The sequence below is a fragment of the Helianthus annuus genome, chromosome 15 (genome assembly GCF_002127325.2).
Source record: "Helianthus annuus cultivar XRQ/B chromosome 15, HanXRQr2.0-SUNRISE, whole genome shotgun sequence".
Taxonomy (NCBI): Eukaryota; Viridiplantae; Streptophyta; class Magnoliopsida; order Asterales; family Asteraceae; genus Helianthus; species Helianthus annuus.
In genome coordinates this window covers 23,943,451-24,015,539 of record NC_035447.2, presented here as the reverse complement: position 1 = coordinate 24,015,539, position 72,089 = coordinate 23,943,451, and the positions used below count along the sequence as shown (strand labels likewise).

Genomic DNA, 72,089 nt, shown 5'->3' with positions numbered 1-72,089 from the left:
AAATAAAGAAGACGTCTATAATATCAATAAAACTAAACTAAATTGTAACGTGTGATGTTCCTTTTTCATAAAATTAGACAAATCTAATATACTGTAACACCCCAAATTTAAAAAAAAACGTCTAGGGGTAAATTTTAAATAGTTATTCATCACTAAAATAGTAGTTCAACATGGCGTATCGATGTTCGTTGTGTTATGCAGAGACACTCAGATCACATCTTTGGAAAAAAAATCCCTAATGCAATGAAAACTAGATTGCATATCAGCACGACCTATCGTCCCCAAACTAACAAAAAAAGGAAAGGGTTGTTCAATCCCTTGTAGATATGCTTCGAGCATGTATTATATATTTTGGTGGAAGTTGAGATAGTCACTTGCCATTAGCAAAATTATGCCTATAAACACAGTTATCACGCAAGCATACGTATGCCGCGATATGAGATGTTGTATGGGCGTAGATGTAGAACTCCAGGCACGCTTTAAAGCCGCACAAATAAACAGAAGTCTTATGCAGACTAAACGTGCACGACCTATTGAGTTTAGTTTTGGGGATATAGTAATGCTAAAAGTATCTTAAAGGAGTATCACCCCAAAGGGTGCATAGCCATATGCGACATGATCATACCAATGGTTTTTCTCTAAACACTGACTGATTTTAGACTCTTTCCTGCATGGGAACGTCCGCGTGTGTGTTTAGGGACTGTACACTGATAGGACGAGCAATACACGTGGCAGGACCAGACAGCCAATCAGTTTGTAACAAGCCTGGCAATTACACCTTCCATAAGGGAGGAATCACGTAGGGGACAATATATATGAAAGGACGACCACGTGGCACCAATCATTCATCGCCAGACACTGCTACACAATCTCCACTAACCGCTGGTGGAAGGCCCGACAGAAGGTACACCTGAGTAGTGATGGATGACCAGTCACAATGCGCCATATGACCCAACCTCTGTAGATACTACATGTCCTGCCACAGAGGACCAGGTGGATATTCTGTGACAATGACAGTTGTACTCAGGCCCATCAGCCCACAATCCTCCTTTCCAACATTCGGCTATAAATACAAGACTCCTCTAAAGGTTCAGGAATCGACTTTCCCTCTCTCTCGCTCTTAACACACACTCTTTTATTCTTGTTAATCGATACTTATTCTCATGTCGAAAGGTGGTTACAAGGAGAACCCCCCACCTTTCCTCCTTGTAATGAGCTTCATGGTATTTCTTGTCTTGTAGATCGTTTCTCATAACAAACCCGACTACGGATCAAGAAGAGTCTAAAGATTAACCATCTTGTTGAGACCATATCACCCATGAGCTTAAACCCTGCTGTTTAGACTTAATGTTTCTTCATTGGCGCCCATCGCTCTTACTACTACTTTTCACCTTTTTTCTCTTCGATTTCGAACAAATGGATATCCAAAACAATCGGTTCCACCTTAATATTGATAACCAAATTTGTGGTTATAAGGACGAACTCGCACGGTATCGATGCCCATGATAGCGGTTACGAACAAGTGGGACATGATACCCTCCACTAACCCGACAACACCAAGCGCGCAAATCCTGACACGTTCATCCAATACATAGACCATACTGCGCAACTCTTGTCATTATTACCAAAAGGTGAAACACCTGCCTCCTGGCTCATGAAAGAACAAACAGTGATAACCGCTCTGTATACGTAGATAGTTGCCCAGGCTCCATAAGGACCAACTGCGCACAACATAAGCTACGACTTTCCACCTTCTAACCGTGCACCGACACACGTCTCGGCTGGTCACACGAGTGGGGTTTGACTTGATCTCAGTGGTACAGATGCCCGACATACCATCAATGTTTCGCACGGTGCATGTGCAAGGACACCCGTCCACATGCGTCTGCAACCACGAACTATTCTCAATTAACATTGGGATACGCACACAGAAGAGGCCAATGATTCGTACTACCTTGCGTACAATCAAACTTATGATATTGGAGATGGTGTAACACAAATTACATCTATTTCCTTGTGTAATTTGTATTATTTATCGAGTCTTTTTGTGTCGTATTATCAGTGGTTTTGTATATTATCATGTCTTGTGTGTTTTGCAGGGTTCTATAGGAGCGTAGAACTAAAAACGATGTCAGAAATCTGATGTCTTTAATCATCAGATTTCTAATGATTTGATTTAGGGATGAGCGTGGTACCGGTACCGTACAGAACTGGTACCGGTACCGGTACCTAAAATACCGATACCGAAGTTCTCCAAAACTGGGTACCGGTACCGAAATAATCGGTATGATATGGTACGGTACCGCTATCGGTACGGGACCAGTACGGTACCAATATTTGAAGGTAAAACTCGGTATTTTACCGATACCGAAAGTACCGATATCGAAAATGCCAAAAAGTGGGTACGGGTACCGAAAAAATTCGGTACGAGAAATTCGGTACCGGTACCGGTACGGGACCGATACGATAACGGTACCCAGTACCAAATGCTCATCCCTAATCTGATTTGATTGGATTCTGATGATGATCGTCAGAAACATCAGATTTTTCTGATCCAATCTTCTTTTTATGTTGTAGATGACTGTCTAATCTTCTTAATGCCAATTTTGTCTTTCTCTTGTCCAATAGGCATATATTTTCTTTCTGTGTGACTCTTTGACTTTGTCAGCACCAAATCTGATCAGAAGAATCAGATTCCTTCATCATTTATATTCAACACTTACATAAAAAGTTTCCTAATAGTATTAGTTTACGCCCAACCCTAAGTGGAACTATACTTCACGCATCACTTAACTTTACAAGTGAGCATAGTCTATGCGTAGACTTAGCTCGTGTGTAAACCTAGTTTGTGCAATGTCGGGGTTTACTGTCACACCCCAACCGATGGCGGAAACATCGGGGTGAGGCACTGAGCGAAACAGATTGTCCAGAAGAAATCCATAACAACTAATTTACCAGATAATTAATATTATGTCCCATACCATAACTTATCAAAATAAAACAGTTATTATAGACATAGATATCTCAAGACAAATCATAGTTCCGACAACTCAAAATATTAATTGTTTGTTTCTAGACTCTTCCTAACTTGATTCCACATAGCAAGCATCCTAGCATCTCAAACACCAGTCACATACGTTAAAATAAAAGTCAATACACATAGTGTAAAGGTGAGCATACAAGTTTAGTAGTATAATAGATAGCGAAATCGTTTATGCATAACCAGCATGTAACATGTAGCAAAGTGAAGCTAGTAGGTTATCGACAATGAAATATGCACAGACGTGACTGCGAGTTGTAGAGTGCGCAACACATATCACCACTGTGACACGTGAAGAAATACCCTTAGCAACCCCCGTCCACGACGGGTGCTGAGTCCAAACTATAGTACTATCGTTGCTAAGGTGTCAGGCAACAATCACTGTGTAAACGTAACATACAAGCATTCATCGAGTAATACGTATAACATGTAGTAATGGTTAGCGTATAAAAGTGTTTGTGTTGTGTGTCGATTGTGATTTGAAATAAGTAACATATGTAACACCCAAAAGTGCGTAAGCAAAAAGGGATCAAGTATACTCACAGTAGATGGTAGCTACTAACACAATCTGTGATTGGATTAAAGGGAGCACTAAAGTAAGCCTGATTACAGAACGATAGTATAAGCGACGAAAGGCGCGTAAAACGGTGCGAGTGAACTGAATGACGAATGGCCATTTGATCGGATGACAATCCTGATGGTCATCCGGACGGATGGCCATTCGGTCGGACTGTCCTTCGTTTGGGATGGATGTGTTTGTGTATGATGGCTTTGAAGTTTTCTTTATAGCATTTTAAAATCAGAGAAGTATCTCTACCTTTCAGGTCGTCCAGTCGAACGGTCGTCCGGTCGGATGGTCGTTTGCTTGGATGGCGATCCGTTCCAAGTGAGACATTTCAAGCACAAGTTCACAATAAAATAGTCATTCGACCGGATGGTCATCCGATCGGATGACTATTCGTCAGAAACTGATGATCTTGATAATTTGTAAAAATGTTTAACTGTTGAGATTACAAGTCATCTGATCGGATTGTCGTTCGGATCGGATGACAATCCGATCGGACGGTAGTCCGTTTGGTGACTTGCTCGTTTTGAAAGTTGGAAATTTTGTTTAGTTTATAAAGTTTGCGGTTTGACCGAGACAGTGTGCCAATGTGTTAAACTACGGGAACTCCATCAAGTCTAAGTTATCCGATCAGATGGGAATCACCTCGTTTGATCAGTTAACGGTTCTTGACGGTTGTTCATGTTCAACCCGCTAAGTCGGTTATCTCGTTGATAGGAATCAGTTCTCAGATCGGCACTTCACTAGAGGATGAGTGGAAGGCCAGAATGAGCTCCAGTTCTATCGGTTTTGAGCACATGAGTGTAAAAGAGTTGAAAGAAAGTTAAACCGGTTTGAAAATGTTTAGATTTAGGTGAAATCAGTGTTTAAACATGTTGAAATCTATTAGATCTGAGTTGGTCTTGGTGGAATGAGGTCAAATTTTGAAGTTCATAAGATCCCCATGATGACATCATCCTAAAACACCTCAAACCAGCTAATTTCATGGTTAAAAGTTGAGATTTGATGGTGAAAAAGATGAAGGAGTGTGTGTAGATCAAAGATGTACAAGATTGGAGGTAGAAACTTACAAGAATCGCGAGGAATCGAGAGAAAGTAGGGCTGGAAGCGCTGGTCGGACGAGAGAGCTGTCACATCACTGTTCATGATGTGGCAGGTGCTATTTATAGGTGACAAAAGAGGAAAGGCGGTGTGCAGTGGTGGATCAGAGGGCAGTCCGATCGGATGACCATTCGATCGAATGGTCATGGTCATCCGGACGGATGACCATTCAATCGTATGGTCATTCGATTGAAGGGCTCCGGCGAGTTGAGTTTCGATGTTTCGTTTCGCACGTTGAGCGTTGCGATGCGTTGGAGTGAGTGTCGATTAAGCGATGCGATAGTATTAATAATAGTTACACAAATAACCTAACTAACACTTCAACATAAAAGTAAACCTTAAATCTCGAGTTTGCGATGAGATTGCGTTGCGATAGAGTTTGTGATTGCGTTTTCGATTAATCACCACAAAACAAATATAAACATGCACAAGTAACACATAAATAGCACACACACGTAAAACAATATCCAGAACACATAATTTGGGTTGCTATGAGATAGCGATAAGTCGATATGCGATTAGTAGCGATTAAACTGCGATTATAAACAGATACTCCACATAATACAACTAAAGTACACAAATAAAAGAAGTCGATTACAAGTCATTGAGTACAATCAATAATTAAGCAAGGAATGACAGATCGCATTTAGCAATCTTTTCTTCCTTTGACTTTGACTTTGACTTGTACTTTGACTTCAAAATGCAGGGTGTTACATTTACGCATGAGCTTTGGAGCGCAATGTTGACTTTGCGCTTGTATGTTGTCCAGTTTTCACTTAGGGTTTCGAGTTTCGAGTTTCAATATTCCTCAGTAGTGACTTAGAGCAGAATACTAAGGGAGACTTTCAAGACCTATTTTTAGACAGTTTTTAGAGATATGCATACTTGGTAAGGTAATATAATGTATAGTTCGAAAGTTAAAGTATGAAAGAAATTGAAAAGAAAGTTTCATGAAATGAACGCTTTTTAGGCTATTAGCCTTTATGATATGAGTATACAGTTTCAATTAATTAATATGGTGTTTTGAAATGATAGTTTATTTGAATTGAACTTGATACATAAATGAAAGTTAAAAACAAAGTTATGGTAAAATGCATTGTAAAGGGCAGTTATCTACGAGGGTGCAAGTCTTGTTATGTGGTTCAAGGTTGTGAACCTGGCAAATAAGAAGCATAGTATAGGTAGTTACCTACAAGACTGCGAGTATATGCAGTTACCTAGAAGCTACAAGTATAGGTAGTTGTATAAGTGGTCTCCAACGGGTCAACCAGTGGTTGTACAGTTTACGATTGGAGTGATGAGATTCCAGGATCCGGCAGGTTTGACGGAGTTTTGGCCCCGAGATAACCGATTCGGTAGAATATTATTGATAAGAAAGGAGTAGAAGCACCGAACAAGTTAATTTAAACTGGTTTCTATTCAATGTTTGAAGTTACAGAACCATGAAACCAATTGGACAGAGTTTCCCTTTTGGGAACCAAAGCTTGTCCAAATGAGAAGACTTCATCCCCTATTTATAGGCATGCCCCATCCGCAAGTACCATCTAGCACGGATGGGAGTTTATCACGAATGCACCATAAGGACGGATGGGCTCTCTTAGGACGGATGTGATGTCTTATTCGTGCGAATCGGTCATCCGCACGAATGTGACATTTACATTACAAAACCTGGTCCGTTTTTATACTAATCTATACAATATTCAACACACGATCTATCTAACATATTCACATAGTGCCGGACATACAAAATGTGCACCAACAAGTGATGACAAGTCATTGGTGAATGTCATCTTGATATTCATAATGGTTGACGCTTAATGTATGTTTTAAACATATGTTTTGCTAGTACTATTTACTATTTCATTAAAATTAGAACTTACTAAGTGTAACTGACTTTTAGTATGCATATCAAGTTAAAGTTTCGATAGTGGAGAGCTTTCGGGAACAACAATGGCACTTGCAATGACTACCCGACAAGAGACTCGCATCCCATACTATCTTGTTATGTTTTCATTTTTAGACATTATGACTATGGTTATATTTGACTTGAATGTTTGGATGTTTTTCCGATGTGTATGTTTTTATATTATCAGCTTAAAAACTATTCACAATTCATATATTTTTTATTCTATTAGTTTGTTTAATAACTTCAAGACAAATGGTTCACAAACATTTTAATAAACATTTAGTTCGTTTACAATTCTAAAATATATCTCTAGATAAAAAAACAATAATGTTCATCATATTTTTTCTACTTCTATAAAATCAGGTATTTTCGACCATTGCAAAGAAAAAAACAATTGACTTTCACAAGTTTCCCAAAAAGTTTGAATTTTTAAACTTTTAATGGTGGTATTGCCTATGAGAGGGAAAAATAATTAATATTTATACAATTTGTAGACGACGAAAAGAACTTTGGTAGAATATCATACGTGTTTCCATCAACGATAGATGTAGGAATATAGGACGTTAGTGTCTATAATATTGAAACAAACTCTAAATAATTTACCCAAATAAGGATTTTGTTTGGCCAAGAAAACGAGTTATACTATTGATTTTAGTAACAATATAGAATTATGGATAAACTGAACAAAGACAAACGATAATTTTTTTTTAATAGCAAACGGACCTTATATTCATTAAACCAACAAACACAAAAAAATAAGGAACACGTAATAGAGTCGAACCGGCGTTAATGGCATAAACAAACCATCCAATAAACCCCTCCACCAAATCTCAATAAACTACAAAAAGATAAAGGGTCAATCTATTTGGACACCTTATCTGTCTATTTAGACACCCTTTGCCTCGTATAGGCCTATACGAGGCGTATAGGGTTACATCAAAATCAGTGCCTGACTCATGTCACTTCTGGTTTGACCCCTACAAGACGCCTCGTATAGGCCTATACTGGGCGTATAGGACCCTTCGTATAGGCCTCATATGTGACCCTTTGCCCCTTATATGGGCGTCTCGAAGGGTTTTTTTTTTTTTTTTTTTTTTTAACAAACATTTTATACAATATTAATCGTTTTAGCAAACTTTTATACAAAAACAATAAAACTTTTTTTTAAAAAAAAACAAATCAAATTACCCCACCAAAACACCCATTTTTTTACTCAAAAAACATCACCCTCCAAAAACAATCAAATTACCCTACCAAAACATCCATTTTTCAACTCAAAAAAAAAAACCAATGAGGGGTCCTAATATTAATTATTTAAAATAAAAAAACTTGTTTTTGTATAAAAGTTTTGCTAAAACGATTAACATTGTTAAAATATTTGTTTAATAAAAAAAAAAAAAAAAAAAAAAAACCTTATATACGCCTAGTATAGGCCTATACTAGGCATATAAGAGAGGCAAAAAAGACCAATTTACCCCCAGTATAGGCCTAAATCAGGGGCTAAATGGTCTTTTTTCCCCTAGACCCCCAGTATAGGCCTATACGAGGCGTATACGAGGCAAATAAGACAAAATATGACATAATCAGAGATTCTCTTGGAAATTGAAAAAGGCTATACGCCTCGTCTAGGTCTATACGAGGCGTCTTGAAGGGTGTTCAAATAGGAAATAAGGTGTGTAAATATGTAGACCCAAGATAAATAGTTATGTTACTATTTACTTGAAAATAAAATTAATGTTTTTGTCATAATTTGGGCATTAATTAATTAATAATAGTTAATGAGATAAATAATACTGTTACAAAACATTACAGCAAAATCTACCTAACTAGACAACAATCATCCACAAGCAATATCAAGAATTAGGGACACACTACCAAAGTTGTTAGGCTGTCGAAATCTAAAACAGTTGTTGGCATTTAGTTTGAATTCATGTGATGTTACAAGCAATTGTCTAGTCAGGTCGTGTGGCTTGTCTGATGTTATAGCAGAAATAAGTGGTTGATCCATCATTAAAAGAGCATAGACAATTTATTCTGGTATTTACGTACACTTCTATCTATCGATCTAGAACTTTAATATTTCTAATCTAAATATTGGTCGCTATTTCTGTAAGTGAATAGTTTGTTTTGGACATTTAAATGTAGTGTGGGTATTATAGTAAGGGTGTAAATAAGCCCGAGAAGAGTACGAACTCGCATAACCTCAAGTTTGGCATGTTTAATTTAAAAGAACTCAAGTTTGGGCGTAACTTGTTTTAAGAGCATCCACAATAATAGATCAAGTTCATCCAACAGTGAACAGACTGTGACTAGTCAAAATGACACCTCATTGCAAACCACCATCGCTCCAAACCTTCACATTATCCACCTCATCACTTTCATTTTATTTAAACTGTACTTAAATTATATAATCTATTTTTATTTTATTAAACTAATCTGCATAAATATTTTTATTAATGAATAAATTAAAATAATAAAACTTGTTTATTTAATAAAAATTCAAATAAAATAGTATAAAAGAATATTATTCTTTAACAACGGCTCTTTTTCAATGCCAATTTTTCCAATAGCTAGTTTTGCAACGACTGGTATGTACTAGCTATAAATTCAATTTGTATTTCAAGCAACGGGTGGATTTCCAAATTGATAACTCGCTACAAAAATTCATAAAAAATACCAAAAAACCCTTGGACCGACGAATAAGAGATGGCTCTGGCCAGGTCTTGGATGGACCTATGCGATGACAAACGAGTAGTGGGGTCAATTAAAGAACCCTTATTTGAAGGATTCCGTCAACGTGTTGGAGAGACTGAACGCATTTCGAACGCCACTTTGTCAAGGTTTTATATTATGTTCGAGGAGGTTCGCAGGTTTCATGGTTGCTTCAACCACGTGATGACTCAAGGTGATGGCATAACGAACGCACAAGGGATTGCTTAGGCCCATCGGAAATACGAAATTAGAGAGCATAGAAGATTTTATGTGCATGGTAGCCTGGCAAGTGAAAAGAAATCATCTTTTGCATGCAACCAGTTTCCCCTTCTGGATGCCGACTTCGACGGTTTAGAGGTTGACAATTAGGTTCAATTATCTGATGTGTTTAGGTTTAATTATCTCGTGTTGTTTAGGTTTAATCATCTAGTGTGTTTAGATTTAATTGTGTGGTTTGTTAAGGTTTAATTATGTAGTTTGTGTAATGTTTGAAATTTTAATAATTTTTTTTAGTTTGTACTATTTTTATTTTTATATTAGTTCTTTTTAAACATGACAATTGTTTTATTTAAAAAAATACTTAAGAATTCTTTTTTTAAACATAAAGAAAAAATAGATTTAATAAAAAACCCCACTATGTGGGCCCACCACCCCGCTTGAACGGACCACCCCACCTCCAGACCACTCGAAGTCGTCATCTCTAACGTTGTAAGTTTGTTTGGGTGAGGTTTATAGAGGGAACCACCCCAACGGACTTGCGGTTGGGGTGCTCTAAGCTTTGTATCTAAAGCTCAAGTTCAATTTAGAGCATGAGTTTAAAATCGTTTATTATTTAATAGTTTCAGTTTTATATATACTTTCATATTTTTTTAGCATAATATATTATTAAGTTATATTCATCGCTACTTCTATATATTAATTGTTATCATGTAAATATATTACATATATAACAAAAGTTATATAAATAATTGTTTGATGAGCCTAGTGGAGCTCGATAATTGAAGTTCAGACTCAAGCAAGTTTACTCACTCCCCTACTTATGATAACAAAAATCAAAGAATGGTGGTATACACATAATATTTATTGTACATAAATTGTTTCGCTTTCTGTATATAAAAGGGTTGTGCATCATTTTCAATTATAGGGTTGCAAGTGAAATGAGTTCATAGAATGAAGTACGCAGAAATAGTTGCATGAAACCAACCCTCATACTTTGTCAAACAAGAAATATATAGTTGTGTAGACATATTATGTGATTTCCTAATTTAGGTAAAGTTCCAATATCATGTTAAGGCAAAATCCCAAGGAAAACCTCCCGGTTGTCTTTTGTTTTACTTTTATTTCCATACCACAGTAGCTGTCTTTATGTGTGTCCCTTTTACACAAAAGTTCCCAAGCGACAGGTTGATATAAATACGTTTGAAACATGTCGTATGGTGTGTTTAATTTGAGAAATTTTTAGGTACAAATTAGTCTTGCACCATAATCCTTTACCACTACTACAAGTTGAACACAATGGTTTACCCTTTCTCTAGTTTAGTTGCCTCACGAAACATAAAACAAGTTACCTGTAATCGTCAAATTCTTACACTACACGCGTTTTAGTAGTGTTTTATAACACGCGTATACGCTATGAATTTGCATGGACATATGTTTAGGTTAGGTTAGTTAAGCTGATTTATTAAAGACCACTAAAAGGAAGAGATATTAAGCTTTCTTTCTTACATATATCTTAAAGACGCCAGACTGATAGTAAGCCTGGGACATGAATCGCATTGATCATATTTTGAATGCGTACATTTCGATTCAGAATGGTTTTTTTGTCTTGTTCAGTGTCTTATATCTTTAATGTTATCTTCTCATCGTAGATCTATTCATATTTTGTGGGTCCTTTTCATCTTTATAGCAGAACCCTTCTCATGAGTGTTATGATAAAGACGAAATTGGCAGGAGAGAGATAGAGGGACTTGTGACAATGGCAATGGACATTTTGCTGTTTCCAGCAGGCTAGACTTGTGGCCCTCCCTTACGATGGGGACACTCTGACCCTACCTTTTTTCATTTTGTTTGATTTGTTTATCATTAAAAGTAAAATACTGGCAAATCTACTGATCACTCATATGATAAGGATAAGTACCTTATATTTATATGATATATGTGTATATACAAAAGAAAATTATCCTAATAATGTAGAAAATAGTATGAGCTCTTATCAAATTAGTTTAATGGTTGAAACTAATCGGGTGACATTTTTTAATTAATTGGTATTTTGTAAAGCTAGAAAGGGTAAAAGTAATACTAGCAAATCGATTTTAGTAGTGTGATAAGGATGTGAACACTGAATTTATACTCACACATATGTGTAGACACATATATACCCTTACTCATAAAAATCTCACATATACATGTGTTGCCGTATTTTTATTGTTTCCTACACTTTTTAGGTTAAATATATTTTGTACGAAAGTGACCCATATGTGTGCGTTCATTTCGAAAGATAGTTTTGATGCAAGAAAAGCGAGAAAAAACTTAATTTATTACTTTTTTGTTAACGATTTGTTTGTTTTTTTTTAATTATTTTTACTTTTTACAAAGACATATATGCCCACACATCAACTTTAAAACACAAAGGGATTATTATCTTTCATTTTTTAGCGCAACCATACCACACCACTCTCTAATCCATACCTACTTTAGGGGGGTCGGAGTGATTGCGGGGAGTGGATGGGGGAGTGGGGTTGCCGCAGGGGGAATGAAACCGGGTGATTGAAGCGGTGAGTGGGGAGTAGGAGAGAGGAGGTTTTTTCGGTGAGTATACACCGAAGGTGAAGAAGAACAAAGGGAGGAGAGAGAGAGGAGAGAGGATAGAGAGAACCAATGAATTTTTTTACTTTTTTTAATTGAGTGGGTGTTTGAATCACTCCTATTCTTTGAGTAGAAAATAGGGAGTGAAGGGAGAGAGTTGTCATGACATGAGATTATTGGATAGAGAAAACTCAAACATCCTAAAGTATTTGAATCATACCCTCCACCAACATAAAGATTGGATTACTTTTAAAATCACTATACCTACACTCCACATAAAGACTAGATTATCTAGAAAAGCTTATGTACAACTAAATAAAGAAACTCGGGGAACATAAAAATGTTCAAAAATTACTCATTACAAGAACACTGGGCAATTGCAACCGTAAATTTGCCAAAAAAAAAAAAAAAACGATAACATATTGGTGACCGATTTCCCACCTAATTTCAAATTTAGCGTACTTATTATAGCTTGGTAGCTACACGGTTAAAATTTTGCGATTGTAGATTTTCGGTTGCAAATTCGTTGGAAAATACTAAATAATAATAATAATAAAAATAATATATATCCTATATAGGGGAATGTTCTATGCAGAACATTAAATATTGAGAGAACACGCAGAACAAAATGAATCACTCATTTTTTCAATCCTAAAAACCTAAAAAGTAAATGAAAATGTTATAAATGTAAGATTTATCGTTTCTCACACTAGAATTTAAAACAAAATTGGAAAAATATTCAGTTTTTAAATAACCTACACACATTTAGGTTATGTGTAGGCTAAATTACCTACATGTATGTAGACTATGTGTAGGGAAAATATATGATTTTTTATGTATATATAATACACATAAAAATGTAAGAAACATAAAATTCAAGAAATATGAACCTTAAATCCCAAAATTTAGTGATTTAGAGTTGTTCTTTTTGTTCTCGCAATAATTAGTGTTCTGTAATGATTCTTATCCTATATAGGGGATATATATATATATATATATAGGCCAGTTAACGTACAATACGGCTTAACGTACATCAAGTACGACAGATAATTACGCACGTTCATTTGAAAATCACGCACGCTATAAACTAAAAAACCCAAATCACGCATGTTGGAAAACATTAATCACGTATGATGAAAATATTAATCACGCACGTTATACACATAATCACGCACTTTGTCGTACGTAATGTACCTTAAGCCGTATTGTATTTTACACTTTTCCTATATATATATATATATATATGACATTATCGTTACATGGAGCTCTTTAGTCTTTGCCTACTAATTTGACTGGGCGCTTAAACTCCAGTTTTCACTCAAGAATTTGGACGTTTTATCCTATTTTCCAGGTATACAATCTCTTAACAGCGATATTCGCTTATTTGTTGCAGTGCACGGACCATGCTAAGTGACAGTCGTTATCTACCCGTGTTACCTTTGAACACCAAGTTTCTTGATATATTGGTACTCCATTGTCTTATCCTACGGTCTGCCGGAGCACTCTAGGTGTGACATGACCTAAGATTGCTTATGCAGTCTACATGGTATCTTAGTTTCTATAGACATCCACTTCCACTGATCGTCAGTGGGTCACTATCAAGCATTTTTATGGTATTTCGGGGCACTATTTTTATGGCATTTTCACCGTTCTGACTACTTAACTATGCATGGTCTACTACTGGCCATTGTATCTTTCTTGGGCCATGCCTCGTTAGTTTGAACTCCAAAAAGTAGCACATGGTTTCTCGGTCTGGTACGGAGGCTGAGTATCGCACCTTAGCACATACTACTGATGAGATTCAATTCGTTGTACTTTAACTATTTCGCATAAGCCACATATTGATCTAACATGTCTACCTACCTTTGGACTTACAATATTTTTACGATGTATCTTTTAGTTAATCCAATGTTTCATTAGCGTTTGAAACATCCTGAGATTGAATTGCACTTCATTCATGACATGGTTTTGGCTCAAACTTTGTGTGTCTGTTATGTGCCCATGACTATTCAACTTGTTGATTTGTTGACCAAAGGGTTGTCCCTGTCTCGTTTTGACACTCTTCGGTCCAAGTTTCACGTAGTTGCAGATATTCAGCTTGAGGAGGGCATATTAGTGTATATTTATATATCAGTGTGTATGTACAACGATTGAGATTTAGTTAGCCATAGTTGTTAACATCTTGTTAATTAATTCCTCTCACTAGATATAAAGGATATTACTATATTACACACTGATTAATTCATTTGTTATGCGATAACGATATTACATTGGCTTCATCGCTTCCCTATGGAAAGGTTATAACTACATTACGAGAGAGAGTGCTTGCCCCCATGGTTGTCTTTGCTTTGTCATAAACTCATAGTGATTCCGACCTATTAGTTCTATATAAGTTTACCCTACTCCCGAATACAACATAGAAGTTGTGGGGGCAACCTCCTAACCCATCAAGCCCACTTTTTGTTTAAGAAACAAAACCAACAAGCCCATTTCGTGTTAATGAAAAGTTTTTTGGTATAAGGTTAATTAGTGAAACATGTAGAGGTGTACAAAAAAACTGGTTTTAGAACCGAAATCGGAAAAAAAACCGAAACTGGTTTATTTTTAACCGGTTTTTTTATAACAGTTTTTTTTAACCGGTTTTTTTTAACCGCCGGTTTTTATACCGGTTACTATTTTTGACTTCAAAAACCGGTTATTAAAAAACCGGTTAAAACCGGTTTTTTTGGGAAAAACGGTTAAAAACCGGTCCCAACCGGTTATACCGGTTATTGTTTTGGACCTCAAAAACCGGTTAGTAACCGGAACCGGTTATAAAAAAAAAACCGGTTTTTATTTTGGGTGAAAAAACCGGTTTTTTTTTAAACCGGTTTTTTAATAACCAATTAACCGATTTGTACACCTCTAGAAACATGTAAAGAGGTCGTGGCATACTTTACTAAGTTTTAAAGAGGCCACAACCCACTTTGGTATTTTTTGGATGCACACAAACTTAGTTGTGAAAAACTTTGGTTTCACTCCATATTTTTATGATATTTTAATAATAGGTTTACTTTGAGTTACTTTGAGCAAGCTCGGTTAATAACTATTGGTTGCATCACGTGTCATGATTGTTGGTCTTAAAATTAAGACCGTAGTTTGCTACTTTCCCCAAAAGGAGAAGATTGTTGGGTCTAATTGAGTAGTCAAATGTTATCAACAATTTCAAGTTAACAAAGTCAATGTCAGCGTGTCGAAGTCAATGAGGAAGTCGACACGAGAAGATCAAAGAAAGAACCTATGTGTGAAAGTTCAAGATATGATTATCTATATTGTTCTCGTTAATTACATATATTTTGTTTAGACAAAAAATATTTATTATTATAGTCAATCAGTTTTACTGTTTAGTGAAAGTTTTAGTGCTTTGTTATCTTTAAGGACCTAAATATAATTAACCTAAGCATTTTAGGCTATGTATAGTAATAGATTTAGGGTTTTAGTCAATGAGTTTTACTGGTGAAAGTTTTAGTGCTTTATTATCTCTAAGGAACTAAATATAATTACCCTAAGCATGTTTAGGCTATGTATAGTAATAGATTAAGGGTTCTAAAGCAACACATATTCTTGTAATTTTGGAGGCTAATTGTATTATCATTTGCAAAATCAAACTAAAGGTTTTTATTAAAGATAGTTGTATGTTCAACTTATTCTTCATCATAATCAGATTTTAGACCCCCTTGATCTACGTTAATTAGGTAAGCCTGATATATATTCTTTGTTTCTTTCTTTTATTTAACGTCTAGCTATTAATATTTTTTTTATTTAACTCATAATATTTCTTTTATCCGACTCATATGATCCATATAAGTTCTTAACATACTAGCTAATAATTGATTATTGAACAATCACCACCACTATCATTTATCATTTATCCGACTCATATGATCCAGGGGTAACTTTGTAGAATAGTAACCAAGTTTTAAAAGTGTTCCAATTAGGTCACTCAAGTGTCAAAAGTGTTTCAATCAGGTCACTCAACATTCATTTTTCATTAAAATTAAGGGTCTTTTCATCCATTTCATAAGTAACCATGGTGATGTGGATTTTTGTTTCTTTTTTCTCTTTTATTTGATGGTAACTTTGAGTAATGACGTGAATTGTAACTTGTTTTTTTTAATTTTTAATGTAATTAAAGTATTTTTATTTTTAATAAATATAATTTCATATATTAGAATAATCCGATCCCAACATCTTATTCTTCATTTTTTTTCTTGACACATAGAAAAAAGGACATGACTCAATTTGAATGTTAAGTTATCTAATTGATTATTGAACAATCACCACCACCACCATTTATCATTTATCATTAAATTTATTTATTTATCATTAAAAAATAAAGTGAATAAATAAAGTTAATGAATAGTGGTCAACCTAGAAGTTGCCACGTGACAACGTTTTTATTGTTTTTTTTATTTATACTATATACTTTTTCTCCAATAACTCGCGTTTTCAGTTCGGGAAATTCAGTACTGCTACCTGGTATCATTTGCTCATCCTTGATCACGGGTACCGTACGAACGACAGCAGTATCATACAACTTTTTTTGGTTGATTTTCTTCAACTTTTATGATTTTTTTTTTGTTTTGGTTTCAGCGGTAGTGATGAGCTCGGTACTAACCGATACCGAATCGGTATTAGTACCGAAAATACCGGTTACGGTATCGGTCCATGAAGGTAAAAACCGGTAGCGAGCGGTACCAGGAATGTCAAAAGTCGGTACCGAATTGGTACCTAAGATCTTTCGGTTCGGAAAATCGGTACTGGTACCCAACACTATTTTGCTCATCTCTGACAACGGTATCGTACAACTTTTTTTTGTTGATTTTCTTTGGTTTATCTTTTAGTGTTTTTTTCTACATTTTTTAATTCTTGGCATTGGTTCTGTGGGTAACGCGTTCGTAGTGATTTCAAAACACATGTAAACACAAACTAAGTAACAAAAGAAGTTCGCCGCAACGCAGTGACGGTAATAAACCTAGTTCCAATAAATTTAAGAAAAAAGGTTACTCAACTAACAATCTATAGCTATTTATATCTATTAATAAGGCAACCCAAATGAGTAGTGATGCCAGCTGGTGTCACTCTTTAATTGGACCGTCTTTTTGAAAGCCAGATATATGGCTTCTGTCAACAGAAAATTTCCAGGCATCACAAACTCACCGCATAGGATAGAGAGAGTCAGGGAAAATCCATTAAAAGAGTAAAATCTACCGCGTAGGAGAGAGAGACCCAGGAGAGAGCGCGCACACAAAGGTACAAGCCAGATGCTGCTGATGACGAAGATAGTGGATCCAAGGTAACGGTTGAAGTATACATCTGATACAAACCCACGAGAGGTATAAACACAGTTCTGGGAAGCCGGAAACGAGGGAGATGACCGGCGGTCTAAAGTTTTGCCGCTGGTTGCCACATGTGAGATAGCCACGCAATTTCAGGTAAGTTTTTGGTTTTCTCCATTTTCGACCAAAATTTCGCAAGCAAATAATAATAATTGATGTTCTTCGCAGGTTACCACAACCCAACATTTGCTACTTCAATCGTAGTCCTGATTAGGGCTTCAATCGAAGGTAGGCGTCTGATTAGGGCTCCAATTTCAGTTTAGAACGACCAGGTAACAGTTATAATTTCTTGATTTTGATATGTGAAACGGGTTGGTTCTTTTTATGGGGTTGGGTTGTGTAAGCAAGGTGTTCGATGAAAGTCCTGATTGAGGAGTTTAAGGAATCATTAAAAAAGGATTATCTTCTTTGATGTTCATCTTCATGGTTTTACTATGTGTTTGCTGGGGAGTTTTCTTGCTTTTTATTCTTATAAATTGAATCTTGGGGTTTGATAGCTTAGTTTTCTATGAACTGTTTGATGCATTTACATATGGGTATGGTTAAGCAAAGCTTCAAGATCAATATAATATTTGAGCAATGTCTTAACTTGACAGACTTTTAGTAACTCAATTTGGTTGATCTTTCTATTACTTGGTAAGACCAAACGCATTACCTTTATGCACAGTAACTTTTAGTAAACACTGACAGTTTATCCAAATATCCACAGATTATAGCGGCTGTGTGGAAACAACAGTAACTCCTGTTTTCACCAGATTAAGCAGAAGGCTAAGCATGGTGGCAATGGAAGATGAAAGGTAAATAAACTACATAATTGAACTCTTTATGAGTTATGGCTATGCTAAATGTTATATTTACCAACCGATAGCATTGAGATAACAGTCTGAAACTACCAAAGGTGCTGGATTGATTCCCTGTCATAACATTAACCAGATTCAACCAACGACCGTCCCAACGAATAGTCTATAGATCCTAGGCGTCCATATGTGCAGCTGAGATTACCCCACATGTTTAACTCTGTTTTACCCATTTAAGCCACATTTGTCTTTTAATCCTTTTTGAGCTTTGCGGAAGAGAGATGAGAACGAGAAGAGAGAGGAACAATTAAGAACGGGGAGAAGGGCGGTAAACAGAGGGTGGTCACCATCGTCACACCACCACCACCACCACGGTTATAATCTGGTGTCTCAGTTGCGGTGAGCATGTGCATGGTTGATGTACGTGTTTAGCTTATGGATTTCTAATTTAATATATTTTTTTAAGTTGATGTTATCTGATATTAAGAAACTATGAAACCGTTACCAGTATCGGACTTCAAACTCATCTCCGAGATCAAAAGTACTTCAGATTATTCTTAGGTGTGTGTATTTGTGGGTATATCTATTTCAAGTACTTCCATTAATTTTTGTTTCACACATTGTTTCTTTACCATGATGAAGTTAATTTTCTCTGGCTTTTTGCAGGTGAAGAAGGGAATATAGGCTTCTTTTATAAACTTTTATGTTGTTGTACCAAGATAATGTGTAAAGGTATCTATATTATGCTATTTTGTGTTGATGTTTAATTATTTATAGGTGTACTTGTGTTGTTTTCTACCATCTATGTTGGTACTTTTTAGCGAAAAGTATTTGAAAAGCGTTTTTTTATAATTTAGAGTTCATTTCTTCATTAATATGACTGTTTGACATCTTCCCATTTTGTGATCTAAATATGAAAAAAAAATGTGTTTTTTTTTTTCTTCCCATTTTGGATTTAAGCTCACACACTGTCATGGTTTTTATAGTTTTAGGCAAAACCATGATTTTTGGAAAGGCAGGGATTTTAAGCTTACACACTTTTATGTTGAAATTTAGATGTTTACTCAGTATTGTTTCAGTTAGAGGTAGAGCCACATTAAATACTGTTTTGCCATACTTCATGAACATAATAGAAGTTTAGTTGCTCTTTAGATTCTGGTTGAATATTGAAGATTGATAATTTTAAACAAAATCATACATGGGGCACATCAGTGGGAAAAAAATATCAAAAGTTTCTATGTGTCACATGTTTATCCACTAAGAAGCGAGTTGACTGTGAAAGTCAAAGGATGCTAACAAGTTTAAAAAATTTCCATCGAAATCCAGTTTTTAAACCATTGATTTTGACTTTCAATTATACATGTACAGGTTTGTGGATCAATGATGACAAAAGAGCAGCGATATGCAATGCTGCAATGCTGATACCCATTGGATATTTTCTAATAAGGTATGGACTTTATAAGCCGAGCCTGTTCACTGGCCAGCCCTAGAAGCCCAACCCATCATCGATTGCCCCAGAATAAATAACGATTCTTAAACCCGAAAAGAAACAAGAACAACCCATGAAGCCCAAAAAAGGTCCCCAAATGGAACGGGTATCAAGTATTGGGCTTAGAAATGATTCAATCTTACAAATAAAAACTGGGTCTCTGAAGGAATTTCTCACTTTGGGGAAGAAATTAGGCCAAGTGCAATTTGGTACAACTTTTCTTTGTATAGAAAAGTCAACCGGTCAACTATATGCTTGCAAATCGATTATAAAAAAAAAAGTTGACCGAAGAAGATCAAATACTGCATCATTTTACGGATCACCCGAATGTTATAGCAATGAAAGGGGCTTACGAGGATGCAATCGCGGTTCATGTTAGGAATTATGTGTAGGTGGCGAGCTTTTTGATAGGATTATTCAAATTGGACATTATACTGAAAAAAAAGGCGTCTGAGCTTACAAGAACGATTGTTGGTGTTGTGGAAGCATGTCATTCTTTAGGTGTTATGCTTACGGATTTAAAGCCTGAAAAATTCTTGCTTGTGGATAAGAAAGAATAGATTGCTGATGCAAGAAAAAATGTTTTTTCTTTTTGTTTTTAAGATTGAAGACCAGCAATAACCACCCTTAAAATAGCAACACTCCAACGGCTAGATACGGGAAATAAGAGGTTAGAAAGAGGTTAGAAAAAGAAAAAAAAAGCGGCTAGAATAAGGAAGCTAGAGATGAAGAGGAACATGTTTGTATTAATGCACAAGTAATCGAAGCACAAACGAACGTGTTATCAAACCGTGAACGATTCGGTTTTGTGCACGGGCATTGTGTTATCAAACTGTTCAAATTCAGCTTTGCGCGCCGCGGAGAAAAAAAAAACTAGTTAATATTCTATAGCCTATCTTCACGTCTTTTTACCTAAATAGTTAATTTGGATACTATTTAATGGATTCTCTTAATGGAATACGAATTTTCAATCATCACCCAAACTATGTACGTTTAACATGGAACTTTTAGAAGCTTTTAGGAGTTTCTAACTTTAATCTTTTAAGAAAAAGCTCATACTCAATAAAAAGCTTTGTTTGGTTGAAGGAGTTTAAAGCTTTTAGGTTAGGAGCTTGAAGTTTTTGGTTGAACGCTCATACTAGTAGCGTTTAAAAGGAGCTACAAGCTTTTAGAGAAAAAAATCACTATTCTAACCTCTAAAGATAATAAACTTTTTAGTTATGTTCATTATGGTTATTTTATACATTTTATTAAAAGCTTCAGCTACTCTGCCAAACACGTAAATATATCTAAAAAACTACAGTCACTGGCTAGCAGCCAGCTTCCAGCCACCAGTTACCAGCTAATTTTCCAAACATTCCCTAAATAATCCAATTTATGAAAAGAAACATCTCAACCATGTGATATGATTTTTTTGAACACTTGCGTATGTTGAACAATTGAAAATGAAAAAACAGGATTTGTAAATATTACTAATGAAAATATAATTGAGCGTTTAAGAAAAATGAAAACACGTAGATGTATAATGTAATTTGGCATATGATATGAAAGTACACACTTTGAGTTAATCTATTCTTATGATTTGTTTTTAATTTTTTTCATAGTTGGTTTATTTGACACTACCCATCTTTTTCCTAACAAATATTCGTAGATCTACAATTGCTTTACGTAATAATCATGAGAATCCCAATTAGTGGAGTGTTGTATCCAGAATTGAAAGACTGTATTTCATATGAGTTGGTCCCAGGTATGACTTTAACTCTTTCTCAAAATTGGGCTTTTATAGGCTTCCACCTTTTAGGCCTTATACACAATTATATGCTTGATAATTCAGGCCCAAATACAAGTACTGACGGTAGATATGTACATCCAATCAAAAAAACAAATTGTATATCACTGAATCCTTCAGCAATCACGTTGATTAATAATACTTAAGAGAATTACAAAAGTAAACATCATAATGCACATGATAAATAGATTTTTGTTTATCATTATAATTATATTTATATTTATATTTATATTTATATTTATATTTATATTTATATTTATATTTATATTTATATTTATATTTATTTATTTATATATTTATTTATTTATTTATATATTTTTATATATTTTGTTATTGTTAATGAACTATGATGAATAGTGATTTTATTTTTATAATAATATATAGGTTTTTATTATTCTTTTATTTAATATATTCTAATAGTTTAATATTATATTTATTTTTAATAATATATTTTTAATTTTTTCTTTTTTTGTAACATGTATTAATTTATCGATTAATTTGATACTTCTTCAATAATTTACGTTTATAACTTTTTTTCTAAAAACTTAAGTACATAGTTATGCTTGATTTTTCCCCGACATTCCGTTATAACTTTTGTTAAAAACGAAGTAGTACTCAAAATAAAGTATTTATTTGGTATCATAAAACGGTACGATGATAAACTAAACCGTTCTAATAGTTTGGCTTTCTAAACAATATGCTTTATTTTCTAATCACGTTTGTTTTACATTATCATTTGCCCAGTTTCGCCGCAACGCGTGACGTCAACATAAACTAGTTTTTATTTAACTTCCAACTCACAGGGTGGGTTAGTGTAAAAAGGGGTGGTTTTGTGAGAAGTGTAAAACTGTTTTAATCATTAGATCTTCTAGTTAAGACTGTGGGGTATGGGGCTTGGGTTGGGGCGTGGCCCAAGGGGCGGGGGTTTGAAGCCGGACGTGGGGCAGGTCTAGCAAGGTGATATGGCGGGCTCTCAATGGCCAATTCAAACTAGCCGTTGGGCTAGCCGTTGGGGGCATTCAGTGTTTTGAAGAAAAGGTGGCGAATATTGGCAATGCCTTGTCGACTATGGGACAAGGATCAGATTGGAAACGTGATGTACGCATGTATCATTCTTCACAACATGATTTTAGAGGATGAAGGTAGAGCGGTCGTTACCTACTATGATGACGATGACCCCCAACCAGGTAACGTAACAGACGAAGATAAAACGGCAAATGAATTTTTGATCAAGTCAAGGGACATACATCACAACATTTGATCTGATTTGGTGGATCATGTTTCAACGATTCCTGAGTTCGAAACCGACGAAGACGACGAAGAATGATAGTTTTTTATTTTGATAATTATTTTGTATGTTTATGTAGTTTTTAATGGTTATATATATATATATATATATATATATATATATATATATATATATATATATTAAAAAATCTGATGTGGATTGGCAACGCCAGCCAAGCCAAGCCACGCCCACCATACCCCATACAAAATGGGTTTGTGAATTAAGTTTTCAAAGTTACACGTGTCAACTCATGCCCCAAACCCCCGCCCCACCATACCCCACGGTCTAATGGTTGAGATTAACAATGACTTAAAATGTAAATTATGTTTTATTTATTTATTTTTTACTAATTTGGCTGGATTAGGGATAATACTATCTTTTTAAATTATATTTTTAAATAAAGAAATTGTTATCAACTTTAATGCACATGCAAGTTCAACTCATATTTTTTTAACGTCAATAACTTTTTATACGCAACGTTTTTTAAATAAATTACACCATAATAACTAGCTTTTTTTAGCTTTAATATGAGTATCATATTGTTATATTTATATAGAAAAAAAATTACGTATGGTATGAAGCTACTGGAATGCAGGTTTAAAACAACATACAAAGAACATATACTGGAAAGTAGGTGTAAAAAACCATGAATACAGGTGTAAATGCAGGTTTAAAATACCATGCAAAGAACACATACTGGACTGCAGGTTTAAAACACTATGAATGCAGGTTTAAAACACCATAAGAACAACACATATTGGACTGCAGGTTTATAGCACCACACAATAGATTTTCGAACAGAAAAGAAACCTTATTACAATGATGATAATAACTTCTTGCGATCTTGAAGATTTATACGAGATGACAAATAAATCACAGATTCTTAAAGGATATTTAAAAAAATAAATCAGAATCCTAAAATAACTCCCATACGGTTATGGGAATATTTATCATTTAATTGAATTATTGAGTAAATTATTTTTTTACCCTTTTGAATTAATATAACTCAAGGACAAATGTCAGGTAAAAAATATTTCTCACACTTCTCACACTCAAGCCCCCTTTTTACACGATCTTAAATCCCAACTCACATATTCTATAATTTTACTCCCAAATCTACTAAGGGGTTGTTTGGTAGCCTCTGAATTGTCATTAAGAGGCTATCTCTTAATGGAACCATTAAGAATTTTACCAATGAGAAGGTAGAAGAATGTGACATGTGATGATTTACCATTCAGAGGTTAACTCTTAACCATTCAGACTTGAGGTTACCTCTTATTTATTTAGAGGTTTTAAACCATTAAGAGGCTACCAAATAGCCCCGAAGTTGGTGGTTAACATAGTAGTTACCATTGCCATCAAATATTGTTGATCACACAAATTGTTGTTAATGCCTACTTAATCATGATAGCATACTAGTTACCATTGACGTCACAAGTTACTCATGCTTGCAATTTCTATTGGTGGTGATCAAAGTTAATGATAATTCCAGTGCAACTTTACTTCATTCTTACAAATCAGAAGTAACTTCCAATAGTTTTCTTCAACATAGTGATCAAAACATTCCATCAAGGGATCAACCCCTTGTACCTTGCCTGGGGCGTTGCCCCGTAATCTATTGAATTAATTGGTTCCCAAAATAAGAATAGTGTTGAATGAGTGTTTACGCTATACTTCTAACCCGTACAAGTATAATCTTCGGCAAATCACATTTATCAATGGATCACTTTGAATTTAAGTACCAGATCACCAGTTAGGGGTATTAAAATTAAAATGGGTCATGTTCACTACTGGTTTAACCGAAACTCGACATTAACCAGAAAATCATATCAGGCACATCCACCTAACATAATGAATTTTCAATATCATGACAAGAATACAACCCATTTAACTAGAGATTTTTCTTTGCATATTAGTACTTTAATATGGAAACTTTGGACAAAATTAAAAATATATACAGGTATTTACTTTTTAAACTATAAAACTTGATTATTTTTTTAATATCTTTTAAATTACGACATTTAAATTACGACATGAAATATATGGCCTGTTTAACTTTCGACATAATGCGCATGTGTGTACACACACAAAGACACAGAACAAACATGCATACCCCCCCCCCCCACACACACACATATATATATATATATATGTATTGGAGAGTTCAAATGAGAAGAATTTTTTTGTAAGAAGAAAAAAGAAGTTTCAACCAATAATTGCAGATTTTGTCCTAGTGGTTTACTAATTACATGCGTGGTTCCAAAACTTGTCAAAAATAAACTCGGTTGGTCTCTAGCTCTAACATCAGTTAAATTTCTCAGTTAACTATATATGAAATGACTATATTACCCTTGAACAATTAAAAGAAATAAAAACCCATCCCCTGTTCTTCCCCCTCTCTTTAAAACCCACCAGATCTGTTCTTTCCCTTCAATCCATCACCATCACCTCCCCTATCTTCTCCAACATTCATTGTTATATGAAATTTTTAGTCAATTTCTAGAGAGAGAAAAAGTAATGGCCGATGGAAACTCACCGAGCAGCAGAGATCGGGAGTTCCTGATACCTTTCGCCACCACCGTTGATCATGACGGCGGCGCGTCGTCGTCAAAACCCTCGCGGCGTCCAGTTCACCATCGCACAACTCCGGCCGTGAGACTTTCTCTAAAGTTGTGAGAAGTTGGGCTTCTAAAAAAGTTCATGACATGGTGTGTCATTCTATTGCCAATTGCTATTACAATGTCATCTTGGTTGGGTGCATCTGTTATGAGCCTCGGAGCATGGTGGCATTAGTGGGTTATATCAATGATGTTATTTGGTTCTGATCATTGATAGTTACGAAGATGGTGGTGATGGATTGAAGGGAGAGAATAGATCTGAAGAAGATGAGTACTTTTTATTGATTTTTTTTATTTTTTTTAATTGTTCAAGGGTAATATAGTCATTTCACATATAGTTAACTCAGAAATTTAACTGATGTTAGGGCTGGGGACCAACCGAGTTCATTTTTGACAAGTTTTGGGATCACGCCTGTAATTAGTAAACCACTAGGACCAAGTTTGCAATTTTTGCAAACCACAGGGACCAACCAAGCATTTAACTCTTTTACTTCATCTAATATTTGTATTTAATTTTAGTATAAGGGTATATTGGTAAACTTACATAAATCATTAATTTGTATTTTCCCCTTTAATAACTAGCTAAATTAAATTTGTAACTCCTTTTCAAAATATATAATTTTTTCAAATTAAAAAAACAAGTTAATTTAAAGTGTGGAATAAATTACTAGTTGTGTGGAATAAATTACTAGTTTTGTAGGATATATTTCGATGTGTGTAGGATAAATTTCGACTGTATAGGATAAATTTCTATAATGTGTAGAGTATATGTAGGAAAATTTTGATATGTGTAGGTTTTGTAGATTATATGTAGGATAATTAATGATTAGTTGACTAATTAATTAAAGAGAGAAAAATTAATGATATTACTTATAAATAAAATAGTATTTTACGAATATTTCCTTTCTTCTTTTTCTTCTCACATTAAATTTCTTCTCAAATGAACCTTCCCCTATATATATATATATATATATATATATATATATATATATATATATATATATATATATATAGGGGATGGATCATGAGAAAACTAGTTTAAATGAGAAAACCAAAAAACTAGCTAAAAAACATACCAATTTTTTTTTATATTTTTTTATAAAAAATCGCTAATTTTTATACATGGAAAAAAAATTTCAAAAAAAACATAAAAAAATGTGTTTTTGTTGTATTACACATGTGCACTATTACGGATATAGTGCACATGTGTAGTACATGTGTAGTACACATATAATCACATATAATGCACATGTGCAGTACAACAAAATTTTTTTTTTTTTTTGAAATTTTATTTTATATAAAAAGTAGCGATTTTTTATAAAAAAATTGTAAAAAAAAAAAATTGGTATGTTTTTTGGCTTTTTTTAGGATTTTTTAGTTAGTTTTCTAGTTTTCTCATTTAGATGTAGTATTCTCATGATCCTCTCCCTATATATATATATATGCCATATATGCCCGCGCGTTGCCGCGGGTATTTATGCTTTTGGCCGCACGTTGCGCAACGGGTTCCACATATTTTACCGATCACACAGAGCTACAAACTTGAGGTTCCAAGTGAGTAGTTTCAACTTAAAAGTTTGATTCCAAGTGCACCAGATTTTTTAATAAAATCGACTTTTTCCATTTCAAACTAATTATGCAACTGATATAGTAACAAGAGAACAAGTATATGATACAAGTACACTATCTCAATGCGCTTGGTACAAATCATTATATCATCACGTGTTCTGGGTTTGTTAATTTCCACTCCAAAATCGTTGTAATTTTTGGAAATATAGACAGAAACAAGACATACAAATTACTCAAACTTCTTAATCAAAGACATGTAATTCAGCATCTTCTCAATAGCTTCATCATCGTGTCCCCGTCCCCTCGACTGAATTACAAACTTTTAACGGATCCATAATAACACCAGATTCCTCGAATTACAAATGTTTTGGTATGGTTTAAAGTACCTTGATAGATGGAACTATAACTGCACATTATAGTTGCTACACTTTAAATTCTTGAACATCAGAAAAGTTCAACTATAAGTGAAAGTCAATGAAAATTGCAACACTATTAAAACTTATAAAATATTTTATAAAAGAGAATAAATAATGTAATATGCCATTGATTAAACAACAAAAGTTCAGAATATCTATAGGAGTCCAAAAGTCCAATGAGCAGTCACTAGAAGTCAAATGTATCATTTCGGGTTGGGTTCTTCTTCGCAAAGTACCATTTTTGGGCAAATTTTGCATAGGGGTGTTCAGAATTCGTTTCGAATTCGAAAAATTTGAAATTCGTTTAAATTCGATTATCAAGAATTTGTTTCAAGTGCAAGGTGGCATCTCTTTATGGCAAAACAACTTGGGTAAAGGGTCAAAACGGGTTTATGGTTCCGGTTAAAATGTACTCTTTGGTCACAATATGTCAATACAGGTTTTAGTTGAAATGGGTCAAATTGGGTTTAGGATTTTAATTAAAACGGAGACTCTGGTCAAAATGGGGTTTGGGTTCTGATTAAAATGGACTCTTTAGTCAAACCGGGTCAAAAGAGGTTTAGGATTCTGGTTGAAGTCATCAGAATGGGTTCAAGTAGAAAGTTTCTTTGTGGCGCAAAGCGGGTTGGGTTGTGTGTTTCGAAGAGAATCTGTATATGTGCAGTCATTTGTTTGGTGTAGACCTGGAAAACGGGTCGGGTCATGGGTCAAAATGGGTTCGGGTCAAAATGGGTCAACTATAAAAAAAAGGCTTTTTTTGGTTCAGGTTGGAACATGTCCGGGTCAGATCGGGTTTCGGGTCGGGTCTTTTTTTTATGATGATGATGATGATGACTAATATGCGTTAATTATTCATATACTAATGGGGTTGTGTTATTCTCATGTTACTTTGCGTCGGGTCGGGTCAGTTTTTTTTTTTTTTTTTTTTGATAATTTATAGTCACCTGAAACAGTTGCACCATTTGCTGGAGATGATAATCTCTAAAAATGAGCGAAAATACGTCCCTCAATGTGATTAATCCTAACACGCGCTGGGAGCCAGCTTCAACTACCACTACACGCCGCACCCCTGTCACAAAATTGGAAACATTCAGCAACATTTAGAGAAAGTGTGGGTTATACCCGTTTATGGATATCGGTCAATTCTGGTTATCATGGGTAAACACTTAAAACTTCACTATTGGAACTATATACTTAGATGGAAATTCATACCTGGGTCAGAAAGAAGAGTTATTACTTGATATAAAGTATCAGATTGTGTACATATCCCGAATCTAGAATGAGCTTTGTTGTCTACCAGTTGCAACGGCAACGCCTGAATCACGAAATAATATACGTATTTATTAATAATGAAGGAAATTAAAAAAGGAAAATAAACTTGATATCAGTTAAAGGCATAGTTGTTAATGGCGAATAGCGATAAATAGTGCGCCCTATTTTATGAATACCCTGGCATACATTATTTTACATGTATATTTAACAAAAAGCTAAAATCCAGCTATTTTATGGCTATATTTAATCGCTATTTATATTTATAAAAAAGTGAAATCCCGCTATTTATGGGCTATGGCTGCATACCTTGTAGCGACCTTCGACCTATACGCTATGCTATTCGCTATAGCAACCATAACGACCGATATTGACAACTATGGTTAGAGGCGTCAAACAGGTCAAAATGGTTTAGGCTAAAAGATCTAATTAGAAGGAAACGGGCCAAATAACATTCTCATAAATCAGTTTAATAAAAGAAAGATTATTGTGGTTATAATATAGTTTTTTGAATCATATTTAGCACCCAAACTATTTATAAATCGAACCTCATTAAAATATTACTCTGTAATTCGATAAAACAGCAAAGAAGTATAGGTAAACCCCCAGAAACAAGTCACGATTATGAGTATACAGAATACCTTTTTTACAAAAATAGTAGAAAACATGAAACGCCTCAAGCTTTTTCGCCGATTCAGTTCCAAATTCTTCGCTATTTGACATTTAATTAGAAAACGTTAGCAACCAATAGTTGGATGTTTGTGTCAAAAACATGTTGTCTATCAACTATTGTCTAAAAAAACGCTCACCTTCATGATTAATTGCAACTGCCCCTGTGGCCGCAACTCCAAATATTGCGAGAGCTTTTAATAAATCGGTTTTTGGCTGGTAAGTAGCTTCATATTCTAGTGAGCTTGTTTCATCCACTGAACATAAAGGATTACAAGTTCGTGATGACGTTGAATCCTAATATCGAAAATAGTGTGGTATTTCAATCCAATATAGTGCAGAATGAATTCCCAGTTCAGGATGCTAATGGTATTAGTAATAGTGAGGATACTTACGTGAGGGTGAAGAAGCAGATAACAGAGAATATCATGAGAAAAAAAATTGATAACATGGATTGCAGATCACAAACACTTGATCCTTTAAGCAAAGATTTCAGATCACAGAGTTTACCAAAAACCCCCATGGCTCAAATATTTAGCAACTGGAATGCGATCTTCAATTAATCTCCACATGAAACAAGCTATTGTTAAAGGCACCCATTTGACCCATACAAAATTTTAACTGAGACTCGTTTAATTCAACATTCATATAACAGTTAAACAAGTTGATTTACAATTTAAATCACAAGATTCGTTTACAAATCACAAATTTCTAATCAGTAATCGAAAAGATAAACACAAAAAATCCAGAATAACTAAATAATAATTACAATAATTCGATTAAAATGAAAAAAAGGAGAATGAAGGAACTAACACCCCTTGATTGCATTGTGAACACCAGTTATGTCAACGATTCGTGGTAAAGCATATCTAGAAACCCTAAATTAGAAACACAGAGGAAAAATTGAGCCCATAACAAACAATAACGATTGCATATCTAATATACAAAATCACATTACCTTAAGACCGTCTATGAAACCAACAAAAAGGCACGACCGAGGCTTGGCGTAAATTAAATCGACCCACCATCACCGCCTAGTGTTCATCGTCGTCGCCCAGAATCCATCAGTCGTCTGTGTAAACCAACGATTGGAATAAGTGTCTAATCTGGTAAAACCGAATGACACCCTTTGCTTAATAGCCGGACGATTCATTTACAGGGCTGTAATGAATTTGCATTGGTGAAATCCCTAGGCTAACCCTGAAGTGTCTTAAAATTTTGATGAAACCCCATCTAAAATGGCTTGTATACTATTGTACATCATGCTTCAAAATTTATACTTGTGGTAAAATTACAATTGTGTACATCACTTCTCCTTTTTATAGTATTATATATATATATATATGTAGGTAGAGGATCCTGTAAAAAAGGCCTAAAGTGTGAGAAGGGTAAGAAAGAATCTCAGCCATTAGATCTTTTGATCTAATGGTTGAGATCAATAGGGACCAAATTGTAAAATATTTTCATTAATTTGGACTGATTTGAAATATCTAGGGCAATATAGTCTTTCAAACCCAGTAGAAATTAGGTAATGCACATGTAACTTCCCTCGTCTTTTTTAAACGTCAATAACTTTTTATACGTAACTTTTTTTTAAAAAAAATTAAACCATAATAAGGAGCGTTTTTTATCTTTAATATGAGTATCATATTGCTATACTTATATAGAGAAAAAAATATGTTTCGATCAGATGTTTAGTCAATGAATGGTGTTATATACTTGCTGAATGGTGTTTTATACTTGCTGAATGGTGTTATATGTTTGCTGAATGGTGTTATATACTTATTGAATGGTGTTATATACTTGCTGAATGCTGAATGGTGTTATATACTTGCTGAATGGTGTTATATACTTGCTGAATGATGTTATATACTTACTGAATGGTGTTATATACTTGCTGAATGGTGTTATATACTTCATATAATTAAGGTGGCGGTTATGGAAAGTTTTTAATTAATTAAATTAATGATAAAATTACTTGTTTACCCTTTTCAATTAATTGAAATCTAATGGCTGAGATTCTTTCTTACTTTTCTCACACTTTTGGTCTTTTTTACAATAACCTTACCCTATCTATATATATTAATAAATGAGATGATTTGGGCTATGTGTCCTTGAATGATGGAGCCATTTTACTGATGTGGCATCCATTGGTTGAGTAGAATGTGATTTTGGGAGGGAATTCATCTAATTCTCTATAAACAAACCAAACTTCACATAACACAAACCAAAAAAAATTGGGACGCGGGATCCGAAAATTTTCGGGTCGGATGTACCCGATTTTTTGACCCGCCTATAAAAACAATCTAATTAACCTAATTCTCTCATATGCTTCATTTTTTGTGTGCAACCTACGAAACCCTAACATGGCTTCTACCGCCACAGATTCTTCCATAGAATTCTTCCTCATTCAATCGCTCTATTGGAGAAATCAGTCTTCTACAACGACTTACTGTGAGCATCTCTCGATTCTTCGATAGAATTCTTACTCATAGAGTTTCTTTCGAATTGTAGGTGATGTATGTTCTTTATCCAGATTTTTTTTTAATTTTTTTGGTATGAACAAACAAATCGTAAGATGTATTGGGTTTCTTGAATCCTTTGATAAAATCTCTCTAACTTACTATATTGTCTATTGATTTTGTTTATCATATTGTCGATTTTTAAGATTAGGGTTTTCAAAATCTCTACTAATGAAATCTGCAACTGAGGTATTACATATCTCCCACAGTTAAACTATAATTTCTCTTTATTTATCAGTTTAGGGTTCTACTTTACCTTATTCAGATTTTGGTTATATATTCTATTAACTCTTTATTTTTCAGATTTGGGTTCTCTTTGTATTCATGCTCGCGATTACGAAAATAGTTAGGTTATGCAGATTTCATGTTGTTGTTACTAAAGAGATGTTAAATCACGTGTTATTGTAGTTATTATTGACGTTTTTGTGTGATATAGTTTTGATTATTTCTGCGAGTAAGAAGTTACTTAGGTTATGTGGATTTCACTTTGTTGTTACTGAAGAGATAGCAAATCGCGTGTTATTGCAGTAAGTTTTTCTTTTATGACTTAAGGGTTTATTAATTGTGTCATAATTGTTTTGTTTAAGGTCCCGAGATTGAGAAGAAGAGCGTCAATGTTGTTTGGACGAGGGTAGGTTTCAGCAGATTTGAAGATGAGTTTTTTTTCCAGACAACATTCTTCATTCGACAACTAAGGTATAAATTGAATCAGTGGTCTCGAGCTTCTTCTCAGGTCCATGATTGTGATTGATCTTTTTTCACAATGATTTAGATATTGATTATATTATGAATATATTAAGCTCATTGGTTTTGAATTTAAGTTTGAATAATATTTAACTATTTAAGTAAATTGTTTTGACTGATTATTTCAAAATTTGAATTTTTGAAATTTATATCAATTATGGATACTTATCAAAGTTGTCTAAATTGTAACGTATTTTCAAATTTATCAAGATAACTTATATTAAAGTTTTAATTGCTTCCAAATTTTGTGTTAGTTTCCATAGTTTTCGACAATCACATTATTTTTCAAGTTTATCAGAATTTGGAAAGATATATAGCATCTGTTTTAAATAGTTATATTATTCTTAGGATGATCATGAGGAGGCAGGAGGCTGATGAAGAATCATCTAAGAAAGAGAAGTTATGAGTTCAACTGTTCAAAATTGGATGACGAGTTTTATGTCAAAGTCAACAAAGATTTTCAACTTAATCTTGGTAAGCCCATATTCCTTTCTGAAATGTATGTCATTGTGCTTTATATTCGTATTTTTGATTTTATGCAGTGATTTTACTTTTCTCTGCTTTCACCCCGAGTTTCTCAAAAGCTTTCGAGGTAAAGAGAGTCATTATGTTGGATGCATAAAATCAGGCTAAGTAATTTCTGAAGTGTAACTTCCCCTTAGTTTAGTCATTATGTTTTTTTTCCTGCAGTGCATCTCTAAAGGCGTATGATCATGAAGATACATTTGTTGGTTCATGGATGATGGGTATACATGCGAATTTTATAGATTACAATCATTTGTGCATGTGCCTTGGAGACATTGATGATGGATTTGATAAATTTATATCAACTATGACTAATGTGAAGTAAAGAGATCCAGCAGGAGGATCTCATGGTTCGTTTCATGGCAACCCTATAGTGATACGCAGGTCTACACTCTAACCAACAATTTGGTTCAGTTTTCACATCTTATTAGTATGTTTCTTTAATAGTAATTTATTCAATCAAGAATCTATAAAAAGTTCTAAGGTAAAACTACATGATGAAGGTTAAATATTGTTTTTTATGTTGTTCGATCTTCAATTTATTCAAGAAAAGTTAACTTTTTGATGTTGAAAACAGTTTCGGCAGTTGCTAATGCTTGTTGTTCTTCTTATTTTTTTGTAGATCATTAGACATATAGAGAAGGTATATAAACAATATTAGATTGTTTGTTTTTGATGATGATTTGCATTATCCCATTCGAATCATATGAAAGGATCTTTTGTTGATGTCTTGATTGTCTTATGATGTTACTGATATTGTTTTGTTAGAAATATAATAATTTTTGATGATTTTTCTGTTTTTTTTTGTTTGTTGTTGATGATGATTTTGCATTATCCGATTCGAATCATATGAAAGGATCTTTTGTTGATGTCTTGATTGTGTTATCATGTTACTGATATTTTTGTTTATAGTCTTTTAGTTTGTTGTTGATGATGATTTACAGTGTTTTGATATTTTTTCATCCGGTATAATGTTTTGTTTCCGGTATAATGTTCTGTTTCATCTTTTATACTCATCCCTTATAATGTTAGGTTTCATTATTTATGCTCGGTTTTTTTACAGTCTTTTGTTATTAGTAATAAATTTTATATTGTATTAATTTTGAATCGATTAAAGAGTATGTAAATTTTTAGTGTGTGATATGTTTTTACGGAATATTGATTGTGTTTCTAAAAATAAATAGTTTTTAAATTTTTTTGAAATCGTTCCTTTTTATTTTTGGTTTTTGAAGTTTCTCCCGTCACTACATTAAGTTTGTTGAATCATATGGTTTAATCAATGTGTAGAAGCTTTCATAGTGTAAAGCCAATATATACCTTCACATTTATACTTTATTAATTATAAGTATTGCAGGTTACATCGTTTTCGTTATATGTTAATCATCATTGATCAATCATATGGTTTAATCAATGTGTAGAAGCTTGATTAATGTTCCAACAAACTTTTTTTAGATATATATTCTGAGTGTCCTGTTTTTATGATGCATATGAAACTACTTAATAAACTAAGGTAGAAGTGTTGCTTCCACATAAAATATAAAAAGAAGGATTTTAGAGAAAGACCATTGCTTTTATCCATTTTGGTTTAAAGTTGCTAAAATTGATAATGATTTGTGTTTGATATGTAGGAATGAATTTTGAGGAGGGTAGCATGCGTGAAATTGGATCATTGAATTGTGTTCACAGGCGTTCTAAATTGCACCTACTTCTCACATTGGTAACAACTTAAACTTATAAGTAAAAGAGTAGAATTGTCATTTTTTAAGAAGACAGTGATCTTATGAAGCTTTTTTTGTTTTTTGTTTTTTTTTTTTTTTTTTTTTTTTTTTTTGCATTTAACGGTTGCAATTTTCAAGACAAGAGCAAGCTCAAAGAAGATATCATGGAACCTTCTCAATGTTTTAGGTTGGTAAGCATGCTTTCACTTATAACCTGTTCATGTTTTTTACTAAGACAAGATTCATGTTTTATATATAAAAAAAACAATATGATTTATGGGTCCCTGAGGGTGTATGACTATGAGGAGTCAAACTTCCCTCTAAAGTCTGTGTACATTTGACAATGGTAATAAACGTGTTAATGTTGAAATGATTGTTCTTATGTGAGTGATAAATTGTTTTGTTTTTCATACGGTAAATAAAATTTTTCATCATGTATATATATCTCTAACCACATATACATATACATATACCAACATTGTTATATGATTTTCAATAGAAACTAACCATGAAATTTGTTGTATATAAAAGTAAGTGATTATAGAAACGCCACTGATGGTGTATTGTTTTAACAAGAGTGTAAGAAGATTCATTTGTTGGTTGTCATTTGTTTATTTTTAACATTATATGCAGATTCATTTGTTGGTTCTCAAATATGTGGAGACTCAAGCCATTCATGCCTAAGGAGAAATCTATACTTGAGCTAAAATCGTTAATTGAAGCAAGTTTGTCGAACAAGGTACTCTTACTTGAGTTTTGATATATATTTGGTTTCATATATTCTGTTTGTGATGTGCTACCTCTTATTTTTTTGAGTGAATTGCAAGTTTTGTCCTTTATCTTTAGGTCATTTTGCAAGTTTTGTCCTTTATGTTTAAATTTGACGAGTTTTGTTCTTTATGTTTGAAAATCAAGCACGTTTTACCCTTTGGGGCAAAACGTGCTTTATTTTTAAGGACAAAACGTGCTTGATTTTTTAAACATAAAGGACAAAATGTGCTTGATTTTTAAACATAAAGGACAAAACGTGCTTGATTTTTAAGGCCCAAAGGGTGAAACGTGCTTGATTTTTAAACATAAAGGACAAAACTCGTCAAATTTAAACATAAAGGACAAAACTTGCAAAATAGCCTAAAGATAAAGGACAAAACTTGCAATTCACTCTAATTTTTTTTTTACCTTTGCTCACATTTTTTGTAATCTTTATTTTTCTTGCTTTCTCAAAATCCCATATAATCTTCCTCTTTCTTACTTTCTCAAAATCCCAGCTTTGTTTGAAGTAGAGAAGTCTATGGCGTGTTGTGTTGTGTTGTAGATAGATTGAAGTAGAGCCTGTATGGAATAACTTTTCATGGAGTTGGACAAAGCAACCAAGCACGGTGGCTGAGATAGGAGAATTGGTTCAAATAACAAACATGGAGCAACAGGTTGTTTTATGTTCGGAGATGATAGGTGGTTTGTGGTCGATAGATGAGACGAGTGGGGTTTCAGTTAAAAGTGTAAAAAGCTGGGAAGAAGTTGTAAAGGTATATGACTGGAACAGGTGTGTTCTTAAGAAAGTTGCAGTTTTCGAATGTTGACCAAATCTGGAAAGTTTTCGGGTTTTAATCGGAACCTATATTTTTAGATCTCAATTACCATTAAATTCTTTCCTTATATTTTATTTTATCTCTATTACGGATAGACTTATTTTGAATTTCAGAATGATGATTTATTTATTATTTTAGTAGTTAATTACCATTTAATACTTTCCGTATTTTAAATTTTATGTTTATTACAGTTTGACTCAATTTGAATTTCAAAAATGTAAATTACATTTTATTTTAGTAGTTAATTGCATTCAATACTTTCCGAATTGACTATATTTTATGTTTATTACGGTTTGACTAAATTCAATTATCAAAATTATAATTTTATATTTTGTATTGGTTTAACATGTGATGATCAGATTCGATTGTTGTGAAGAATGAATATAATAATGTTTAATGTCTTATGGAATATTAATATGTTTTTTATTTTTAGTTTAATGATATTACGATACTTTTTTCCTAAACATATGTTAACATCTAATTCTTAATTGTTGAATACGTTTACAAAATATTTTTTTCATTATAATTCAGATACATTAAATACCTATAGTATAGATACAAAATATATGACAAGTTTGTGTATAACATTGTAAGACCTATATTGTAACACCCCGTGTTTTCGAATGTCAAAGTCAAAGTCCAAGTCAACTTTGACTTTCTTTGACTATAATTAGTCGATTTTTTGTTTTTAGTTGTATTATGTGGAGTAAGTGTTGTAATCAAGGAAGAATCGAAGTAATCGAATGTTTAATCAACACGAACTGATTTACGACTGTGAATAGTAGGAAGTAACAATGCGATAAAGTTAACTAATCAGTAATCAAACCGATCTAACCATCATCGAACTCGAATCTCGAATTACGTGAACTTTGGTTGTTGTTTTACGTGTGTGTGTGCCTTATGTGTTACCTGTGCGTGTTTAATTTATGTTTTGTGTGGTAATCAGTCGAATCAATCGAAACTCAAAACTCAAATTGAATGCAATCGAAATCGAATTACGACAAATGGTAACGTAAGGATAGGGTGAAATATAGGTGATTGTATGTTAGATATAGTAGTTGAGACTGAAAGTAATTTGAATAGGAAACTCTACCGTACTCGTATCGTCTTCAATCGAAATCGAAATATAGAAAATCGTCGCACCGAACACTCGAACCAGGCTGTGGATCGATCAGGCCGTCAGCCGATCGAACAGCCCAGCCGATCGGACGGACTGTCCGATCGAGCAGGCTGTCCGATCGGGATGCCTGGCCGATCGGCCAGCCCTTTCCTCATTTGGAGCCTATAAATAGGGTTGTCATTGTCATTCTTTCCACTTTTGGAAACTCTCTGACCGACTAGCTCGTGCTCCTCACCTTTTCTCAGATTTCTTCCGATTCCGGTAAGTTTTCATCCTAAATCTTGTACTTTCTTGATCAAAACATGCTCCTACACCTTTCTATCTTTCAAATCTTGATTTCTAACCGTGAAATCATCAAGATCTAAGCATTCTAGGATGATGTCATCATGGTGTTCTTCAAGAACATCATGTTTTGGCCTCAACCTACCATGAATCGCTTGGATCTAACCGATTTCCACATAAACAAGCTAAGATCTATCAAAGATCTAAACATTTACAGGATGTGAAGGATTGAAAGAAGGATTCCAACTTTCTTTCAACTCTTTTACACTCAATGCCTTCAATCCGATAGAAACGGAGCTTGAGCCAACTCACTAATCATCCTAATGGTTGTGCAGTTCAAGATTCGGATTCTATCCACGAGGTTCACCGACTTAGGGTAAACGTTGAACCACCGTTCCGAACTGTTCACCGGCCGGACTTGGGTGATTCCTGTCCGAACCGGAGAAACAAGTAAGAACAAAGGTTCCTTAGTTTAGCTCGTTGTCAAACCACCTCAATATAACGTCAAATAATCAGAACAGCCAAGTGTTAGACGAACAGGTTGACCAGGTCAGGACGTTGGCCGAACGGTTAGGCTGCTCGAACGAACAGCCCAACCGATCGGACATGCCAGCCAATCGACCAGGTCAGCCGATCGGCTAGCATATGGCCCAACACCCTACAATTTCATGAAGTATGGTATTGAACGAAGTACTGTTTGATCGAACAGCCGTTCATCAACATTACTCCTCGGATCATGAGATACTATGCTTCAACACTTAGTCGATTTTCAATTCGTTGGACGTATAGGAATGCCACCCGATCGAGCATGCTGTTCGATTAAGTGACATCCTGCTGAGGACTACTACTGAAGTTCCTAACCGATCGGTTAAGCCGGCCGATCCAACATACTGTTCGATCGATCGACCTGAAAGGTAAGAACACTTCAGTGTTCTCAAATACTACAACGAAAACTTCAAAAGGTCAAACCATAATACACAAACACATCCTACTCAAAGGAAGAAACAATCCACTCAAACAGTCCAGCCGATCGAGCCTACCGGCTGATCAAACAGACCGCCCGAACGGATTGTCTAACCGAACGAACATCCCGTCCGATCGAACCTGTTGTTCGATCGACCAGACTGTTCGACCCACTTACACTTATTTCCATTTTACGTGTATTCATCGTTATGCTATCGAACTGTTCAGGCTAACCCTACTCCCAAGCGCTCCCTTCAATCCATCAATCAATCGCTGTGAGTATACTCGATCCCTTTTTGCTTTTAGCATTTTTGGGTGTTACATACGTTACTTATCAAAATCACTATCGAACACACTACTCAAATATTTGAACGCTAACCGATTCGCATGTATTACGTGACTAAATGAATGTTTGTTGATTGTGTTTACACATGGAATGCTGTCTACCTGCCTTAACGACGTAGTACTATAGTTTGGACTCAGCACCCATTCACACGGGGGTTGTTAAGGACAATTACTTGCATGGATTACGGTGGTAATCATGTATTGCGAACCGTCTCGGACGGTCAACCCGCAGTCATTGGTATTGATAGGTCCATGTCGATAATTAACATGCTTCGTTTTCCTCTGTGTACGTGCTGGTTATGCGTAAACTGTTCGAACTCTATATGCTATTATCAAACTTGTATGCTCACCTTTACATTACATGTATTGAATTTATTTTAATGTATGTGACAGGTGTTTAAGATGTTTGCTTGCTAGGAAAGCGAGGCTAGAATAAAGCTCTAGAGGCCCCCAACAAATAGTTGTCTGTCAGGAAAGAGCAACTAGAGCATAGTTGTCTGTAGATCTTGTCAGGCTGGGTCTTTAGGAGCATTTGAACAAAATTTTACTATTGTTTAAATCTGAGTTGTCGGAACAGCACATTTGACTAGTTATTATCTGTAATAATTTGTTTGTTATTTGGGACAGGTATGGGACGTGTTATTTAAACTGAATAGTGATGATAATTGTTATGGAAACTTCTGGACAATCTGTTTCGCTCAGTGCCATGCCCCGATGATTCCGTCATCGGTTGGGGTGTGACACATATTAAATAAACGAAAATTATTTTATAAAAGATGCATTACATATTACTAATACCAAAATGTATAAGTATAATTCAAAGTTATTTAAAGTTTCACGAGTTCTTAAACGAAGGTCACTACTTAATCGCCAATTTGCTTCCCAGCTCTAACTCCATCCATATTGTATGTTAACTGAAAAGGTATTTTTGTAATTTCAAGTTAACATACAAGATCCAAGTACCATTAAGTTATACTCGAAACCAAACGATTAAGTTATACTTATCTTGCTTTTGTATGTTTTATGGCTCTTTACAACTAGGAAAACTTACTGAATGGTGTTATATACTTGCTGAATGATGTTATATACTTCCTATAATTAAGGTGGCGGTTATGGAAAGTTTTTAATTAATTAAATTAATTATAAAATTACTTGTTTACCCTTTTCAATTAATTTAAATCTAATGGCTGAGATTCTTTCTTACCTTTCTCACACTTTTGGTCTTTTTTACAATAACCTTACCCTATATATATACACACACATACACACACACACATATATATATATATATATATATATTAAATTGTAAAAATAAATAGATTAAAAGGCTCACCCGTAAACCTGTGTCATGTCGACATGAATACAACACGGTTAAAAGGCTCGATCTAAAACTGACTTGTACTCGTTTAAACCAAACCAAAACCCAAAAATTTTGTGTAGGGTTTTGTAAGTGTTTTTCTTGTTTAAAAATTCATACCTTTGTTCACCATCACACTATTATCTAAAGGTTATTTTTTTTCTTTTTTGGAGTTTGATTAAGTCGGTCATTAAAAGTAAATTTTCTGCCAATGATCTCTAGATCAAGTGGTGTAAGGCTTGCATTTCTCTTGAGAGATGCAAGTTCAACTCCCACTTGGTGTAGAGTGAGGCCCTGGTGGGTAATGATAGGAGACCCAGGGAAACCTGGGTTGGATTCTTGAGCCAAACGGGTTTTTCCGGTAATTTCACCGTCGTGCCTACAGGCGGGTGGGTTACCGGATTTTCCCCGGAATTGGTGGTGGACTCGGGTTACTCTCGGAGTACTCCGTTTGTCCAGTGGGTGCCCCGAGAGTGCTCGGAATTGATTCTGTTGACCGTTAAAAAAAAGTAAATTTTCTAATAACGTTTACTGTCATTGTTAGTTAGCAGTAGACTTTTTTGGTGCATTACTAAGTTATTATTGCTTCTTTGTAATCATATTTTAAAGAGTAAATTACAAGTTTTGTTCTTTATATTTACACCAAATTGCAGGCGCTGTCATTTAGCGTAAAAATTGACAAGTTTTGTACTTAATGTTCCAAAATCTTGCACGTTATATCCTTTAGGCGAAATCCAGTTAGATTTTTTGGTTAAATCTGATCATGTACAAAGCACATGAGAGTATTATTGTCTTTTTATCTCTTCAGGGCTATTGATTTCATAACTTGATATTTAAGGGACTAGTTGTATAAGAAATAAAAAATAAAATAGAAATATTAAAAAAATCTGAAATCTGTTTCTGACTCTCTCTCCCTCTTCTCGCTCTCATTCTCCTCACCCTCCTCTCTCTCTCCACCCATTACCACCACCACCACCACCTCCACCTCCACCTCCCACCACCAATTTATATACATCAATGTAAAGTTAGACAAAAATTGTTCAACCTGTACCCATAACCTGTTGATGGCTTTATTTCGTTCAACCTGTACCCATAACCAAACATCCCCAAATTTGATCAAAATCTCAATTTCCCAAAAATATATATCTGAATGAAATTAATAAAATTGCTTACACAAGACTGTTTATGATGAATTCACCCAGCATCTTCTTCTAGTATCCTGCTAAGTTTATAGCAAACTAGAAAAAAACTGGATTGAGAAACTTTGTTAAAATTTATTCACATCTATACAAGAATTAATTAACCTAACTCAAAACACTAGATATCAGTAAAAAAATCCATAAATCCCCAAACAATTTATATACATCAATGTAAACCCAGACTAAAATCTCATTTTACACCGTCAACTGCGTCGGTGGTGGTTGTATTCTTCAAACCCAGGGGTCCGTTCACCGTCACCGATCCGCCATCCAAACCCGCAACCCTGCCGCCACAAAACGACACCTCCCCACCATCACAAACCATTCGAAGAATAAATCAACTAGGGTTTTGAAGCAAAACGAAGAATAAATGAACAAAGAAGAAGTGAATAAGGGATTGTAGATGTGAAATTGTGGAGTTAAATATGTGTAATTTGATGAGAATGTTGTGAAGAGAATTAGGGATTTGAAATTTTGGGAAGACGAATTATGTGTATATAGAGATATATTAGATACAGAGAGATTGGGGCTTTTGAACCTTTTTTATTTTTTTGTTTTTTTTAATTTTTTTCGAAGATGGTGATGTCACACCTCAACCGATGGTGGAAACATCGGGGCGCGGCACTAGGCGAACTAGATTGCTCAAGAGAATCCATAATAACTACATTACCAACATTTTTAACATTCATTGTCCCATACCAACGAACAAATATTCAACACATAATTATTACAGACAACGAGTTCTCAAAAGCAAAACATGTCCGACAACCTAGATTTCTATTACATGAGTTTCTTGACTACCTATCTTGATTTCCAGCACAACATCCAAATCAACCTGTCACATACGTAAAAATAAAGTCAATACATAAAGTAAAGGTGAGTACACAAGTTTGCATAGCATATAGTATGAAAAGCGTTTACGTATAACCAGCATGTATCACATAACGGGCGAAGCATGTAACTATCAAACAATGATTACAACTTAACCACAAGACTGCGTTGTAGAGTATGCGTGACACATGTTCAGGAACACGTGAAGTAAAGTAATGTGATCCCTAGCAACCCCTGTCCACGACCGGTGCTGAGTCCAAACTATAGTACTATCGTTGCTAGAGGCGGTATACTGTAAAACTGTATAAGCATAGTACAAGCATTCATAGATCACGTATAGCATGCGGGAGCGGTTAGCGTTATAAGTGTTTGCGTTGTGCGTTGTGTGTTGTGTGTTGTGTTTTGATATAGAACGTATGTAACACCCAAAAGTGCGTTAAAAGAAAATTGGTTCGAGTATACTCACGGTGTGTGTTTAGCTAGTAAACACAATCTGGATTTGATTGAAGGGAGGGCGTTGAGTTAGCCTGAGCATTGAAACAGTAGCATAAGTCGTTGAGCAGAGCGTTAACAGTTTAAGCGTTCGACTGGTGATCCGAACGAATGGGTATAACCCATCCGAACGGATGGCCATTCGAATGAGTGTGTGGTGTTTGTAAATCGTTGAAAATTCGAAGTTCTGATTTAAAAGTGTCTAAAACATTAGATAACATAAATGTCAGGTTATCCGAGCGAATGGTCATCCGGACGGATGGCCATTCGAACGAGATGATCTGTAGTTGAAGTTTTCGTTAAAATTTTCTAAGTAAAAGTTTCTGAGTTAACGGAGACGGCATGACGACGTGTCAAACAACGGAAACACACCAAATTCAGTTCATTCGGTCGGATGGGTACCACCCCTTCGGACAGTCGAGCTGTTCTTGGTGAAATTTTATGTTTGACCCGTTAATCGGTCCATCTCTCCGGTGGAAATGCAAGACGGCTCTCGACTAAGGAACGAGTCGAGAGTCTGATTGAGTCCAGATTCCATCAGTTTTGCATAGGAAATTGAAGAGAAGTCGAAAATAGATGAAAAAGTGTTGACATCTTTAAAAACTAAGTTGAAAAGTGTGGAAATCCTTTAGATCTGAACCAATCTCGATTGAATGGAGCTCCATAACAGTTTGCCTAAGCAAACCGAGAGGAAAACCACCTTCAAGAGGTCCGAATCAGTGATTTCAGAGAAAAAGTTAGTGTTTATGTGTGATTTTGATGAAGAAGATGATGTAGAAGAGATTAGAGATGAAGATTGTGTAAGATTTGAGAAGAAATGCTTAAAAATGGCCTTGAATTGACACAGAGTCTTGGGGAGCGATTGGGAGTGTCAACATCAGAGAATGGAGGTGTAGGGGTAGTATTTATGGAGGGAGAGGCGAGGTTAAGTCGCTGGAGAGTGCAGCGTTTGGGGCGGATGGCCATCCGGACGGATGGTCATCCGAGCGGATGGTCATCCGGACGGATGTCCATTCGAACGGTAGGCAATTCGACCGGCCGTGTGTGGGCGAGTTAGTTTTCCAACTTCCTTTCGTTTGTTAAGCGTTGCGTTGCGTTTAATCTAGTTGCGAATGAGCGTTTGAGCGTATAAGCGTTGCGTTTATAACCACATAACATTTAAACAAATAATCACACAAATAACACACATAACATAAGTAAATCCGCGTTTCGAGTCTGCGTTGAGTTTGCGTTGCGATAGCGTTTAGTCTAAACAAGTGATGTAACATGCGATAAAATGCGTGTAAATGGCAAGCGTTGTAAACAGCGTTTAAATGCGATAGCTGCGTTCTGAATAAGCGTTGTAATAAGCGTTTAAAATGAGTCAAAAATATAGTTTAACCCTTTTGCGTTAATCGAAATCTCGGGAGTACAAGCGGTTACGAAAAGAATAACAACGACAATTAAGGACCCAAAAAGTCGGGTTGTTACAGCCTCCCCTACTTTAGGAAATTTCGTCCCGAAATTAAGGAGCGGGCGTAACAAAGAGTTGTGGATATTTAGCTTTCATATCACTTTCGAGTTCCCAAGTGAACTTGTACATGAGGGTATTCTTGTCATTTTACCTCCCTATAGACTGTTAAGTAAATAACTTGATATTAATGGACTAATTGTGTAAGAAATAAAATATAAAAAATAAAAATCCTGAATACTTTCTCTCCATCACACATTATCCTCTCCATCATCTCTCTTTCTTCACCCACTACCACCACCTTCCACCTCCCACCACCAACACCCATCGCCCGCAACCTCCCACCACTACCCTTCAGTCACCGCCACAACCTCCAACCACCAACCTTCAGCCGCCACATCCCATCTCTCACCACCACCACCAACACCCAACCACCACCGTCGCCATGAGGTTTATCGCTGTAGTAGTATACTCCACCTTCGTCCCAGCCAAACATCTTCGATCTTTGATGCTTTGTATCTGTTTCGATGTTTTAGAAATGATCTGTGTGGGGAGAGGTGTTTTCTTCATCGTGTGCCCTATTTGCAGGTATTTTGGCGGGAAAAAATGAGAAGTGGATTGGTGTGGGCAGGTGGTTCAGATCTAAGAGCAATGGAAGTGGTGATTGTAGGGTGTTGGTTGTGGTGGTGGTGGGAGATAGGATGTGGCGGTTGAGGGTTGGTGGTTGGAGGTTGTGGCGGCGGCTGAAGGGTAGTGGTGGGAGGTTGCGGCGGTGGGTGTTGGTGGTGGGAGGTGGAGGTGGAGGTGGAGGGTGGTGGTAGTGGGTGAAGAGGGAGAGAGAGCGGAGGAGGGAGAAGAGAATGTGTGATAGAGAGTCAGATAGAGAGAGGGAGAGAGAATTTGAGGATTTTTAATATTTATATTTTATATTTTATTTCTTACACAATTAGTCTCTTGAATATCAAGTTATTTACTTAACAGTCTCTAGGGAGGTAAAATGACAAAAATAACCTCATATGCAAGGCACATGACCATATTTAACTAAAAAATCTATCTGAGTTTGCCTAAAGGTTAAAACGTGCAAGATTTTAAAACATAAAGCACAAAATTTGCAAACTTTTACGTTAAAAGACACCACCTGCAAAGTGGTGTTAACATAAAGGACAAAACTTGTAATTTACTCTTAATTTAATTGACAAATCTTACTTAGTTTGTCATTGCAAACAACTTAGTTAAACGATTTCTTTTATAAACTTTAACGGAGATTAACGAAATTAACTTATATTACCTAAAAAATAATATTTTAAAGTTTAAATTACTTATTTTAATTAAATAAATTCCCAAATATATAACAACAAGGATAATGGAATTTTGCATTTTTATTTAAAATACTCCGTGTGTCGGTTACAATCCGAGTTGGGTTTTTCCAAGATCCGTTTTTAGCGGATGTTACATTGCATGGAGAGGAAAAGCTTCAACGATGGCGAATCAAGAAATATCGTCAGCAACCATCGCCGATCAAGCATTCGACCAACCGAACAATGATGATAGCTTTTTTTCAGTACCAATCGAACAAGAGGTAATTGTTTTTGATGTAGTATATGCATTATCCATTTGTTCTTAGAACTTAGAATGATGAGAACAAGCAGTTCAACCATGTAAGACCTTTTTTTTCCTTTGATGTATTCATTTATTTATGGAAAAAACATATAACTACATGACATATTGCCCCTTGAAGCAAAGATCAACAGACCAGTTTGTTTGCAAACTTGCAATTGTAATGTTGGCGCTGGGTGTATATAGACAATGGTTTGGGTAGGTGCTTGATTCGTTTGCTAGTGGATGGAAAACCATATCTTATTCATGCTTTTATATGCTTTTTGTTTTTAAAACCGCGCATGCATAGACAAATCATTGTTACAAAACAAAAACTAGATAGCTACAAGATCCCATCGTCTTATACCACAAAAGGGGGTTCGGAATACGTTACCACATACTTTTTTATTTTTACCTTACTGCATACTAATCATGAACTTATGCTTTATACTTGTATACCCATGTAGTAATATCAACCTAGTACATATGGTACTATACGTAACTTAAATATAATAGTGATGAAACAATGGTTAACCGGGCAGGGTTAACACACTGGTCTCGTCAAGAAGGGTTAATCCCTTCCTCTCGAGGATCGCTGGCTGGATCACCGGTGGTTGATCTCCTGCACAAGGAAACAAGCCGTGACTCGTAACAAGGAGGATGGGGTGGGGGGTGCTCCTTGTTACCACTCTCCGGCGTGAGAATCAGTAGTTTGCTTGGGAAGCAAAGTAAGATAATCGTAGTAGTGAGGGAGTTGTGAGAAGATACCTCAAACCTGGTTTGGGGTTGGTATTTATAGCTGAGGAGTGAAGGAGGATGATGATGGATGGACTGACGACGTGCTGCACCTTTTCAGGTGTGTCAGGCTCGTCGGTTATGGAGGTTACACCACGTCAGTCCATTGCTTACGTAGCTCTGACAGGTAACTGCCATTGGTGCCACTTGCACTGTGGTGTCAGTACCACTTGCTTGAGTGCATAGGATGCGGTGCAAGCCGCATCGCTACGTGCGGTAACTCTGAAGTTACCGCGTCTCCTACTTGTGATCAAGGAATACGCGAGATGCGGTGCTAGCCGCATCGTCGTCTTGCCTGCATCCCTTGTCGTGACGAAAATGTCCGTATGGTGCGGTGTCAGCCGTACCGCTACGTTCATCTTCTTCTATGCCTAAGGTAAGGCTTTCCTGTATTGATAGAAGTGTTCACTGGATGCGGTGCGATGCCGCATCGCTGTGAATACTTCCGTTTTCATACACCAGATGTGATGCTATGTCGCATCACTCTACCGTTCTCATGTTCCATGTAAGTCCTCCTTTGTTACTAGATAGATTGGATTCAACCCTTGTGTCGACGCGTTCCCGCATGGGCACAAGTAGGTTGTTAGCTAGTGGGGGTTTTGATAAGGGTAATGGTCACTCGCGGTCGATGCTGACGTGAGATCTGGGACCATACCCCTTCAAGTCCCCCCAGTCTAGTGTTGCTGCCACATACAAGGTGTATGTGGGAGGAGTACTGGACTATGGTGTTTGGAAGGTAGTTTGGAGTCTGGAGAAGATCCTAGACCATGTGTGGTCTTTTCTGTATGTAAATCAAGCTGGAGGTCTGGAAGGGTCATCTGACGCCTCTTCCGTATCGGTGAAGGAATCTTCGTCTGATGCGAGATTCTCAGCCGATTTATGTCACCAGGTGGCTTGCCACCTGTTGTTGTGCCGAAGGTCTCTTGGAGACCTTGTTAGTAATGCTGCACAAACTTCGAACCAACCTCTAAGATGGTGGTTCGAAGGTATGTGGAGGTTTCCCATCCTTTAAAGGTGGCTTTTCTCATACCAATTATTGAATTGGTGCATGAAGAAGAAAAGAAACTTTTGGACCAATCTTTGAGACTGGGATCAAGAGTTGTTGATGCTTGCAAGTGCTTTGCTCAAGCTCTATGTTCAGCATCTAGTTATGAGACGACGATCCCTTTTTTGTTGGGTTTTCGTGTTTATCGTCATAGCTCTCTAGTAACCGCACGTTCTTTGCGGTTACCTCGTTGCGTCATTGTTGGCCATGTTTGGTCGAACAATGCATATTCGTATTATGGGTAAATAAACATGGTCATAGGCAAGAGTATGCCCACCATTGTTTATTCTATGCGGCCCATAGTCGGGCTAACAAAGTCATAAGCAGACTTGTTACCGCTGTTCGGACGCTTGTTGTTCGACGAGGGTTTATTTAGAGCGCTGTTCTGCGTTCGTTTTGGAGCCACTTACCTTCCCGCTCCAATACCGAGTTTGCCTTGCAGTAGCATTGTTCGGTGATGTGGAGTGAGCTTGGCTCTTCCGTAGCAACCACTCTGCGGAAGCTATGGTTATGTCCGTAGCTCCTCGTGAGTGTCTGTGGTTTTGCATTACCACATTTGCTCGAAGCGGGTGTGGCTCGGATATAGCTCTTGAAGGTTCAGGAGACAGGGTTGCTGATGTGCGTTCGCGTGCATTCCCTTCCTTCCTTTTGTTAAAGAAGGTGTTCATGTACCCTCTGCGGTTGTGAACCGGACAGGAGGGATTTGAAGCTTGAAGAGAATGAAGGCAATGCGGTTCCCCTGTGTCTGAGATGCGGTTCAGTCCAACGGCCAACGCTGGTTCTGAGCATCTGACACACCTGAACGGGCTCGTGTGTGTCAAGTCCGCATATTCCACGTGTGCTCGTGGGTAGTGCGGATAGGTATTATACCCCCTTATAGTGTAGAGATATATATTTTTACCTATTTTTAGGGGTATGTTAAAAAACGACATGCGGTATGGGTTATGGTGCGGTATACCAGAGAAACCGCATGCCGCGTATAATTGGATAATGTAGTCGCTTTTTGTTGCATACGTGGCTGATCTCACGTGTGAGTTGGTGGAAGTTGGTGAGATCTTCCTGGCATGTGCTGAAATGAAAGGACGTTTACACTGCCCAAGGCATTAAATGCACTGTAGCGAAGAGTGTAAACGTCCATTTTGTCAGGCGCGTGGGCGGCCACGCGCGCGTGATAACCGTCAGCGGAAACGGCGCTCGACGCGTGGTGTCATACGATTCGCCCTTTTTGAACGTGATCATTTGTTTTCTCCCTCCGCATTAATTGCGATGGGTATATAAGGGGAAACCGTTCGTGGTTTCCCCTCACTTGTTTGAAATTTCAAAAATTTTCCGGTGAGAGAACTTGTTCTTTGTCTTCTCCGACGAAATTCCTTGAAGTTCCAGTGAGGGTTTTGGTTTTTCTGTTCACCATCTTCTGTCTCTTTGATATTCTTGATGGCTGAACCATCTAATCCACACAATATGGAGGGTGAAAACCCTGAACAGCCGATAGTGGTTGAAGGAGAAGAAGAGGGGGTTGCCGGTGGTGGATTACCGGCGTTGAAGTGGACCAGAAAAACCTTTGATCGTCTTATGCTTGACGTCCAAATGCCCCCTGAGTATGGGGCTCAGTATCCATCGGAGGGTGATACTGGTGCCGACGCTCCGGCCGGTTATGTGACCATGTGGGCCGACTTTTTTGGTGACTGTAATCTTCGGTTACCGTTGACGGTGTTTGTTGTGGATATCTTGGAGTGGTACAAGGTCCACATTTCTCAAATGAGTCCGCTTGGGATGATTCGGATTCGTAATTTTGAGTTCACCTTCCGTGCTCTTGGTATAGAGCCTACCGTCGGAGATTTCCGACGGTTTTATCAGATGACTGTATCATTGGGTTTCTTTTCTTTCCGTCAACGAGACAGTAGCCCCAAGCTGATGACTCCTCCCAAGGGGATGACGATGTGGAAGAAGAAATTCTTCTACGTCAAGGATGCTGCCATTGTTGCAGACATGACGTTTCGGAATGTGACCGAGACGATCATAGGGGAGACTATTGCGATGCCCAGCTTGAAATCAGTGCAGTGGTTTCCGCAGCTTCAGACTATTGAGTCTGTGAAGCTGACCAACACGCAACTGTGGTTGTTGCGTATGATGTTGACTAGGAGGAACAAAAACTCAAGACCCGTGGTGCGGGAGAAAAGCGGTGGTACGTACTCTTCATGTGTTTAAGTTCCCTATTCTTTTTTGCGGTACTGATTTTATGTGTTATCAGAGGATGCTCCCGCATGGAGGATGTTTGCCCCGGATTTCCTTGGGACGGTTGAGACCGTAGTTTGTGCGGATGGTGAGGAGGATCATAATGCTGTCATCCGTAGTAACTTCCGGGTGCCTACTGAGGCCGCACTGGCAGTTGAGTTGCCGCCAGGCAAAGGTATAAGTTGGAAGCGTTTCGACTTGTGAGGATAATGTTGGTTTATTGACTCACCCTTTGGATTGATTCCATGCAGGTGATCTTGGGGCCTTAGGGGACCCCGAAGCGAAAGGTGTGCCAAAGAGGCAAACTGTGAAGGGCGTGCGCTTTCGCCAAAAGAAGATAAAGGAGGTCACTACTGTGCCTCATCTGGTGCCGCAGGCGGCAGGTATCTCTCACTCCTCTTTTCGTCGACACAAGGATTATGTGATAGTATCTGATACCCTTGAGGGTTTGGGTACAGCCTCGGGGTCGCGTTCTGGTGCTGCGAAGAAGCAGGCAGAAGAGACGGCCGCGGGAGGGACAGCTACGGGTCCCCCTGTGATTGGTGAGAAGAGAAGGCCAGAGCAGAAAGCTGCTGGTGGTGTTGAAACCAAACGTCGGAGACTGGTAACCAAAAGGTCTGCTCCGACGCAGAAAAAACCTGCGGTTGTCATTGGTAAGTGTAGGCTAGCTTGTCTTAACTGTTATGTGTAACTTGTTTTGATATCTATTTGACGTTTTTTTTTTGCAGAGCCTCAAGATGAAGATTTTTCTATCTTTGATGCTCCAGAGTCACCCCCGCGTGCCACGGATGCGGGTGCAACTGAAGTGCCATCGACACCCCCTGCCAAGGTGGTGTCGGAGTCGACGGTGCGGACAGAGGGTACCGCAGAGAATGCTGCGACCCAGATATTTGACACTGTTGACTCGTCTAACAATCTGATTTCTCCCAATGAGGGAGACAATGTGAGTGTGCGGTTCGCTGATACTGGGAAGCAACAGTCTGATGCCGAACCGCAAAAAAACTGGCGCTGAAACGCGGCAGCATGATGCTGAGCCGCAGAAGTCTCCTGTTGATAAGGGTACCGGCTCGTCTGCCGGTGGTGCGGGGTATGATGGGCCTCCAATTCAGCCTGGGGAGTCTGAGTTGGAGTACTACTACCGTACCTACACGCAGGGTCGCAGTACTGTGTATCACCGACCCCCCTGGACTGTTATGCAGGGGGATGATATTTCCAATGACCCTTCGGCATGCAAGGAGATTCTGGGTGGTCTAGGCACCCCTTTTGAGGTTGAGCGAGCCCGCGCTGCGCCCCGTGAGCTGCGCATAAACCAGCTCTCAACAATGTTAGTAGGGTCTTCTATTGTGGCGAATGCCATCTTGGAAGACTACAAGGTGTTGGGTCGTCGCAAGGAGGAGGCTGCTCGTATGCGGGCGGAAGCGGAGAAGTTGGTCGAGGCTGCTCGTGTGGGTGCGGAGCAGCTCGAGAAGGACAAGGCTGCTTTTGAGAAGCAGAAACAGACTTCTGAATGGGCTGCCGCTGCCCAGCTGAAACAGGTGCGTACCCTTGCTAAACTTCTTGCTGATGAGCGCAAGAATTGGAATGAAAAAATGTCCAATGAGCGCAAGAAGTGGAATGCATCGTGGGCTAAGCAGAATGACATTCTGTTTCATGCTCGGCAGGAGTTGACAAGTGCCAAGGCAGCGAACGCTACCTTGAGCCAGGAGAAGGCTGCGGCTGAGGCCATTTCTGTTAAAGCGCTGCAGGCGAAGGCCGACGCCCTGAAGGCGCTTGGAGAGGCCAAAGAAGCCGGTGCCCGTACCGCGAAAGCCCTTGAGGAGGCTGAAGAGAGGGAGAGCCGTGCTTCTAAGGCTCTTGAAGAGGCGAATGCGGAGCGCATTCGTTTGGACAGAGTTGTTGACAGTCTGCAGGTACGTTTCTTTAACTTTGTTACTTTCGTCCTTTATTGTTTTGAAAATATATATCGAGTGAACTGTTTGCTGTTTTTGTAACAGGCTGAGGTTCAGGCCCGGGAGGTCGCGGTTACAGACCTTACTGCCCGCGTGTCTGCTGCGGAGAAGCGGGCTGATGCCGCTGCTGAGGCCAAGGATGCCTTGGTGTCCTCTTTTAACCAGCTGGAAGCTGATCGTGAGTGGTTGCGGACTCACGGTATCGCGCGTGTAAGTATCCGTTGCCTTTGTATTTGCTTAGGTTAGTATCCAAGACTTATGATCCTTTTATTGCAGATTGTTGAGGCTATCATGAATGCCCCTGAGACCGCCTCTGGTTTGGACCTGGTTAAGGAACGTGCGCGCGATGCTGGCTTTAAGGCTGGTTATAACCGCTGCATTGGGCATATCAATGTATTATCTGCAGGTGGTTATACTGATCAGGCATCCGGGTTCCGTGATGTGGATACCGAAGGTCGTCTGAAAGCGGCCGTAGCCTCCTTTTATGATACGCCCCTTGCCTGTGTAGGGGAACTGGACGATTGTTTGGAGGTTGCGGACTATGTTGACCGCTTACGGATGCTCTATCCGGACGTGGAAGAGGAAGAACCCGCTGGTGGTGCCGGAGGAGATGCGGGAACCAGCGGTACAAAATAGGGTTTAGGTTGGCGGGTGTGCCTCCTTTTTGTATTCCTCTTGTATAGAATATGAACTTTATGTAAATTCATTAAGCATCATGTAGGTGCTTGAATTTTTTGAATACAAAGTTTCTTTGTTCAGTTTGTACAAGTGTTTTTAATTCTTGCATGTCTGAACGTATGTATGCGTAACTTTACCCATTTATGAACTGGGTCAAGTATACTCCACACTTTTGTTGTATGCGTACGCATCAATTCTGTTATTTACCGTGTGAGGGTTTCAGAATTGCTTAAGCTTTGTAAAAGCTTATATATCCGGAACTCTACCCATTTGTGAATGGGGTCAAGTGTACTTCATACCTTTGTCGTATGAGTCCGCGTCAATTCCATTGTTTGCCTTTTTGGGCTCAGGAATTGTGTTTTAAGTGTTTAACAAAAACTTGTTTATCCGGCCGGATGAAAATGCAAGTCTTTTTGCCATTTGTTGGCCTATTACAATATTTGTGTGTGGTTACCACTTTGTATGGGTATCGCGAATGAAGATTTTGCCAATCTGTTTTTGGGATACCGCAAAGTGGAGCACGCATTTGTAATAGTAATAACAAACAATAATGTATAAAATTGCTTATTTATTTACTTTGCAAATGGCCTGCGGCCCGCTAGGTTACATAGAGAAATGTAAGAACATAGCTTACATATAACAGCGTCGAAGCTGTTGTGCATTCCATGTGCGTGCGATAGGTTCGCCTTCTAGTGTTTGCAATCTGTACGCGCCCTTCCCTAAGACCCTTGGGAACACGCATTTGTAATAGTAATAACAAACAATAATGTATAAAATTGCTTATTTATTTATTTGCAAATGGCCTGCGGCCCGATAGGTTACATAGAGAAATGTAAGAACATGGCTTACATATAACAGCGTCGAAGCTGTTGTGCATTCCATGTGCGTGCGATAGGTTCGCCTTCTAGTGTTTGCAATCTGTACGCGCCTTTCCCTAAGACCTCTTTGATGAGGTAGGGTCCTTCCCACTTGGGGCGAGTTTGCCTGGGCGCTCGGCATTAGATGCCTCATTGTCGCGTAGGACGTAGTCTCCTGGGTTGAAAGTACAAACGCGGACGCGCGCGTTGTAGTACTTTTCAAGTTTGGATTTATATTTGGCCTCGTTGATGGCAGCGTTTTCGCGCCTTTCTTCCAAGAGGTCCAAATCGATCCTGCGTTCCATGTTGTTGTCTAGTTTTTCAATAGCCAACATTCTAGGAGAGGGGAGACCTACTTCTGCGGGGATCACCGCTTCTGAACCGTAGACTAGGCTGGAGGGTGTTTCCCCATTGCTTGTTTTTGGGCTTGTACGGTGAGCCCATAAGATACTTGGGAGTTCATCGACCCAGCCACGCCTGGCCGTTCCCAACCGTGCCTTGATCCCTTCGACTAGGCTTTTATTGATACTCTCGACTTGGCCGTTCCCTTGTGGGTGTGCGACTGATGAGAATTTGTGCTCAATATGTAGTTCTTCTAGCCATTTTTGAAATTCGTCGGCAGCGAAGTTGGTGCCGTTATCGGTGACAATGCACATTGGTAATCCGAAACGGCAGATGATGTGTTCCCAAATGAACTTTCTTGTTATCATAGCAGTGGTTGAGGCGAGTGGTTTTGCTTCTACCCATTTGGTGAAGTAATCAACCGCCACTATGATAAATTTAACCGCACCTGGAGCGTCAGGGAAAGGTCCCACAACGTCAATTGCCCATTTCTGAAAGGGCCATGCGGTTGTGACGGGGACTAAGTTGTTTTTTGGCCGCAAGGTTTTTGGAGCATGACGTTGACAGTCGATGCACTTGCGCAACTCTTTGACGGCGTCCAGGTGCATGCCGGGCCAGTAATACCCGGCATTCATGATTTTGGCCACTACCATGCGTGGTCCAGCGTGTATGCCACATATGCCCTCGTGTATCTCTCGAATGAGGTATGTGGCATCCTGGGGGTTGACACATCGTAGTAGTGGCCCGAGGTATGATTTGCGGTATAAGATACCGTCTCCCATTTGATAATGGCACGCTTTGTATTGTAGTTTGCGTGCTTCCGATTTGCTTTCGGGAGTCACACCTGATTGTAGATATGCGATAATAGGAGTCATCCATGATGTTGAACCGTATTGAATGACGTTGACTTGGCGCAAGGGTACCGAAGGATTTTGCAGGATTTCGATGCGTATCTCCTTTGCCAAGTGTTGGAAGCTGGTAGATGCAAGTTTCGATAGTGCATCCGCGGACTTGTTTTCGCTTCGATTAATATGGCGAATATTGAACGAAGCGAATTTGGATTTTAGTTGCAGGACTTGCTCGAGGTAGAGGATCATGATATCCCCCTTTGCGGCATAGTCGCCGCGTACTTGGCCTGCAACTAATAAAGAGTCGACGTGGGCTTCCAGATGTTGCACGCCGATTTTGACTGCTAAACGTAGCCCCGCTAACAGAGCCTCATATTCTGCCTCGTTGTTTGTGCTTTTGAATTCGAGGCGGATCGCATATGTAAGTTCTTGGCCGTCAGGGCTGACGAGTCGCAGACCTGCACCCGCCCCTTCGTCGTTGGAGGCACCATCTGTGAAGAGTGCCCATGTCTCTGAGGAGGGTGGCGTTGGTGCAGGAGTTTGTGCTTCTTCGCATTCTTGGATGCGATTCACCGGTACTTCGGCGGCGAAATCAGCTAAGATCTGGCCTTTAATCGCGGGGCGCGGTTTATAATGTATCGTGTGCGCGCCCAGCTCGATTGCCCATTTCGCTAATCTCCCAGAGATGTCGGGTTTGGAGAGGATCGGGCCGATCCTGTAATTGGTTAGCACTGTGATGACGTGGTTTACGAAGTAGCGTCGTAACCGTCTTGAAGCGTGCACTAATGCTAGCACCAATTTCTCCATTATTGAGTATCTCGTCTCTGGGTCGTTGAGCATCTTGCTGATGTAGTAGATGGGTGTTTGAACCCCCTTTCGCTCCACTATTAATACCGCACCCACCGCATTGTCCGCGGCGAATAGGTATAGTATGAGTGGCTCATCCTTGCATGGTGCGGTTAAAGTTGGGAGTTGTATCAAACACTCCTTCATTTCCCGGAAGGCCTGTTCAGCCTCTGCGGTCCACTGGAATTGTTCTTTCTTTGAACAGCTCCGCAGGGTCTTGATGAACGGATAAGACTTAGCTGCGTGGTTGGCTAAGAATCTGTTGAGTGCCGCTAGCCTGCCGGCTAGCCGTTGCATATCCTTCATCGATGAAGGTGATGGCATGCGTTCGATCGCCTGGACCTTCTCCGGGTTTACCTTGAATCTATCTTTAGTTACGATGAATCCAAGGAATTTGCCTTCTTCCATTCCAAACGAGCATTTCCCTGGATTGAGGTTTATGTTAACGCTTCGCAGAGTTTGGAATGTCCTTTCAATATCTGTGAGCATGGTATCTTCTTCCATGCTCATGACGACCAGGTCGTCCATGTAGATTTCGACACTTTTGCTTATTTGGCCGCGGAAAGTGTCGTTCATCAACTTTTGGTAGGTTGAGCCCGCGTTGCGCAACCCAAACGGCATTTTTGTGTAGCAGTAATTTCCGGTGGGAGTCCGGAATGCCGTTTTGTCTTCATCCTCGATTGCCATTTGTACTTGATGGTATCCTTTGTAGCAATCGAGGAAACACTTCCACCTGAATGGTGCGAGATTATCGGCCTTTTCGTCGATTTCTGGAAGCGCGTAACAATCCTTGGGGCAGGCTTTGTTAAGGTCTTTGTAATCGACGCACATGCGCCAGCCCCCGGACGGTTTTTCTACCATGACTGGGTTGGACAACCAAGTCTGGTATTTGACTTCCCGCAGGATGCCTGCGGAGAGCAGTTCTTCGATCTGCTCTTGCATCGCCTGGTTTTTAGCTGACCCAAGGTGGCGTTGGCCTTGGATCACTGGCTTGATACCTGGCATGGTATTCAAGTGATGTTGTGCAATATCACGTGGGACCCCGGTCATGTCTGCGGGTGTCCACGCGAAGATGTCTTGGTTCCTGAAGAGAAGCTGCTTCAGTTGCGCTTTGGTGGTCGGGGATAAGGCGTGACCCAATGTGACCTTTTGTTCTGGGTATCTCGCGTTGAGAACCCATTTTTCTGGCTGGTCGTTGGGGGTGGGCCTTGCGACCTTGGTCGGACGTGCTTCGTCCGACATCATGACGTCCCTGCGGGCGTAGATTATCGCGACTCCCGACTCGGTTGGGAAACCAACCGCAGAGTGGGGGACCGACGTAATCATATTGAAATCTCCTTGGGATTCTCTCCCGAGGAGTACGTCATATCTGGAGGTGTGAGGTAAAACCATAAAGTTTACCTCTTCTGTCCTTGTGCGGTTTCCGCTGGAAAGACGCACAGGGAAAGTAATCTGGCCTAGGGGAAAGACAGTTTCCCCTGCGAACCCGGTTAACGGGTAATCTACTACTTGCAACCGATCTTTGTCCTCCTGGTCGAACTGGTTGAAGCATTGTTCGTAGATTATATCGGATGTACTGCCCGGGTCGATGAATAGACGCTCGGTGCAGTAGTGTGCCAGTTGGCCTGAAATGACGACGGCGCGCCTATCGCGCGGTCCGCCTTGGACTCTTGGAAAGACGACTTGCTCGTCCTTCCAGCCACATTCCGGCCTTCTTGCCGCTTTTCGCGGCCTGCCCTTGCCTCCGTGGATCATGTGGGTGGAAGCCACTTGCATGGTTCTCTTCCCGGAGGAGGTACCTTCGCCATGAGGGGTAATGCGCTTGGTGGGTTTTTGCCCACCTGGCAAAAGATGTTGCAGTTTCCCCTCCTTTAAGGCGCGCTCAATCTCCAGTCGGAGACTGATGCAGCTGTTGGTGGTGTGGCCCGAGTCCTTGTGGTACTCACAGTAGAGTGTGAGGTCCTGATTTTTCTTGGACTTCATTGGTTAGGCCGGTCGCAAGAACTGTGGGTCCGCAAGGAGGACTTCACTTGGCGACATGGTGATCTCGGTCCAGTTGCGGTCCCGAGATTCTTTTTTTGACGCCCGACTGTCTCAGGCGGGGTTGTAGTTCTTTGGGTCGGACGTGTTGGTTCGCGGGAAGTATGGTTTGGAAATATCGCGATTTCCAACGTCCCGGTTGCGTTTATTGTTACGCTTGGACCCTTGTTGGGATGTTTCGGCTTGGGGTTTTTCCTTTGCCACATGCGGTTCGAGTGACCGCTGTGTCTGGGCGTATTTCTTGACCGCGGTCATGACATCTTCCCATTTTTTGGGCAAGCCCTCCTTGCCAGAGATGGTCATGATCATCTCTCTGTCTTTGACGGCCCGGATGAAGTGGTTTCGTGCCATCTGGTCTGCCACGTCACCTATCTCCAGGCACTCTTTATTATATCGGACGACGAATGCTTCGAGCGATTCGTCGTCCCTTCGCCAGATGTTCATGACGTCACACGAATCTCGTTCGTGGCGTCGCTGCTGGCAAAAATGTGCGAGGAACTTGGTACGCAAGTCCTCGAATGAATCCAGTGATCCCACTGGCAAAGAATCGAACCATGCCCTGGCCAGGCCCGTAAGGGTCTGGGGGAAAAAATTACACCAGGTGGGTTCATCCCACTGGCCGTTGATGCCCGCGCCCATGAAGACATTCATGTGGTCGTCCGGGTCGGTCGAACCACTGTATTTCCCAACGTTGAATGGGAACTTTGTCGTGGTGACATGGGCGTTGGCAATCCGAGGGCCGAACTTGGAATTTTCGGCCGCTGCCTTTGGCCTGTATGGTTCGTTCGCAGGGCGTTTTGCCGCCCTAAGGTATTTGTTGCGGGAATGACTGGGAGGAACATAGTTGCGTCCTCCCGGCCTGCTACTGGTGTCGTGCGAATCACCGCGGTAGCTATGGTCGTCAGGGTCGGTATGACCGTACCCTTCGGTGTATGGTTGTGGGCCCAATCGGCTCTGAATGCCTGGGCCGCGTCTGGAGGCTGATCGCCTCCTGTCCTCGCCATGGGGGCCAAGGCGGGTATGTACCGGTCCTCTGGTGTGGGACCCGTACGAGGAATCATCCTCGTTGAGGGTGTGGACCGAACAGTAAGACGATCCCCGTTCTTCACGTCGGCTTCTTGAAGCCGGGCGTGAATGTATCCTGCCGTCGTATTGTAAAATACGCTCAACAGGTGTGTGCGGTGCTGGGGGAAGCCCAGCTCGTATATTCGCTTCAGTACAAGCGCGGTTGTATGCTGCAGTCAGCGTGGCTGCCTGCTGCTCGTACCAGGCATGAACGGTCATGCCTGGTGGGATCACAGATGGAAACTGTGATAAGTCATGTCCGAACATAAAGGAGGGGCTCCTTTGTGTGGACGTGCCAATGTTTCCGGGTTGGGAGGTCGAGGCATTGACCCCTACCGGGTTTGGGATTGGAGGATTTTGGTTATCCGCAGTGTTGTTTTGGTGATCAGTCATGATCGTGAGAGAGGGAAAAGGATGGTTTAGAAAATGCTAAGAGTAGCGGTGGGCGCCAATGATGAAACAATGGTTAACCGGGCAGGGTTAACACACTGGTCTCGTCAAGAAGGGTTAATCCCTTCCTCTCGAGGATCGCTGGCTGGATCACCGGTGGTTGATCTCCTGCACAAGGAAACAAGCCGTGACTCGTAACAAGGAGGATGGGGTGGGGGTGCTCCTTATTACCACTCTCCGGCGTGAGAATCAGTAGTTTGCTTGGGAAGCAAAGTAAGATAATCGTAGTAGTGAGGGAGTTGTGAGAAGATACCTCAAACCTGGTTTGGGGTTGGTATTTATAGCCGAGGAGTGAAGGAGGATGATGATGGATGGACTGACGACGTGCTGCACCTTTTCAGGTGTGTCAGGCTCGTCGGTTATGGAGGTTACACCACGTCAGTCCATTGCTTACGTAGCTCTGACAGGTAACTGCCATTGGTGCCACTTGCACTGTGGTGTCAGTACCACTTGCTTGAGTGCATAGGATGCGGTGCAAGCCGCATCGCTACGTGCGGTAACTCTGAAGTTACCGCGTCTCCTACTTGTGATCAAGGAATACGCGAGATGCGGTGCTAGCCGCATCGTCGTCTTGCCTGCATCCCTTGTCGTGACGAAAATGTCCGTATGGTGCGGTGTCAGCCGTACCGCTACGTTCATCTTCTTCTATGCCTAAGGTAAGGCTTTCCTGTATTGATAGAAGTGTTCACTGGATGCGGTGCGATGCCGCATCGCTGTGAATACTTCCGTTTTCATACACCAGATGTGATGCTATGTCGCATCACTCTACCGTTCTCATGTTCCATGTAAGTCCTCCTTTGTTACTAGATAGATTGGATTCAACCCTTGTGTCGACGCGTTCCCGCATGGGCACAAGTAGGTTGTTAGCTAGTGGGGGTTTTGATAAGGGTAATGGTCACTCGCGGTCGATGCTGACGCGAGATCTGGGACCATACCCCTTCAAATAGATTCTATGGAATAGAGGTCCTTACCTTTTCATATGATCACCATATCATAAATATTTCTTAATAAATCAGATGATATCAAACCTCTACCTCCAAAGCTAAGATGAATGTCCGGTAGACCAACACTAAAAAGGAAAAGTGACCCTTCAGAGAAAAGAGAAAAAGAATAAAAAGTTGGAACCGGAAGAAAAGTGACATGTCAAAACTCTCAATGAAGGTCTTGCAAGAACGGGAAAAAAACCCACAACCAAAGAAAGCGAGAGCAAAAGGTAGAAATAAAAAGTTGGGACAATTGCATATTTCCCTTTAAAAAACTTCTTAATTGCGTATTTACCTAACTTAAAATTAAAATTGCATATATCCCCTTCCTTAATTAATAAAATTGCAAATTTACCCATTTTGATTATTTCATTAAAAACAATTTATATAATGACTTTTTTACCCTTATTTTTTTTACTGAAACTTTAAAAAGTTACATATTTACTTATTTTTATTAGTTTTTGTGGTTTTTTCACAATCTTTTTTGTTTTTTATTTTTTTACGTTTTGCTAGTTAGTTCTTTTTGTTGTTTTTTTAGCCTTTTACTAAGCTATTTGTTTTACTAAGATATATTTAGGGGTGTTCGTGATTTTCAGCAGATTTATAAATATATACATTAAAGTACGTCTAATGATTAAAAGAAGAACATAAAGCAAATAACTTAGTAAAAAAACTAACTAGAATGATCTTCGGCTGATCTGTAAATACATACATTAAAATACGTTTAAAGCAAGTCACATTCTTTTCTTTGTTCTATAATCCTCTGATTAAGCTCCCACTTATTCAGAAATTATTTATATTATATGGAAAAATATGAATATACGTACTTTAGCGGTTTATTTTAGCGTTTAGATTGTAAAGAAACAAACAACAAAAGAAACCGAACTAGCAAAACTTAAAGAAAAAAACAAAAAGAATTGTGAAAAAGCCACAAAAACTAATAAATATGTAATTTTTTAAAGTTTCGGTAAAAAATATGGGTAAAAAAGTCATTATATAACTTGTTTTTAATGAAATACATCAAAATGGGTAAATTTGCAATTTTATTAGTTAACAAAGGGGATATATGCAATTTTTATTTTAAGTTGGGTAAATACGCAATTAAGAAGTTTTCTAAGGGGAAATATGCAATTATCATTAAAAAGTTTGGCTCAAGAAGTGTGACCCGTGAGAAGGTAGACTAGGTGATTTTGACCCATTTGGGCGTATTTTGATCTGTTTGGACGTATTTGCTTTATTTTGACTCATTTAGACGTATTTTGGTGTATTTTGACCCGTTTGGACGTGTCTGGTTTATTTTATCTCGTGTGAACGTATTTGGTGTATTTTGACCCGTTTTGGCATTCTATTTGTAATGGAGCAATGGATAAAGTTGAAATTTTATTGTTAGTTGGATATCTTCTTTTATGACTATATAATTTAAAGGCTTTGAGGTAGGAGCAATTAGTACTTTCTTTCATTAATTTTTTTTTTACTCTGATCTAACTATTTTTCACGATTTTGTAAAAAACTGATAACTTTTTAGAAATTTAGAAATTAATTTTTTATTCACAGTTTTTTTTTTGCCATTTATTTTTCACATTTTTTTTTATTTTTTAACCTTTTTCACATTTTTTTAATTTTTTAATTTAAACATATTTTGCAAATTTTCTAATCAATTTGGCATTTAGTGCCATGCCAGCATTTTTTTAAATATTAAACCTAAATAAATTTCATGTAAGATGGATGACATTTTTTTAGGTAAAATATATTGGATTGAAACATCAAATGAAACTTGAGTGACCTAATTGGAACAAAAAAAATTATAAGTGACCTAATTAGAACAATCCTAAAACTTGATTACTATTGTACAAAGTTCAACTTTTTTTGCATCGTAAACTACAGATTAACAGTTTTTCCCGAGTACCGATATCGTAGTGAACCAACCCGATACTGAACGAACAACATCGATTCTCGTACCAATATTTACTTTCATGATTTTCGATTTCGATACAAGTCAGTTTCTCTACTGCATTAGTAACTTCGGGGAAATATAATTACATACTTCAACTAACCGATGGTTAATACATTTCTAAAAATAACCATGTAAATACTTATCACTCATCACCATTCTTCACTCAACCTTTTATAAATTTTCAAATACAAATAATATTAACAATTTTAAATCCATTACCTTTCAAATACAAATAATATTAACAATTTTAAATGAATTACCTAATACAAAATATTTACTAAATATAGACGTAAAACAACTATAAAGACAATCTTTTGAGTAGTTATATAATATGTAGGTTTCTCGCTTCATCACTTGAGAAAACCTCCATCTTAAATATATAATCACACTCTAGTTATTATATGTATAAATTTATTATTACAATAATTTCTTATTATTTAATTATATTTATTAAAATTATTTTTTCATAAGGCTGAATGGTACGAATGGTCCATTGCGTCACGTAAACGACATCTGAGCTCCATGTAAGCACACCAATGCTACATAAGCAATGGTATAGGAAGGGCGCATTATTGATAAAAATTTTGGTGAGGTGGATGGGCAATGACGTCCCATAGTATACCACCCATGGTAATAGGGGACCAAGTTGGCATAACAATGCCCACGGCTTTAATTATAGCCTAGTGGCATCTTGGGGGTGTGATACGGCTTTAGGACCAATAGGTACTGGGTTCGATTCCCACAAAGGGGGTTTTCCCATATTTATTGGGTTTCCTCCTGAATTGATGTATAGACATTATGCCTAGTGAAGATGGATATGATCGGGTGCTTCCGCTGATGACACAATGATACTCCAGTGATCCGTTAGTGATCCAAAATTTTGCATTTAAAAAAAAGTTGGCATAACAATGAGGTGAGGGCTCACTTTTCACGAGGCCCTATATTGTGCAATGAGTAAACAACATGATGTCAATTTAAGCACAATAATTGAATGTTTCGATATAAATAGAAGGTTGAGTGGGAGTTGGTGGAGGGTCCCTAATTCAGCAAAACGAACCCACTTAAATTAAGATCACACACTTCAAGCAAACCTAAATGTACTTTAGAATTAATTTTCTGAATGGATGAAGAGCGAACATATGTGCATATGTAGTATGCAGTGAAATGTCAACACACCCAATAATACAACACTCATAAGTACACTTATACCCACACAGTCTAGAACACATTAATTACCATACAGCTGTGATTAATAGACTTTTGAGTATGCCATCGCGTTACTCGGTTTGATTTTGGATTTGTGTAATTTCAATCAACCCAAAAACTAGAAAAAAATTCCTAACGTTAGGTAGTGTGGTTTAAAGCCTCTATGCTAGTTATCGTGTCACGTCAGCACAATGTAGGTAGGGGCTTTATATTTACTAGTATGGTGTGGGTTAACATTGTTTAACTAAAGTTTAAAAAAAATCTGATTGGCTACTAATTGGGTGGTTCCCACACAAAAAGAAAGTAAACTAACTGGAGTTTTTTTTTTTTACAACAAATTAATGTTATTTCTACTCTACTTTATACCAACAAATCCAACTTACTCCTGTGCTCAAGTTTGAATATGAGACATCACCCTAAAGAAGAATGTACCTCTACCAAGTGGGATAACCCACATTGGCATCTAACTTGAGTGGCTGGTGTGGAGGTGTGGCGACACTCCACACCACTAGCCTAAAACTCACATCTTTTACTAAATTAAATTCAAGGACTGATGGAACAATATTTAGGTACTCTAATTTGGGTATTTTTGTAAATAATAAATATTATTCCAACTCTACTTTATACCAATAAATCTAGAATACTTATTTATCTAATTTTGAATATAAGACCTCCCCTCAAAGAAGAATGTAAGCCTACATTGGCATCTAAGTTGAGTAACTCAGCTTAGTGTCATGGACCCATCTAATGAGTGTCGTATAGGGTTTGAGAACTAACCATTGTGTCCCGTTGACACACAACTCCCAACCACTCGACTCATATTCAACAACTCCTAACCGATGCGGTATGAGAAGTACCTACTTCTAGCAAACAACTTTAATTAATCAATGCCAGACATTAATTGCATGTTTAAGCTTAATTTTGAGTATAAATGTTATTAAAATATTTCTCTCAAAGAATTTTCTACCACCAAGAACATGCATGTCATTGTGCATCATTTCTCATTCACAATAGCACACCATAGCATTAGCTTTACATTGGTTTAAGGGACAATCTGCAACACGTTATCCCAGCGTGGGAGCAATACTCTTCAACTTTCAAACTATTAGCAACCATCACATTTGATGATTTACTAATACTCATGATTTACTGTCCAGCCCCTTTGGAACTCAAGTGGAGCACGTGACTATAACAACCCTCCAAAATATTTCTGACACCCTTAATATATTTAAAGTGTCCCTACACGTTCTAAAATACACCCCGTATGTGAAAACCAAGCCCAAAATACCATATATAATTAAAAATAAAATAAAAACAAGAAAAACAAGTCTGTCGCGTGCGAGCACCTGGACACCAGGCCTCACCCGGTGCCACCACGTGTCAAGCTCGTGTCAAGTCTATACTCGACGATTAAGCTCAGCTAGGCCCTACTCCCTGTAACACCTCGAAATTTTGTGTCCAATAATGTGTTAACACGTGTCATGAGTTTACACGTGGCATTAGATATTAAATAAAGGACTAAAGTTGACAAACCTTGAAAGTATGTAAATTCGAGGGTTATAAATGTCAACAAAGGGTAAATATACTGTATAGTAACCCTAAACGATGCTTGTACCTTCAAACGAATAAATCATGGATCGTACGGAAGCGAAACGCGGAAGAAAGTGAGAGATTACAAGCTGCAAGGGTTAACTGTGTCGACATGTTTAATTATACCTCTGAGTGACCCTTTGACAAACCCGAAGTTTTGTAACAGTAAAATACGCTCACTAGAATGTACTATATAAATTTCGCGAAGTTCCGTTTTAAAACGAGAAAGTTATGATCAAATTCGTACGAGAGGGGTTAAAAGCGTCAACAATGAAAGTTAAGGCTTTTCGGATAGTAATTAAACTAACCGGGGGCTTGATACTACGGGTAAATGGCACGAGGCCCTTAATTGTAATTAACCGAGGGCCATATCGCAAAGTTACCCCTTCAAACCCGAAAGGTCAGGTTATTAATTACCGAAGATTTCGTTAATCATTACAAAAGATTCAAAAATCTTGGAAATCAGACCTAACGCGGGCCGCGTAAAGGTTAGGGGCTAGTTGATGCGGGCCGCGAGCCACCTGTTAATCCGGTTTCTGACTTATGGATTCAGGCGGCCCGCGTACAAAATGCATGAACTCTCATGCGGGCCGCATGGGACGCCCAGTAACAAAAAACATGGGCAGATTCAATGATTTGGCTTGTAAACGATCTTGTGAGCAATCAATGAAGCATGGGCGCCCTCTACTTGACCCCTAACACCTTAGGACACCTGCTGATCATCCATGAGCAATGTAGGATGTGTTGTAATGATCTTGTGCACCAAACTTTGCTATAAAAGGGCTTTCATAGTGCATAAGTGAAACACACCTCAAACACTGCTCTCAAGTTCATTTCTGGAGCTCTCAAGTGTTCTTTTATCATCCTAAGTCGTGCACAAGCTTCTGTAAGTTGTCTAACACTTTTGTGGTTTAGTTCTTGCTTAGTTTAGCTTAAAAGTCAATCCGTCGTAGTTAACGATTGACTTTGTGATAAATCACGAATGGTCTAGTGATTTGTCAAATCAAAGATAGTTATGTGTTGGTATTTAGGTGGGTAATAAACCCTTAAAAGGGTTCCCCCTGATCACCACTCTAACTAGGTCAAATGTCGAGTCAAACGTGTACTTAAAAAGTCAACAGAAAGTCATTTTGCGATTTCTTGCATAATATGTAATGTAGACGATATGTAACCTGTTTGAACACTCATAAAACATGATAATAAGTATATAAACTAGTCTAAGCTTGTTTGATCCGACCATTTATTGTTTTGACCCGGTTCGGAGCCGAAAGTCGCAAAAGTTTGACTTTTGCATTGACTTCAGTTCTGACCCGTTAAAGTTTGAAATAGATATGCCTTAGGACTCTCTTAGGACCAGGTTACATGATGGTATAAACCTCTGTGACCGGTTCGTCGTTTGTCCAAGTCTTTTACACCTTTCCGTTAAGTGCTTAAAAGTTGACCGTAACGCCCTTTTCAAATTAAAACGAGTATCTCGGACATGTGAAAGAACCATAACCTTGGTTACTGAATTCTAAGCATGTCCCTAAAATTTCATGTCAATCCGAGGTCCAGAATAGGAGTTATGCTAAATAGCGCAAATTGCGAAACTTTAGTAATTAAATAGCGCAATTAGCATAACGCCTATCTAAACCCGGATTTCGACACCAAACCTTTTGCTCACTATTGTAAAATAATATTTTGGGATTTTTAAAGATTTTTAATTATTTTTAACCTGCTCATAACCTGCGGTTATGGCAACGGTTCGGTAAATACCGAATATACCCTTTACGGCCATAACTTGAGTTCTACAAGGTCTTTTGACCCGATTCCAGTTGCTACTAATTTTAAATAATAAATAAAGTATTTTAGACTTTATAAACTGTTCGGGAAACTCAGATTTCCTGTAGAACTCTAAAACCTCTTTTATAATCTTTAAAAAGACCGAAATACCCCTACGGGGCATAATAACAACTTAAACTCGTTACGGGCATTATGGAAGGTATCCTACTGATACCACAATCTCTTTAAGGCATGTTGACTTAGGAAAACAGTGTAGGACCCTTACGGTTACCCGTTGCGCCTTTTGCGCGCACGGTTCGGTTATGTAACTCGTTTACATAAATTAGCCGAAACGGGTAAAACCATATTGTCTTGACCCCAAAATCCAGAGTCTGATTATTATACCCATATAAAACAAGTCTTCAAACGTGTTGGGTCAAAATCACACTCCATTCACGATTTTCGCCTTTCACGCGATTAAACCGTAACTATACTTCGAAACTAACCGGCTAGGCTACGGCAAATATAAAGACCCGTTAGGATTCTAATAGGTTATTTTAAAACCTTCGTTCCAGAATAGGAGACCAGTAAAAGCTATCTGTGATTTACTCAATTAAGGATTATACTTGCAAAGGTAAATACTTTAACTTATTTTCCGTTATACGGGCTTGGGTTACGGTATCTAAAATACCGCTTGGTCGGGCAATTGACCCCAACTCTTTAGTAGTTGGGTATTATCAATGTGACCCATTTGAAAACTGTTTTGTTGGCTTAAAGCCTTTGGGAGCTTACTGACCATGTCCCGGATATCCTTGGCAGCATTTATGAATGGCCACGACCTTGACATCCCGGTGTAGGCGTACACCCGGCATTGTGTCTATGACTATAAAAGTATAGCCGTTGGTTACCCGCCACGGTGTTATATGCTATGTGGTGTGTCTATTAAACTTTAACCCGACACGACTCGGGCGACCAAACGCATAGTAACATGTAATTCTTTACAAGATTTGATTATAAATTATCCCAAGTTATAAAGAGTTTGTGCCTTGAGCATTTAAACCAATTTTATCAAACATTTTACAAAAGTGTCAGTTGAATGTATTTACCAGTGTAAACTGACGTATTTTCCCCAAAAAGACTAAATGCAGGTACTAGGCGTAATTGGCTGGGATTTCTCCTTAGCATCATTAGAAGTCTCGCAAGCTTAAGATGCCTGAAGTCTGTTGAACAATATTTTTGATATTATTATTTGATCCCCTGTGGATTATTATTTCAACAATGGTGATACACTGATATTACACTTAAGTTGAAATATATTATCTTATTGCTTCCGCTGTGCATTCATATAATTGTGTGGTTTGACTATATTGTTGCCAACTACGTCACGGTAATCCCCCACCGGGCCCGCCGGTGTTACACGTGGAAATCAGGGTGTGACACTCCCCTAGGTCGCGGGCCGTGAAGCCCTGCTTGGTTTCCTTCGCGGGGCGCGACAAGGTCGACGATCACAACTATCAATAGATGCATTCGGCCGTTCATTTGAAATCGCTCATAACTTTCTATCTCTCTCAATTTTCTGCATAGCAATCACTATACTCGGGCATAATACCCCCCTAAATAACGAAGTTCTGCCTCGTTGTAAGTATCATAACCCTCGGTTACGTATTAGATACGCTACCCGATTGATCCAGGGTTCCGTAACGGCTGTCGAGATTCTGCCAACGTAGTCGTTGGAATGCCGTCTCAGGAAGGGTGTTACTAATGTAAATATTGGGTTCTTATACTAACGCATGTGCATTTTTGTAATTAATAGATAATCACCAGGAAATCCTTAAGGAGAACCCTAAGATAGCAATGTGAGTAATCTCCTTTTTGCAAATTGTTTTTACAAAACCTCATATGATTAACATTATATTAAACAGTGATTGAGTATTTGTATTCTACAATTATCGTCGGTATGTTAGGGTTTTGTATACTAAATTTGTTACTACATTGTGAGTAGTAACATGACCACAAGTCGGGTTGACAGTACCGTGGGTGGTAATTAAAGTAGATGGAAACAAATGTAATTACACGACCACCCTCAATACTGTACAACGGTTTTTATAAGTCTTGATTAAACTTGGATTCACTCACCAATATTTTCCACCGACAAAATGTTTTTAAACACGTTTCAGGTAACTAAATGTGAAAGCCAAATGAAAGCCAGCTGGACAACACTGAAGGCTTGGAAAAGTGGCTATAAAGTTACCTAAAATAAAGAGATGTTTTATTTAAATAAAATAGGGTTTATCCCTATAAAAATGTGTGTACTTGAAACTTGGGATTTTCCCATGTGTTTAATATTATAAAAGCGTAGTATTTTACTCTGATAAAATATTTTCTAACTACGGTCCTGATGAAATTTCCGCTGCCAAAAATGATAAACACCAATACCACCAAAAATGGCCGCAGCCGCCCGTTCCCGGGTAATTAAGGGGACGGGGGTTGCGACAGAAGGTGGTATCAGAGCTAAGCCACTGATTCAGCCACAGAAGCGTTCTGCTGACACCAGAATTTATTCAATATGTTAGGAAATTAATTACGAAACTACGTGTATATCTGTATTTTATTGTTATGTGTTATTTGACTATTTGTTAGTTTACAGTATGAGTGACCAAGGACCTTCTGACGCCTACCGTCAGTTGTCTAGCTCACCTAGGGACGAAGGTACTTCTTCACAGCCTACCCTCTCAAGGTATTCAGCTGACAATGAAGATGGGATATTCGTGTTCAAGGCTCAATCTGAAGAGCCATTCTTTCCTAAGAAGAGAGGATGGTTCAGCAGAGGTACGCATGAACGTAGGAAGAGGATGAAAAAGTTACAACAACAGCGAGCTTTAGCAGCCGTTAAGAGAGAAACAGATGCTCACACCCAGGATATGCTCAATAGGAGTCTAGCAAACTTTCATATTTTAGTAACTACAGTTGCAGATCCTAATCTAGAGCAACTCATAGCACCCCAACCATTACCACTGTTTCCCACAACCAATGGAAATTGAAGTCAACTCAGAAAATCAAATCCCAATGCATGACCTTGACCCAGCAGAGATACCTAGAATACCAGCACCCTATCCCTTAGACCCAGACTACGACCCGTGGTTGGACGACAATAGGGATTACCAGCAACGCTACCCAATACCAGAAGACGAACCCATGCCAAACCTAGCAGCCTACCCAGATTTGGACCATCTAGATCCCTACTATGATAATGATCAATACATCAGGGAAATTCTAGAAAATCCTTACCCTTACCAAGAACCCATACCCCAGTTCCCAAACCCAGTACTAGCCCCTACACCCCCAATGAGTGCAGAAAATGTGCAAGAACTCCAAACCTTTAGTGAGGAGATTTTAGAAGGTAGTGAGAGGATGAGGCAGATCGGAGAACGACTCGTCTGGAAGTATGACGAGCGTAATATGGAGTTCTAGATGAACCCATATCAGTGATGGTGATAATAATAATAATAATAATAATAATAATAATAATAATAATAATAATAATGATAATAATAATAATAATAATAATAATAATAATAATAATAATAATAAAATAATATATAGTATGTATGTATGTTTAAAAAAAATCTAGACAATAGCTACGGATGCCTAATAGTATTGTAATTTTAAATTCCAGTTCCAGTTTGTATTAGATGCATAATATATAAGAAAGAGTAAGTCGCAATGTTCGACGATTTTGATCAATATGCGTGTTATGTGATTGTTGTATTAAATATTATCTTGTGATATTAATACGTGGTAAATGTTTAAAATTCAGATGGACAACGAAGTGAACCAGGAAAACCAGAATGATAATAACCAGAATCACGATAACCTGAACAACAATAATAATGGGAATCAAGTGGATAACAGTGCCATCCAACACATAGTGGCACAAGGGATAACAGATGCAATGCCATATATTATCAAAACTGTTAAGGAAGCAGATAATAAAAGTAACCATGATAGTAAATGACCCACTAAACCAGAACACAGCGTAAACAATGGACCCATACTTCAAGTGCTCATTCCCAAAAGAAGAAGAACCATGTCTTATGATTGTTCTTATAAGGAATTCTGGTCTTTTAAACCCATGGAATTCTCAGGCAATGAAGGGGCCGTTGCAGCCTTACGCTGGATAGAAAAGAATGAGGCAGTCTTAAAAATCAGCAAGTGTGCGGAAGAGGATAAGATAATGTTTGCCTCCAATCTGTTTAAGAACTCAGCTTTAGAATGGTGGAACACTATCCTCCAGTCTATGGGAAGTGACAGAGTTTACAATATGGAATTGGAGGAATTTAAAAACATGGTGGAAAGGAAATTCTGCCCTCCTAGTGAAAAGGAACAGATAGCAAATAAGTTCCTAAACCTTAGAATGACTAGAGTAGATAGTAAGGGTACACTACATTATTCTTTGAGTATGCTAGAATAGTACCGACCCTTGTATCACTAGAACCAGTATTAATCTCCCATTATATATGGGGATTAATCAGTGAAATTAGGCATGTAGTCAAGGCAGCTAGACCTCAAGTTATAGAAGAAGCTGTAGAACTAGCAAACACCTTGACCGATGAATTAGTGCGTACACAAGAAGAAGACCAGAGGAGGAACCTAGCTCAAAGGCTTACCCAAGAATTCCGTTATGGAAATTCCAACCGTGGGAAAAATGTAGGTTCTACCTCTACACCTTATTGTAAGGCCTGCAAGAAGAAGCATTCAGGAAGATGCTCCACTTACTGCAATTTCTGCAAGATACCAGGACACAAGGAGGAAGATTGTAGGAAGAAACCTAATAATGGATTGTGCTTCAACTGTGGAGAAAAGGGTCACATCAAGCCGAACTGTCCGAAACTAGCTCCAGCCATGAACAACAAGACTACTAAAAATGCTAGGGCATTTGTTTTGACTGTGGAAGAAGCTAAGATGATTCCGGACGTGATAGCTGGTACGTTTTTAGTTAATGATATTTTGGTCAAAGTATTATTTGACTCTGATGCAAACCAAAGCTTTATTAATACTTCATTTTGCAAACTTCTCAATCGACCATTAACTAAACTCCCACAAGAATGTCTAGAAGAGACAACAAATGGGGAAACCATTAAGATTTCTGAGATCTTGCAGGGAGCAAGAATAGAATTTTTAAATCAAAAGTTTATTGCAAACCTTTACCCAATGAATCTGGCAGGATTTGATGTTGTATTAGGAATGGATTGGTTAATAGCCAATAAAGCCAGTATTCTATGTGATCAAAAGTCAATCCAA

General features: G+C 38.0%; 2 protein-coding genes across 18 annotated transcripts; one reads left to right on the top strand and one right to left on the bottom strand.

The window, feature by feature from the left end:
* The first annotated feature begins 17,227 nt into the window (after window positions 1–17,227).
* On the top strand, window positions 17,228–20,414 carry LOC110911052. 14 transcript variants are annotated; one of them, XR_004880510.1, is made up of 7 exons: window positions 17,228–17,603; window positions 17,676–17,779; window positions 18,217–18,304; window positions 18,582–18,724; window positions 18,813–18,865; window positions 18,971–19,036; window positions 19,673–20,414. XR_004880510.1 is itself a non-coding variant. In XM_035983723.1 (7 exons), the coding sequence occupies exons 3-7, from the start codon at window positions 18,298–18,300 to the stop codon at window positions 19,792–19,794; spliced, it is 381 nt and encodes a 126-aa protein (XP_035839616.1). In that variant the 5' UTR covers window positions 17,228–17,603; window positions 17,676–17,779; window positions 18,217–18,297; the 3' UTR covers window positions 19,795–20,414. The 14 variants fall into 14 exon arrangements, 3 of the variants coding, with proteins under 3 accessions (XP_035839616.1, XP_035839617.1, XP_035839618.1); XR_002576703.2 differs by having other exon boundaries at window positions 18,390–18,724; XR_002576702.2 differs by having other exon boundaries at window positions 18,376–18,724.
* A 6,758-nt stretch (window positions 20,415–27,172) lies between these two features.
* On the bottom strand, window positions 27,173–30,633 carry LOC110909485. 4 transcript variants are annotated; one of them, XR_004880509.1, is made up of 7 exons: window positions 30,370–30,633; window positions 29,807–30,289; window positions 29,552–29,668; window positions 29,384–29,454; window positions 28,686–28,788; window positions 28,418–28,542; window positions 27,173–27,463 (listed from the first exon to the last, which is right to left on the bottom strand). XR_004880509.1 is itself a non-coding variant. In XM_035983721.1 (7 exons), the coding sequence occupies exons 3-7, from the start codon at window positions 29,555–29,557 to the stop codon at window positions 27,480–27,482; spliced, it is 336 nt and encodes a 111-aa protein (XP_035839614.1). In that variant the 5' UTR covers window positions 29,558–29,708; window positions 29,807–30,289; window positions 30,370–30,633; the 3' UTR covers window positions 27,173–27,479. The 4 variants fall into 4 exon arrangements, 2 of the variants coding, with proteins under 2 accessions (XP_035839614.1, XP_035839615.1); XM_035983721.1 differs by having other exon boundaries at window positions 27,173–27,515; window positions 29,384–29,449; window positions 29,552–29,708; XR_004880508.1 differs by having other exon boundaries at window positions 29,552–30,289.
* Window positions 30,634–72,089: the final 41,456 nt, after the last annotated feature.

Coding starts and splice junctions, on each gene's coding strand:
- LOC110911052 (XM_035983723.1), top strand. Junction 18,704..18,812: donor AATCTGGTGTCTCAGTTGCG/GTGAGCATGTGC, acceptor AACCGTTACCAG/TATCGGACTTCAAACTCATC. Junction 19,037..19,672: donor TACCAAGATAATGTGTAAAG/GTATCTATATTA, acceptor ATACATGTACAG/GTTTGTGGATCAATGATGAC.
- LOC110909485 (XM_035983721.1), bottom strand. Junction 28,789..29,383: donor CTACTATTTTTGTAAAAAAG/GTATTCTGTATA, acceptor TTCGTGATTCAG/GCGTTGCCGTTGCAACTGGT. Junction 28,543..28,685: donor AACTCTTCTTTCTGACCCAG/GTATGAATTTCC, acceptor ATTTTGTGACAG/GGGTGCGGCGTGTAGTGGTA.